Source organism: Sylvia atricapilla, chromosome 19 (assembly GCF_009819655.1).
Source record: "Sylvia atricapilla isolate bSylAtr1 chromosome 19, bSylAtr1.pri, whole genome shotgun sequence".
Lineage (NCBI taxonomy): Eukaryota > Metazoa > Chordata > Aves > Passeriformes > Sylviidae > Sylvia > Sylvia atricapilla.
Genome location: NC_089158.1, coordinates 2,553,608 through 2,623,733, shown reverse-complemented (window position 1 = coordinate 2,623,733; position 70,126 = coordinate 2,553,608). Strand labels below are relative to the sequence as shown.

General features: G+C 49.4%; 2 protein-coding genes across 2 annotated transcripts in view; both read right to left on the bottom strand.

Annotated features, from left to right (window-relative positions):
• TNFSF15 (TNF superfamily member 15) overlaps positions 1-12,627 on the bottom strand; it is a 14,310-nt gene extending 1,683 nt beyond the window's left edge. Inside the window, exons 1-3 of the mRNA XM_066333051.1 lie at positions 12,381-12,627; positions 5,633-5,684; positions 4,849-4,896 (exon numbers count right to left, since the gene is read on the bottom strand). Of these exons, the coding sequence (XP_066189148.1) occupies positions 4,849-4,896; positions 5,633-5,684; positions 12,381-12,560 (280 nt within the window). The 5' untranslated portion in view covers positions 12,561-12,627. The remainder of the gene's footprint in view (positions 1-4,848; positions 4,897-5,632; positions 5,685-12,380) is intronic.
• A 36,842-nt stretch (positions 12,628-49,469) lies between these two features.
• TNFSF8 (TNF superfamily member 8) lies at positions 49,470-69,765 on the bottom strand. The gene is made up of 4 exons (XM_066332470.1): positions 69,336-69,765; positions 62,707-62,752; positions 51,223-51,294; positions 49,470-50,546 (listed from the first exon to the last, which is right to left on the bottom strand). Exons 1-4 carry the CDS (start codon positions 69,528-69,530, stop codon positions 50,149-50,151), a joined length of 711 nt encoding a protein of 236 aa, XP_066188567.1. The 5' UTR covers positions 69,531-69,765; the 3' UTR covers positions 49,470-50,148.
• Positions 69,766-70,126: the final 361 nt, after the last annotated feature.

The window sequence follows — 70,126 nt, the reverse complement described above, 5'->3', positions numbered from 1 at the left end:
ACACGATGTGTCACCAAGCACTGAGACACTTGGACTTCTCTTCCTGCCAAGCCTCTTCCTAAGGGGTTGGGGTTTCTCAGCCCTTGTCTTGATCTTCTCCTCCTGAGTGCTCTCAAGGACATCCTGAATTGCTTTTGGTTTACCAGGGTCACTGGATTTTAGCAAACACCCCACAGAACCCACTGTGCTTCAAGAGGTCCAATTGCAAAGCAGCACATTATATTTTAAACCATTTTTATCCTTCTCTTTCCCTTTTCCCTTTCTTTAATGCTTTCCTGGAAAAAAACACTATGTTTGGAGGCACTCTCAACATTCCTCCAGGCTTTTTTCCCCCACCCTTGTGGTGAGCTGACGACAGGCAGAGCTCCAGTTGCTGACCCCAGCATCAGTCTGATACAAGATGAGGCTGCAGGGGAAAAATTAGGGAATTGCTGCCCTATTGCCTTCACCTCCCCTTGGCCACTCTGATTTCTCACACACAACAGACAGGACAATAAACCCCAGCCCTTGCATGCTGCTCTGAAGGGAAGCAAGAATTGTCTCTGCCCTTTATTGACTGCCATGAAATTGTTGTGCTGAAAGAGCAGCAGTGGGAAGAAGAGGATTAAAAACTCACGAAGATTATCTCAGGTATTAAAATGAACCTGAAAAATGAATGATGAATGCTTAGAAAAGATTGAGAGGTCCAGGAACTGGGACGTTTCTTAATGAGCTGGTGTTAATGTTTAAAGTTGATTTTTATTCAGTATTTGGGGAAGGAGGGTGTGTGCATGGGAAGGGTGGGAAATGGAATGCAGAAGAAGGAAGGTTTGGAATTCCCTTGGCAGTAACAATTAGGTCTATTCTGGGTGAAATGAGACTCAGAAAAAGGAATGTGCTCCTGTCCCAGTGGCATGTTTCCCTCTTTTCCAATAATAAATAATCCATGAGGAGACAGGAAGGCTTTAGGAGTGCAATTCCATTTATACTCTCAGAGTAGCACAACAAAATAATGGCCTTTTTTTTAGTGCTGCTGATGTATCAAATCCTTCTGATTTTTTTCCCAGGAGGCAAAGTGGATGAGGAAAGTATTTCTGGGAAGGGGAAGACAGACAGGGATTGTGGCAGCAAGGACAGCTAAATTATAGAGCTATCACAAGGTTAGAGTCAATGGAGCTTGGACACAGAGAGGGGAATAAAAGAAAGTGAAAGTGGTCCTGGTTTCCCTTCATCCACCTCAGGACTGGTCTGAATCCTGGGAAAAGCTCAGCTGGCTTTGGGCCACTCTGAGGTTTGTAAGAACTTGGAGCAACACATCTCAGAGAGCAGAGGAAATCTTGTTTGAGGTGGGAAGGATGAGGAAAGATCAGAATATTTCCAGAAAATGTCCTGGGCTCTATTCCATCTCTGGAATTTTGGGGGAAATTTGAAGAGAAGCTGCCTGTGAAATATTCTTTTCTTGTAGAATGACACATTTCAAATGTCAATGACACTCAATTCCACAATGAATTTTTATATCAGTTATAAAATATATTTTATTAGTTATAGAATATGGTAAGATCTCAAATGAACCCCATGACTTCCTAACTTCTAGAATTAGTCAGGTTTCACGGCTTTAACCTTCCTCTTAGGATGAATCTCCTTCTATTGCTGCTCTCTATTACTTAAAGTTAATTACTTTTCCTTGTGCTTTCAGTAACAGTCAGGAGAATAAAATGAATGTTCAAGTGCTTTTTAATACAGAACAGCTCCTTTTCTAACAGCAGCAGTACTTTGTACTTGTCATTTATTTATTTATTTCCTAAATTCTGGAGCTCTACTTCCTGCAAATTTACCTATGATGCTAATTCTTGAAGGAATTAAAATCTGCTTTTAATAATGGATTCATTGCCACGGTTCCTTTTATTTTCTCACACACTATCAATTTCCTGCATCCCTTCATTCTCCTGTCCCAAATCTCTTTTGGTTCAGTTCCTTGCTGGAAAATCCCTGTTGCCTGTCAGATGTGGGATATATTTTGTGCTGGATTTGTGGGCTTTCTGCAGCTCTTAGCACCAATGGGAGAGCCTAATCCTGAACTCTGAGTCTCAGCAAGAGATTGGAGCCTATGGGGAAGCTCTTGTGGTGCAAGGTCCTGTGTCTGCAGGGTCTATGGTGCTCAAGTCCATGCCCTGAAGATTAAGGTAATTTGGAGGCAGAAATGATGCTCTGCCCAGATTTAGAGTGGGTTTGGGACCACTGCAGCACAAGGAGCACGAGCCAGGTCCTGGTCAACCACTGTGCCACAGGCTGGTGACAAGAGGGAACAAGCACTGCCCTGAATCCAACCAAATAAATGGGGAGGGCATGATGATGGCAAGGCAAGGAGAAACCCCAAATAAACATTAATGCACATGAGAAAATGGGCTTGGAGGGAGGTCTGAGCTGGGTATTGGCACATCTCAGTAGGTGAAGTCAGCAGGGAGAGGAGGTCTCCATTCCAGTTTGGATGAATAAAAATTCTCAGTGTGAGTTTAAAAGGCCAAGATCAGCTGGAAGATTTATCATAAAGGAACAGACACCAAAACATGGAGCCATTCTGCTACTGCCAATTAATCAGTGAATTCCCAAAGAACTTTATCTAATTCTCATTCCTCTCACTCATCTGTTCTCACCTGCACAATAGATGTGCCTAAAACTAGAAAAACACAGAAAAAAAGTTGTGGAAGAGATTTCCTGCAATTTAGGATTTGTAGTCTGCCACCCTCACATTGAAAAAGGCACTTGAGGTGGGGGAATGTAACAAAGACCAGGAGAATAATTATTCCTTCTACACTTTCTATGCACAAGTCATGGTTTCTGAGAAGAGAAAACCAGGGTAGAACCCAAGAAATTATTATGCACAGAGTTGAAAATGACAGGAAATATTTTCTACCAGCAAAATGCTGTTAGGCTGGGAAACTCATTGCCACAGGGAGAAGCACCAGGAATAAATCCAGGCTAAAAAAATATCAAAGGTAATCCATAGATTTTGGGTTCCTTGATGACTACATGGCACAGCACAGAAAGGAAAAATTCCCTTAACTTTGCCCTTTTCTTGCTCCTTTCTATGGCCAGCAGATACTGGCCCTCAGTGGAACACCAAAGAGGATGGGCACAGTCCATGGGAATGATGGCAAAGAGGTTTTTGCACATATGGTGCCAGAGGAAATTTGGAGAAAAGTGTTGGGTGTTTCCCTGTGGCAGCTGGGCTTTTGTGCAACCCAGGGAAGTTCCCAGCAGCAGAGCAGAGCTTTGGCTGCTCCTCTGAGTCACTGGAGCCTCTGGATCTCTGTGCTGTGGGGGACTCAAAAACCACAAAATCTCACAACAGCAGACATGGTCCTCTTGCTCTTTAAAACCTGCAGTAAAGCCAAGATGTGGCTGTGGATGAGGACAGGTCAGTTTTGGAGCTCCAGAAACCCTTTAAAACCTGCAGTAAAGCCAAGATGTGGCTGTGGCTGAGGCCAGGTCAGTTTTGGAGCTCCAGAAACCCCAGTGCCAATGAGGAAGGCACCAAGGATGGGCCTCAGGAAGGAGCTGGTGGATTAAGGAAAGAAAACTCTGCTGGGAAATGCATCAGCCCTGAGCTGAAGATTGCTTGAGCCCTGGAGGTGGGTTTGGATTGAGCTCTGCAGGAGGCTTTGTGAGAAGAGTCCCAGCACTTCCTGCATTCTCCAGGTTACAAAGTGCACCCTGGGGTGACACTCGGGGTGCTGGGGAAGCCTCTGCAGTGAGCTGGAGTTGGAGAGGAATAAATGGCACCAGGCCAGCTGGAAAACCCTTTGGCACTCACTCCATCCACACTGGAGCCAGACAGAGACTTTTCACTGGGAACACCTGAATTTTCCATGTGGGTGGAGCTGGCGAGGATGGGGGACGTCTCAGGGCAACGTCCTTGGTGTGGTGACAGCTTCAAGAGTGAGCTGGTGAGGTGGGGACCTTGGAGATGCTGGAAGCCCCTTGGAGAGGCATGGAAACATCTTGGAAATGCATGGAAACCCCTTGGAAAGGTATGGAAACATCTTGGAGAGACATGGGAACCTCTTGGAGAGACATGGGAACCACTTGGAAAGGCAGGATAACTCTTTGGAAAGGCATGGAAACTATTTGGAGAGGACTGGAAACTCTCCAGAAAGGAATGGAAACCTATTGAAAGGCATGGAAATCTCTTGGAAAGGCCTGGAAACTCTTTGGAAAGGCAGGATAACTCTCTGGAAAGGCAGGATAACTCTCTGGAAAGGCCTGGCAGCTCTTTGGAAAGGCCTGGCAGCCCACCCTGTGATAGGACGTGGTGATGGCACCTCCCTACCACAACACAAAGGCTTGGAGGGCTCAGCTTGGCGTTACCCTTTCCCTGCTTTCTCCGAAATGTGTCAGAGATTAGCTCACTGGAAACGGGGGGAGGATTTATGGGAATATGGTGAGAGTGGTCTGAGTTAGGCCTTGCAGAAAAATAAAATAAAACTGATTTGACCTGATTTTGCTCCAAAATTTGTGAATTCTTGCCAATTCACTGCTCCACAAGGGCTCACTTGGGCTCCCTCCCTGCCTCTTCTGGAGGATTTAGCAGATCACTGAGACATCAGGCACCTATTTCAGTTCAGTTACAGAAGCTGGTCAGTCAGTGAAAGAAGCAGCTTGGAAAAGTGGTGACATTAGTGTCAGCTGTCTCCTTCATGGGCCCTTTGCTACACACACACTGCACTCAGGCTGGCGTGCTCAACAAGGCAAAGCTGATTATTATGTCCCCCATTTTCCCTGCAGCACCTGCTCCTATCAGATCCACATGGACCAAGGATGAACCACAACATCTGCTGTAAAAAGGCTTTAGTAGTGAACAAGAATTACCTGTCAGGTGAGCTCGTGGCTTCTCTGCACTGGAAAGCGTGTCCGTAACTGAGGGAAAAGGAAAAAAAATGATGTGAGATTGTTTCCTGCTGTTCAATAATAAAATTACAGAATATCCTGAGCTGGAGGGATCCACCAGGATCACCCAGCCCCTGTTCCTGCCCAAAGCCCCACCAATCCCACCCTGGGCATCCCTGGCAGCGCTGCCCAAAGGCTCCTGGAGCTCTGGCAGCCTCGGGGCCGTGCCCATTCCCTGGGGAGCCTGGGCAGTGCCAGCACCCTCTGGGGGAAAAGCCTTTCCTAAGTGAACAAAATGTGAGAGGTGACTGATGCCCATGAGTGCAGGCACTCCCCCTTTCTGCTGAGGTCTGAGTCAGGAATTATTTGCTGTGATCTCTTATTGACACTCCTGAGGTTATAGAATGCAAACGAGGGAGTTTGTTAGACCTGCTGCAGCATCAACTGGGCACATTGTGGCTGTGTCCTGACCTGCTGGAGAGCCAACAGAGGGAAAGTGTGAGGAGCACAGCCTCCCAAATCCCTGCTTGGGAGTCCCACTGACCCTGCAGAGCTGTGGGGAAAGCCTGTGCCTGCACAACTTCACAGTCCAGGGGTCAGAAATGCCCCATTTCACTGTGGCCCCAGTTATCTCCCTGCATCTTCTCCCCCAGGTGTGGCCTGGCTGGATTGTCCCTGCAGGGGCTGGGGTGGTGAGGGCAGAGGGGAGGTGGGTGCTGGCATTGCCACCCCACAGCCCCCGCAGGGGAAAGGGAGACAAACTCACCTGCAGCTACTGCTCGTTGCTTCAGGAAGCGAGAGGGCCCCTCCTCGGTGACCTGCAGGGGACAGGGACAGGGGTCAGCTCAGAGGGTCTTGGATGAATTATCCCACAGTGTGGAACAGCTGCAGTAACATCAGTGAATTCAGAAGGAGCATTTTGGCATAAAGGTGAGCCCTGGTAAGTCCTTGCTTCACTGCAAGAAGTTTCTGCTGTTGGTTTAGAACTGCCTTCATCTCTGGAAGGGTCCAGGGCCCTTGGGGAGGTTTATTGAATTGTGGGGCTGGACAAGCCCTTGGCTTGACCGGGAGAGCAGCAGAGTGTGGATCAGCCAGCCCGCGGATGGTGACTGCCCCAGCTCTGTTCCAGCTCTGTTCCAGCTCTGTTCCAGCTCTGTTCCAGCTCTGCTGGAGCCCCTCTGCTGCTTGGAGCCTCTCCCGGCGCCCAGCCCAGGCCGAGCAAAGCGAGATCCTCCCCAAGGCAGGGCAGCTCTGAGCCTTTCCAGGAGCAAAGGTGTCCCCACAACACCAGCAGAGACTGAGGCAGGTCAGCTCCACCTGCCTCTCGTCCTGCACCTTTCTCATTCCAGACTAAGCCTGTTCCTAAAGTCTGTCTGGAATTTTGGGCGCCTTCGTGGGGTGGCGGGAGCTGAGGGAGCGGCCGCGGGGTGTGCTCTGCTGCTCTGAGGCCTGGGAAGGCTCAGCCCTCCTCCCCTCTGCAATTCCCTCCTGGAGCTGAACCCTCCCGGTCCCCTCAGGACACGGCCCCGGGTCACAGAGGGACAGCGCCTGGCCCTGAGTCACCTGCTGAGCCTCCTGAGCCACCGGGGCACGGCCGGCGCCGGGCAGCTCCGGAGGGACAAGGCTGTGGGGTGATGTGGGGTGATGTGGGATGGTGTGGGATGGTGTAGGATGGTGTGGGATGGTGTGGGGTGATGTGGGATGGTGTGGGATGGTGTAGGATGGTGTGGGATGGTGTGGGGTGATGTGGGATGGTGTGGGATGGTGTAGGATGGTGTGGGATGGTGTGGGATGGTGTAGGATGGTGTGGGATGGTGTGGGATGCAGTGGGATGGTGTGGGATGCAGTGGGATGGTGTGGGATGCAGTGGGATGGTGTGGGATGGTGTGGGATGCAGTGGGATGGTGTGGGATGCAGTGGGATGGTGTGGGATACAGTGGGATGGTGTGGGATGGTGTGGGATGGTGTGGGATGGTGTGGGATGGTGTAGGATGGTGTGGGATGGTGTGGGATGGTGTAGGATGGTGTGGGATGCAGTGGGATGATGCCTCTGCATCTGGCCTCGTGGGGCTGTAAGAAGCAGCCTAAACTGTGCTGACCCTCAGGATTAACCCTCAGGATTGACACTCAGACTGACCCTCAGGATTAACCTCAGGACTGACCATCAGGATTGACCCTCAGGACTGACCCTCAGGATTAACCTCAGGACTGACCATCAGGATTGACACTCAGACTGACCCTCAGGACTGACCCTCAGGATTGACACTCAGACTGACCATCAGGACTGACCCTCAGAATTGACTCTCAGGGATGTCAGGAACCCCCATCCCAGACAGTCTCTCAGGGTCACATGGGGCTGGCACAGAGTGTTTTATGGACAGCCACCAAAACCACACTGAATAAACTGAATAAACAGAACGAACTGAATAAACAGAATAGACTGAATAAACTGCCCCTGGTCAGCTCTTAGTGAAGGATTTGATGCACTTTGCCCAACAAAAGGCTGAAATAATATTAATATGTAGAAGCGGAAGCTGTCTCCTGCTGTCTCACACAGCTTCGAACACTGCAGGAGAAGGAGAAAAGAGATCATTTATATTGGCTGGGGAAGGGGGATGTTTGTGGAAGGAGAGTCAGCCTGCCTGGGGTTGGGGACTGCTGGCTGCTCCAGTAAACCCACAGATAGTTTAATGTTTTACTGGAAGTAAACATCCGTGTGCTCCTGCAGAAAAGTCATTTCTAACATAGTTGTTTCATGCGTTGGGGAAAAAATGGAGAAGGAAAACAGTAGGGGAAAATCTCTTTTTTTTTTTTTTTTTTTTTTTTTTAATTATTATTCCTTTGCCTACCTGTAGAGAAATGTGTGGCCCAGCCCCAGCAGCCTCCTGGCAGAGTGGTGTGAAAGTCCAGTGTGGGGCTGAGGGAAAAGTGATGCTGTGCTCTCCAGGAGATTTCTGAGATCATTCTGAGACCTTTCATTATGTGTAAGGACTTTCAAAGTCCTGCTTTCTGTGGTGACTAACCATGAGTGCTCTGATGATGTGACTCAGTCACAGCCAGGAGAGTCTGTCCCTGCCCTGGTGGGAAGCACAAGGTCAGAATTAAGGATTTCCCTCACACATTCCCTGCTTTCAGCCAGGTGTATTCACCTAGGAGTATATTTAAACATCCCTTGTGTGACATTTCCTACATATTTCCCAAGTGACCAATTCTCATTAGTGATCCCATTCTCTAAGGATTCTGCAGCCAGCTAAAAAATCAATCCCAAACCTACATTTACAAACGTAACTTCTGTGGAAGTGTTTACATACTTGAAGCCGAACTTGTATAAACTTGGATGTTGCAATCCAAACAGAAGTGGCAGGAAAATGGGAAGGAGAGCAAGAAGAATTCTGCTTCTTTACAAAAGATAACAAAAAGGTTTTGTCTAAACCTAAATTTACTTGTTTCCTAAGAAACCCAGCTGGAACCTCCTTTTGCAGGAGGTGCATTCAGAGATGCTGAAGGACAGAGCAGAGAGAGCAGGGGGATAGAGCAAGGTGGGAAATTATTCTGTTGCTTGCCAAAGGTGTGGCTGTTCTTTTTTTTCCCTAATTGTGCTATCCCTTAAGGGTGTCAAAATAAAGACAAATCTCCTACAGGAAATGTTTTAGCAGTAGACAACGCTGCATAATGGCCAGGTGTCAGTAAAGCTTGTCCTGAATAGGCACAGAGGTTGTGCATTGATGGGGAGGGAGAACTGAGCAGCACCAGGCAATAGAGAGAGCATTCACACAATCAGTGCTTTTCTCTCTTTCTCCTCCTTGCTCAGCAGTGATTCTGAAAAGTTCACAGCCTCGGTTTTCCCTTTGGTTACTGTGGAGAGCCCAACCACTGAGTGATGCTGAAAATCCCACCCTGAGCTGGCTCACAGATATTTGGGCAGGCAGCTCTCAGTGCCCTGGGGGTTGCTGTGTGCAGGACACTTCTGGTGCCACAAATGTCCGAAAGCCTCAGAGCATTTATATCCAGATATTGCTAAACCCCAAAAGAAGGGCTGACATCCAATGGCATGGGAAGAGCAGCTGGCACTACAGGTAGAGGGACTGAGAAGCAAAACACCCCCAGCTCCTGCACCCACTCCATTTTCAGCACTGTTTCACAGGGAGGATCTCTGCAGCTCATCTGCAGTACATAACTCCCAATTTTTCTAACTGCAGAGATGCTGTGTGGTGTGGGCTGGGAATTTTTGGTAGGAACTAGTCTGTGCCAGTAAAAACTGGCTTCAATCAGAACATTTTGCTGCCCAGTGGAAGCCTGTACCCACAGGGAATGGTTGCATCCCACAGCCAGGCAGGGATTTTACTGGTGCTGGCTTTGGAAGGGGAATCCCAACACCTGGGCCCATCCAGGTGTGTTTGCTGCTCCTCCCCAGGCCTCTCTCCTCCCCCAAAGATCAGGAAGCCTTTTGACGCTCTCCTTCCTTTATGGGCAGGCCATGAGGGCAGAATTCTCCTGGGATTTGTTGCCAGCTTTCTGGCAGGATCCAGGTGGAGCCTCTGGGATTTTCAAGTTCCTCCTGCCCTGCAACAGGTCCCTTCTCCACTGCCAGCTGACACGGCACAGACTTGGCACACAGGTGCATGCCCAACCCTTGGGACAGGGTTTGGAATTCCTCTTGATGCTGCTTGTGGCCCTGACATGCCAAGGATGCCATGAAAAACAAAGCCAAACACAGCTTCTCCAGGCCACAGGACTCGATGCCATGCTCAGTGGGATGCTGAGGCAGCCAGAGCTGCTCTCCTGTGCCATGCCATTGATGGCTTTGGGAGCTCACACTGAAACTTGGCTTCCCTTTGAGGCAGGATGACCCTTCCTCTGGCAGGGCACCACTAATAGACATTTCCTGCTAGTAAACACGAGCCACATGCTCTGGTTTGAAAAACTCAATTTCCTCTCCTCGCTCTGGACTGCAGCATAAAAGAAAGTGATTTCTCTTTCCCAAAGGAGCAGTGGAGGGAGCCTGGATGGTGTCCAGGGAAAACCGTCATTAGGCTGGAATTATTCACTCAAGATGCATCGTACCATGACACAGAGAGAACACTGCTGGCCCACACATGTTGCTGCAGTGACATAACTTGCCCTGCTCTTTCCTGAAAAGGACATTTCCAGCCAAAGAGGTGACTTTGCATCTCTTCAGAGGCACCAGGTGACACCACATGCAGGAAGGGATGACCAAAGTGCCTCACCCCGTGGGCAGCCTGCCCAGGGACACACCCCTGTTGCACAAACCTTCCCGGGCTTCCCTTCTCCTCCTTGCTCCAGGAAGCACTCAGGAATTTACTCCATCTGCTCCTCACCTGCTGAGTCCCTCCTTCCTCCCAGGGCTGTCCCCAGAGCACTAGAAGGTGACAATTAGGTGTGGGCAGAGCTCTGTGAGGCAACCAGAGGACTCCTCCCGTGGGCTGCAAGGGTCAGGAGGCCAGTATTCATCTGGGGCAAACTGGGGACTGCACACCCATGCCAGAGTGCACCCACACCCCCAAACCAGTGCCCCAGAGAGCTCTGCCACACAGGGCTGGTCCCAAAACTCCTGAGCCGAGCTGTCCATGGGGCACATGAGCACGGAGCCATTTAGCAAACTCCGAATGCAGAAATGCAGAAAGACATTTTCCTGAGAGCTTTTACGTCCAGAAATATCCCCACCACCCTGAACCTGCAGGCTCCTGGGGGCCGTGGCTCCTTGGGGCATTCCCAGCCGGCCACACAGTCAGACACATCCAGCCCCCTGTGCTGTCCTGCTGGATGACACCCATGAACACAGAGAGCAGCAGAGCGAATGAAAAATCGGGAACAGGCAGGGCCCAGCTGAGGTGCAGCTCCTCCCACGGCACCCCGGGCACCCAGCCAGCCCCGATGACTTTCCTTTTCCTCCCTGGGACCCACAGAGGTTGTAACTCCTCTGATCACCTCGTAACATCATTGTGGAAACATTACGTGTTGCTAATTGGGAGCAGGTGCATGGGAATGCACACCAGCGTTGCAATTCCGACCCTTTGCACAGCACTTTTCCTCTTAAGAAGCCAAACCCACTCATAAAAATACTTTTCTCTGCTAACCCTGCCAACAGGATGACGAGCCAGGGATGCGTTGGATTGATTAGACAAGTTAAATTAAACAAGTTAAATTTTATTATTCTTCCGCTCCAAGACTGTTTTGAGGCTGAACCGTTCTGCTCTCGTGGGACACACACAAACCCAGAGCAGCAGCACAGACTGCCCGAAAAAACACCTCATGTCTTTTACTCCTAGTCACAGCTTTTCACGCTCCTCCATGCTTCAGCCTCTGCTGTAATTCCACATTTCTGGAACTGAAGCCCCCCCAGATCCTCAGAGAACGTGCCCAGCCCCTGAAGACAGCTGTGCTCTGCAGGTAGGGCAGCCCGGCTTTCCACAGCTGGAACCAGGGCAGGGACAGGGACAGGGCAGCATCACAGCTCAAGGAGCTGCCAGATTTCCCAGCCCGAGGGGCTGCACCAGGTGAGAGCCGGGTGAGACAGAGGATGCTGCAGCCTGAGCTCGGCATCCCCCGGGCAGCGCAGCCTCGGGGTCACAGCGGGGCCGGCACAGCCCTGGGAGCCACCAGCGGCTCTGAGCCTCCCCAAACACCCCCGGGCTACACGCGAGGCAGGTGACAAACCTGCCTTCCAGGCCACTGAAAACCAAGCCCCATTTCTCATAACCAGCTCGCTGGTTAACGAGGAATTTCAGACCCGAAGCTAAAATTCGAAGCTTAATTCACCAGATCTACAGCCTGGGGCATCCCTGCTGAGCTCGCAGCCTCCCGTGGGCACTTGCAGGAGGAACAGAGCAGCGTGGAAGGGAGCTGGAAGCAGCACAGCACAAGTTTGCAGGGCTGGGAGCAAAGGGAGTGTGGCTGTCTGCCAAAGGAGAAGAGCTGAGGAGAGTCGGGACTGAGAGAAAGTTTTAACGGGGAGCTACAAACAGAATGCGAAGTTTAGGGTCAGGTTGCCTTAACTGTCTCAAATCAGATCTCTGCAGAAGTTCGCGTTAAAAGAATTATTAATTATTATTAATTATAATAATTAATAATCCACCAAAGCTGTAGCTGTCAGCCCAGTGACGGGTGCCTGAGCCACTGACATCAGCAGCTCTTCCTGAAATTAGGCACTGTGAGAGGAAACCACAGATCTAACCCAAAAGAAAGGAGGAAAACGAGCCATAGAGTCAAAAATCTGGCCGAAATCAGTGCAGAGGCACTGATTTCCACCAATCACTGCTTTCCTTTTTAACCATCCTCTGCAGCGCAGCAATAAAAAGTTTTAAAGCCACGTACTCCGCTTGCGACCTCGGCGAAAGTGAAGGAACCGTTAAGTTAAAAAAAAAGAACGAGCGATAATCAGATTCATCCTCGCGGCAAGCAGATGCCCTGGAACGGCAGAAATTCACCCGGAGCACGGCAAGAACTCCAGGCAGGCTCGGTCGGGACGGCGCTCGGGTGCGCCCGTGCCTTACCTGGCCGCCGCAGGAGCCGGGCGCCCGCAGGTTCCCGAGCAGCAGGTACGCGGTGGGCAGCAGCAGCAGCAGCACGGCCAGCAGACAGAGCAGCAGAGCGCAGCGGATCCTCCGCAGATCCCTGCGGAGCTGCATCCCGGCGCCGGCAGCCTCCGGGCACATCTCCGCGACGGGCTCCATGGCAGCAGCGCCGGGCTCGTCCTGCCAGCGAGCCGGGCACCGACAAACCTCTTGTGGCGTCTGGCCCGCATGGAGACCCCCATTTAAATAAGATCTGTCCGAGTGTGGGAAGGCACCGGCGCGCACACCCTCCCTCCCTCGGCAGGAATGCGCCGCCTACAATAGAAACCGAGGCGGCAGGAGCGGCGGGAGCTCCCCGCGCTGCCCGCGCCGGTCCCGCTGCCGAGCGCGCTCCTGCTCCCCCCGAGCGCCGCACAAGGAAGCCGGGAAAGTCCCGCTGGGTGGGACCAGGAGCGGCCCCGCTGCCGGGCTGGAGGAGGTCCGCAGGCTTTTCCGCCTGGCAGAGGGAACGTGAAACCCAGGGGAGTGAAAGTGAGAAGCAGGGAGAGCCCGGCAGTTTCTTCTTTCCCAGAGAAAGGGGAAGAGGGTTTTGGGGAAGATGAGATGACACGAAGAGAGTGACCCCAAAGAAGGGGTCCGGTTCTCTGAAGTGTTGCTTCACACCCCTCGTTTTAGCAGAATTCACAGGAGGCTGCCCGTTGCTCGATGTGCACTTTTTGCACCAAACCGTCAGGACTTAGACCCAAATTCGGATGTTTGTCTGCTCCGGGGCTCATCTTCTCCAAAATCATCTTAATTACATCTTAACAAAACATTGTGCTGTCACAGGAGTCTGTTATTGCTGCCTGGAAGAGTGTGATTTTACAGTGCTTGGGGGAACAAGGACGTCAGCCTTACCTGACAGAGAGGGGCTGCAGCCTGTGGGGACCCCTGGAGCTGATCAGCAGTACAACCAGGAGGAAAAGCTCTGCCGGCAGCTGAAGCCCAGCTGGAAGGGGTTGCTGTATCCCAGAAGGGTTCCTGTATCCCAGGAAGGTTTCTGTATGCCAGGAAAGTTCCTTCCTTACTGTAATGGTTTCACTACCACACTTGCTCCCTGTCACTCTGCAGCAGCCCTGCCTCCCCAAGGAAATCCACTCATTTAGGAATTGCTTGGCATGGAGTTGTTGCCATCTAGACTTGCCCAGACTGTTGAAATGGGATTTTTTTTTTTGTCCCTAGGAAAGTTCTCATTAAAACAGAAACTTTCTTTGATGTATATGTGTACACACAGTGATGTGCAGGAACTTCTCCTTTTTCCCTGGGTAGAGAAAGAGTCTGGAAACTTCAACATTTTCTTTAATGAGACAGGTTTGGTTTCACCCACCTCCCCATGAAAAGCATTTCAGATTTGGGTTTTTAAAAAATAAGATCAAAGAAAGAGAACGGTTTTCTCATGTCCCAGGCTGTCTGTAGCATCCCTTTCCCTCATAAAAATCCAGCCAGCTCTTCTCACTTCAATGACGCTGCAAAAAAATGTTCCAATTGCAATAATTGGGTGCAGCTCTTGCTAGTCTGGAGAGCTACAAGTCATGCTCTGAGAAGAACATGTAGTTTGGTCATCGAGGCTGAATGAGGCTGCCAGCAGCAAGGATGGGATCTTTGCCAGCAGAGCAGACAGTGAAGAGACCAGGGAAAGAAAAATTACGAAAGAGCAAGCAAGAAATAGTGAAAAGCAGGATGGTTTAGGGAGATAAGAGAGAATCCTAGAATGGTTTGGGTTGGAAGGGATCTTAAAAGTCCCCCAGTGCCACCCCTGCCGTGGCAGGGACACCTCCCACTGTCCCAGGTCACTCCAAGCCCCAATGTCCAGCCTGGCCTTGGGCACTGCCAGGGATCCAGGGGCAGCCACAGCTGCTCTGGGCACCCTGTGCCAGCCCTGCCCACCCTGCCAGGGAACAATTCCTGCCCAATCTCCCATCCAGCCCTGCCCTCTGGCAGTGGGAGCCATTCCCTTTGTCCTGTCACTCCAGGCCCCTGTCAATCTTCTCTCTCCATCTTCCCTGTTGGCCCTTTAGTCCCTGCAAGGCCACCCTGAGCTCACCCAAAGCTTCTCCTCTCCAGGTGAACACTCCCAGCTCTCCCAGCCTTTCCTCCCAGCAGAGCTGCTCCATGCCTCTGATCCCCCTGGGGCCTCCTCTGGATCTCTCCAGCAGCTCCAGGTCCTTGCTGTGCTGGCCCAGGGCTGGGGCAGCTCTGCAGCTGGGCTCTGAGCTGGGCACAGGGGCACAGGGGCACAATCCCCTCCCCTGCTGCCCAGGCTGGGGCTCAGCCCAGGGCAGGGGGCTCAGGGCTGGGGCAGCTCCAGCTGTCAGCCAGCACAGCTTTGTAAAGCACCAAAACCCATGGGCTCCAATCCCAGCCAAACCACATCACTCCTGTCAGACCTTAGACAAGTGTCTGACTCTGTTTCCTTCCCTAATTCACTGTTTGTTTTCATTTAGACTGTAAACCCTTGGGGAAAAGGACTGCTTTTACAGGGCCCAGATCTCATTTCAGGGTAGGTGTGGCTCCATTTACCCTCAAATAAAATCTCATATCTCTATGAACTGCTGTGTAGACAAGTGATCTGTTTTTTACCTTTTTAATTTTTTTCTGGGGTCCCAGTTGCATATTCGAGGTCAAACTACTAAAAAAAATATGGTACTAATATTTTGACCATGAGTCAAAATGAGTGTCAAAGTTATTTTTCTCTTCACTGTGAGTGCTACAAAAGGCTTAAAATACATTCAAGGCATGGGCCTTACCAGCAGATGGACACAGATATCTTCAGGGAATACCCACGAGTTTATTTTTACTTTATTTGCCAAGGATTTCCAAGGTAGCCGGCTCTCAGTTACAACAGCTTGTGAGAGCTTTTACTGGCCTCAGCCTTCTTGCAGTGGTGACCTGCAAACCTTGGGCTGGAAGAGGATGAGCAGCCAGAGCCTCTGGAGATGAGCTGGGAACAGGCTCATGCTCTGCCCTTGGCCTTGAGGCTGAGCTGAGAATTTGCTCTTAAGGATCCCAAGAGAGGGAGGAGAAATTTCTTTTTTCTTGTGCAGACAAGTGTGCCTGGCAGGCAGGAGCCTGGTGCTTGCCAGGAGCGGACTCTCTCAGCAGGGCAGGAGAAACCCAGCACTGGGAGGCACTGGGAGGCACTGGGAGGCACTGGGATGGGTTGGGAGGCACTGGCATGCATTGGGAGGCACTGGGAAGCACTGGAAGGCACTGAGACACACTGGGAGGCACCGGAGGCACTGGGAGGCACTGGGAGGCACTGGGATACACTGGGAGGCACTGGGATGGATTGGGATGCACTGGGGGCACTAGGAAGCACTGAGAGGCACTGGGAGGCACTGGGAGTCACTGGGAGGCACTGGGATGTTCCCCAGCCATCCTGGCTGCAGGACACACATTGGGTGTAGCTTTGGTTTTGTACCTGAGGAGTTTTGGTTTTCTGAAATTCTTTTCCCAGGGAATTTTCTGTAAACAAGAAAAGTGTCTTTTGTAACTCTACCTGTTTTCATTTCACTTCCCAGGAGGGATTTCTTCTCGATGTCCCTCTGGTCTGACCAATGTGATTGAAGAGGTTTTGTCTTTGTTTCACCAATTGATTTGGTCAGTGTAAAATAGTATAAAAAGGAAACACAACCCAAAAATAAAACAGTTATTTTCAACCTTCTGAAATTCAGAGTCTGTGTCATTGTGGGGTAAAACAGCATCAGCTGGTGGCCTTGGGGCCCAAGTGGTCTCACCTTTCCTGTGAAAGGGTCTGGACCAGGGCACTCAGGGCACGGGCAGGGACGGTCCCGCTTGGCTGCCAGCCGTGTCACATCATGTCACATCATGCCACCCTTCACACGTCTCCTGCTACTCCCCATTTGTCCCCAGCTCCTCTCTCTCAGCCCAGCCTCTTGTGCAAAATCTCCTGCTCTTGTCAGACATGTCCCAGCCTGTGATCCTTGAGTAGTTTCTACTGATAAGGGCGATCTGCAGGGGTTACCAACCCCTGCCACAGATCAGTGAGTTTTGGAGTGGGCAGATGTTCTGCTGGGGAGTTACCGTGGGGCTCAGAGATGTTTTTGAAGACTTGGAAAATATGAAAGGAATTAGGCATCCAAAGAAAACAGCTTGGCACCAGGGCATGTCACTGTGTGCTGAGTTTCCTCTGCTGCCTGGAGTGCTTTTTGTTCTCCCTGCGTGTTTGTGCCTGATGTGTCTGAGGGCATTTTGTCTGAGGACAAGCTGGATCACATCTAGAGTGAGCACAGAGAAGTGCACAGGGATGGTCTGACAGCCCTTCCTGTCTTTAGTGTTGGAAAATGCTCCTTATATTGACTCTTTATTCATTCCCTGTGTACATCAGGCACTGCCTGTGTGCAGTTTTTAGGCTCATCATGACGAGAAGGATGTTGGAGCATGTCCAAGGAGCTGGGGAAGGGGCTGGAGCCCCAGGGGAGGCTGAAGGGGCTGGAAAGGGGCTCAGCCTGGAGAAAAGGAGGCTCAGGGGGGACCTTGTGGCTCTACACAAGTCCCTGACAGGAGGGGACAGCCGGGGGGGTCAGGCTCCAGCCCCTCAGTAATAAATGACAGAAGAAGAGGAAACAGCCCTGAGTTGTGCCAGGGGAGGGTGAGGCTGGATATAGGGAGGAATTTCTTCATGAAAAGATTGTCAAGCCCTGGCACAGAATTCCCAGGGCAGTGGTGGTGTCACCATCTCTGGAGGGTTTTAAAAGCCACGTGGATGTGGCACCTGGAGACGTGGCCTAGTGGTGGCCTTGGCAGTGCTGGGGGCAATGGTTGGATTTGATGACCTTGGAGGTCTTCTCCAAGCTGAACAATTTTATAGTTGGATGATTCTGTGTCTGTGTTTTAAGTTTTGAAGCTTGCACTGAGTGTGGAGAATTCTTGAGCATTCAAAGCCCATTTTTCATGTTTTCTAAGGGCTTTCAAAGTGATTTTTTTTCACTGTGCTTAGTGTTTGATTGGCACCACCATTTCTGCTGGATCTTAGAGACTGCCCACAGGGAGACAAAGCACAGAGCATCCCTCGGCTGGGAGGAGAGGGGAAATCAGAGTGTGAGTTTGTTCCCCTCGATCTCATAATTTTCTTTCTGCTTGGTCTTTGTTGGGATCATCTGCAGTCTCCCACCAGAGGCTTCATGTGTCAGAGGTGCTGGAGGGAAGGCAGAGGGATGGCAGGGCTTGATGCCTTGGGGAGGCTGAGCTGGAACAGAGACTGGACAGAGCCAGAGAATAAAGTAGGGATTTATTGAAAGGCCTTTAGGACACACCTTGGGCAGGACAAGAGCCTGACCAGGGCTACACCCAAGGTGGACCCAAAATGGGCACAAAATGGACAAAAGGTCACGAGGTCTCACACTTTTATAAGTTTTGGTCCATTTGCATCTTGGGGTTTAATTGTCCCATTCCAGCTCCAGGCTGTGAGGTCCCATCCTGCTTGTCCCTCCCTCCAGCCCACCCTTGTTTGTGCTTTGGGCTGAAAGTTGTCCTTGGAGCAGGAGAAGGATTTGTTTTGTGTCCCTGCTGTGTGCAGAGCTGAGTGACACTGACTGTGAGCTCAGAGCTGCACCCCTGGGCACCACAGAGTCTGAAAATCTGAAAGCTCAGACTTCAGGCATCAGGCTCCCCTTGGCATGGCCAGCTCGGGCTGTCAGCCGTGCTGTGGAAGGGGTTTTGGGTGGACACGGGCAGGGCTGTGTCCGGAGGGGCTTTCCGAGGTCACTGCTCACCCTGGCACAACTCCCGACCCCCAGTGAGCACAAGTGGGGCAAACCCAGGCGCTGTGTGGAAACATCCCCCGGTCAGACTGGGTTTGGCAGCGGGCAGATGGGGACCAGCTCCTGGAGCAGGTGGGATGACACAAGACGGGAAGGAGTGGGAGGCTGCGGGACTGTTCCCCACCTCAGCCTCCGTGTCCCTCCTGTGACCTCCCACCTGCCAGCCGCTCCTCCTGCCACCGCTCTTCCCTGTCTCCCACGCGCGCGAGGGAGACGCTGGGCTGGGCGCTGCCGAGGTGTCAGGAGCTGGAAGGAATGTCGTGGCCCAAAGGGATGCTGCTCCCACGTGTCCTTGGCTGCAGCCCGCGGCTGCGGGGGAGGCCGGGGCTGTGGGACTCCGGGAGAGCCCGGCAGGGTAAATCCCCGGTGTGTCCCCTCTCGTGTGTGCTGGGGAAAGAGAGGATGACATGGACAGCCTGGAATTCCGGTGGATAGAGCGGCTGCACGGGGCGCCACTTCTGCCGGAGCTCTGTAGGAAGGTTTGTACCGTCGGGCACGGCTTGGCTGGACATCTCCCCACTGTCTGCAGCTCAGGCCGGGCAGCTGGCTCTGTGAAGCGCTGTGGTCCAGGGCTGGGCTGCCCTCCTTGCTGTCCGCGGCACACGCTGCAGCGAGGCGGAGCCTTGCCCCGACCCCAGCCCGTGTGCTCCCCGTGTCCGGGCGTCCATCGGAGCCAGCACAGCCGCCGGCTGCTGATGGAACAGCATCTGCGGGACGTGGCTCTACGTGACAGATGCAAACAGAGGCAGAAAATCTGGTTACACAGCGCAGTGAGTGGTGATTCCGTAGAAGGGATTATATGGCGTGGAACAATGACTTCGTCACTGCCTTTCACACGTCACGGCTGAGCACAGCTGAGCTTTCCCTTTCCCTTCGCCTTCTTTGGGAGTGATGCAGCCCAGAGCTGTCCCAGGGGAGCAATGGAACCGCAGGATCTTGCAGCTCGCTGGCTCCAGACTCCGAATTTCTCAAGCAGAGCAGTGGTCTGAGGTCATGGTCACAGCCAGTAGTGAAAAACACTACAAACACTAAAACCCTCTAAAACACTTCAGCTCTTGAGCTCAGTCTGCCAAAGCTTTGTTTTCCTTTTGACACAGGTCTTCAAGTTTTAGGCTGCTGCTGAAGTGAATGCTGTAAAAACCCAGAGGGTGGGGATTGTGTTCTTTCCCTGCAGGGATGCCCCATGTTCCCCCAGACAAAGCCTGCTGCTCACAAAGGCACCAAGTCTGCCAAAACACCCCCAGGCATGGCTGGAGTGCCAAGTGGCACAGCCGTGTGGCAGCTGGGCGAAGGAGCCAGAGCTGAGCACAGCCAGGGTGCCACTTTTGTGTTTCTGCACCCTCAAAACCACAGGGCATCCAGCCAGGGTGCCATTCTCCTGCTCCTGCTCCCCAAACCACAGGGTATTGAGCCAGGGTGCCATTCTTGTGTTTCTGCATCCTCAAAACCACAGGGCATCCAGCCAGAGTGCCATTCCTGTGGTCCTCAAAACCACAGCACATCAAACCCTGTGCCATTTTCCTGCTCCCCAAACCACAGGGTATTGAGCCAGGGTGCCATTCTCCCGTTGCTGCTGCCCAAATCACAGGGCATCACCAAATCCTGCAGGAACCCTTTCACAGGAAGCAAAAGTTCAGAAGGAAACCTCAGATTGTTCCTAAAAAACTAAATGAAGAAAGGATCTGTTTGGATGATGGAATAGGAATTTATGGATTTTCTCAAGTTTATCACGGAAGATCTGTGTCAGATCCGAACTTTTTCCACTGTATTTCTGATTTAGCCGCAGCCTTTGTCCAGAGTGTTGAAAAACCCACTCACAAAGGAAAGGGTCCACATGTCAGGCTTGGCTCAGTGGTTCAGGAAGCAGAGACGTGACTGTGGAAGCAGAGAGGAATGACTGCCAAAGCTGAACTGTCTGACGAAGTGCATGGAGTGTGAAATCCAGACTCGTAGTCCTTGTGCTCTGGGGAACACTTAATTATCTGTGGTGAAACAGAGGGCTCACACTTCATCAGTCACTCTCATCACACGTGGCCCCATTCCTGGTCCAGGCCCTGGCTAGGGGCAGAGGCAGGAAAGAAATCAGGACAAATTTTCCTCAGGACCTCAGTGTCCTGTACATGTGAACAGACAGCAAACTTCAGTTTTCATATCTGGGAGTCACTAATGACTTCCCATGTGCCATCGATTTCCTGGCACTGATCTGACCTGGTTTTCCCTTGAAATGAGCAATGGCATGGGTTTATTCCTCGTTCAGCCAGCCCGTGCTACACTTCTGCTATCACATAATTTGCCCTTTTGTCCAGTTCTTTAATAGCTTTATGGCTTGCTTTGGCAGAGGCTTTATGGATCATTTCCCATCAGCTAAATAAACAAAGCTGGGGCCAGTGGCCTCCACTGGGATTAATTTCAGAGATCTTCTCAACAGCTCACCCAGGAGAAGCGTCTGACCTCTTGTGAGTCTTGTGATGTGTTGATCTGTCTTACAAAAGTTGTTAGTGAGCCTGGTGATTCCAAGAAACCCCTTGTTTGGATAGGGAGAATGCAATTAATAATTCAGTTAATTGCAATTAATTGAATGTAATTAATAACTGTACAAGAAGAAACACAGTGCCTTCCTGCCCTCTCCGGTTCTGGGCAGGATGCCCAGCCCTGAGCAGAGCAGGATTTTACAGCTGATGTTATAGCTGTGAACATCCACAGCTTGGTTCACACTGAGTGAACATCAGAGGAACTGACACAGAAATCTCATCATCAGCCTTTCCTGCCAGGTGTTTATGGCCACCATCACCTGAGCCAATCAAATTCATAGAATCAAAGAATTCCAGATTCATTTTGTTTGGGGGACATTAAATATTATCACCCCTGTAATGACCTTCCAGAATCTCAGATTGCTCCGAGCCCCATCCAACTCTTTCTGAGATGGGACATCCACAACTTCTCTGGGCAACCCATTCCAGTGCCTCATCATCCTCAGAGTAAAGAATTTCTTCCTAAAAATGATGCATTCAATAAATGAAATTATTGCCAGGATTGGTTGAATTAATGCTTTATAAAACCTGTAACACACTCCCTGCCAGTATTTCCCCTCCCCATCAAAGCTGTAGAATTATTTTCTGTAATATTTTGGGGATGCTGCAAATTTTCATGGCTTCAAGCACGTACTGGGTATGGTTATAGAAGAAGAGTTCTTTGTGGGGAGGAAACACTCAGGATTTGCGTGTCTCAGGAAAGTTCTTGGGCATGGGATTGACGGAAGCTGAGGGAATATTTCGGGGAAGCATTTTATAGGTTTTCCCAGTGTATCCACACCTGCACTGGGGTGGGAAGATTTTGGGGCCTGTGGAAAAGCCCCTGCTGGAGGTGTCCAGCTGCAGGTAGCAGACAAAAGGCAGTGCTGGGACATTTCTGGGAATTACTCCACCGTGACTCCCTGATGTTGGCAGCTCGCCATGACTCCAGTGGGAGGAAATGGAATCTGTGCCAGGCCTGGAGGCTGGAGCTGCAGAGTGATGTGGGGACAGCCTGTGCCCAGCAGAGGACGGGACGGCCAAGCTCAGCCTGCTGCCCTCTTAATCAGGGTTTTAATTGACAGCCATGGAATTTCTTGAGCTGGAAGGGACCCATAGGGATCATCCAGTTCTGTCTGTCCAGCCCTGCCCAGAGCCCCACCAATCCCACCCTGGGCATCCCTGGCAGCGCTGGCCAAAGGCTCCTGGAGCTCTGGCAGCCTCGGGGCCGTGCCCATTCCCTGGGGAGCCTGGGCAGTGCCAGCACCCTCTGGGGGAAGAACCTTTCCCTGCTCTGCAGCCTGAGCCTGCCCTGGCCCAGCTCCAGCCCTTCCCTGGCTCCTGTCCCTGGCCCAGAGCAGAGCTGGAGCTGCCCCTCGGGAGGAGCTGCAGCCCCCGGGGAGCTCTGCCCTCACTCTGCTCTCCTCCAGGCTGAACACGCTTCTCCTCCTGGCCTTTCTCTGTGTCATAATTACACATTTCCTGCTCGCAGCCTTTCAGCCCACTCCATGCCCTGTGCAGAAACCCGATCCTTTGGGATTCCCGGTGGGATGGGGCAGAGCATCCCCGGTGGCTGTGGCTCCGGCCCGTGCCCCGGCGTGGGAGACTCCTCGCGTGTATCGCCCTTCCCCTCCCTCCAACACGCCCTCTCTGTTGGCTGCAGTTCTGAAGAAGCTCCTTGCCCACACAAAACTCGTACCGAAATGAGGGATTAAGAAATAAATGCACTTAGCAGAGGCTGGAGAGTCAGCGTGCTGAATGTTCTGTCCTTCAGCAGCTGAGCCTCTAACCGGTGGTCTCAGAGAATTTCAGTGTTCCTGGTGGAAACGCCACAGGAAAGTACTCCAAGACTAGGCTGGAGTTTCTAAATCTCTGAAGGAAATCTATGTATCAGAAACAAAACAGGCTGGGAAGGGCATATGGTTTGTCCATGAAATTTTTTCGGGCTGATCTTATTGTTTCAGCCTCTCTCTCTCAGTGGCTCTGGATGAAACTCTGTCATTTTGGGTATTTACATTATTTCAGGGGGATTTTACTTCTGTTGACACTGAGATTACAAACCCACCACAGGTACTTTTTCCTGGAATGTGAAGTACAGATAAACAACTGCAGTTTGTTATTCTGACCCTGAAAAGAGGCAGGCACTAATCCCAGCCAGGGTAGAGCCCCTACAGTTCACCTTATTGTTTATTGATCTTCCTCTTGTAAAAAGTACCATTTGTTAATGAAAGCAAATCCTTCATGGAAGCCCAAAAATTGCTTTGCAGAGATGAGAAACACCAGATTGTTAGGCAGACAACAAAGCACAATAAATTTCTTTGTGCTTCAAGACTTTTTGTGTCTCCCTCCTTTTCTGGGAGAACAGTGGATAACCTCTGGGAATGTTTTCAAGCTTAGAGGTGATGCTCAACTCTGGGGGGGAACAGAGACCTCTCAGGGCCAGCCTTTTGCCAGGTACATCCATATGTATTTGCAGGGTTATCAATATATATTTTAACTATGAAGGACTGTGTTTCTCTATGGCCAAACCAGCTTTAAGTTGAGCCTCTGTGTCCTGGTGTGTGACTTGAGAGCAGTTGTCAGGCAGCATTAAGGCTCTTTCCATCCATCCATCCATCCATCCATCCATCCATCCATCCACAAAGTACTGACCTTGAGTTTTGTCCCTGTAAGTTTCACTGTATGTGTCAGATAAAATGTGATTATGTTCGCTGGGATCTGGGAGGGTGATTCAGCCCGGAACACAACCTGTGCAATTAAAAAAGGGATACTGTCGGTGTTCTTTGAGCTCTCATTAGTCTCTGTGGTGAGAGGGAGGGCCAGTTCTACTCACAGTGAGCAAAGAAAACCACAGCCTGCTGGGTTGTGAAAGCCACAGCCTCCTGGGATAAGAGGTGAGGGCATGGAAATTACAAAGGGGCAGGGGAAATTATTGTCGCCTTGCTCCAACTGTGTTGTCGTGGCTTTGAATGCAGAAGTGACACAAGCGTGAGCAAAGACTCCAGCCTTCACTTCCCTCAAGATTTGTGGTTTTTAATACTGAACAGATTTTAATACTGAACACCTGTAATTAAAAAAGAGAAGTACAAACCCCTCTGAGTTTTACAGAAGAATCTCATTAGCTCTAGGCAGCATTTATCTTGTCTGTGTGGCTTCTCCCTGTGAAGTGCTGGGTCAAAATTATCTCAGCACCTGGAAACTTATAGCCCAGAGCAGCTGTGGCTGCCCCTGGATTGCTGGCAGTGCCCAAGGCCAGGCTGGATGGGGCTCTGAGCAAACCCAGGACAGTGCAAGGTGTCCCTGCCCATGGCAGGGGAATGGAACCAGATTATCTTTAAGGCCCCTTTCAACCCCCAAAAATCTATGATTCTATGAAATGCAGCTATTATAGGAACAATTCCTGAGATCTGATATTTTCTTGGGCAGAGCAGGCCTACTTGAGCTGATGCCAAAGAAGTGTTGAAAAAACCTGCAGCTTCCCCAAAGGAAAAACCAGTGCATTCCTGAGGCGCACCATTTGGACAGGAGGAAAACTGGGAAGCTCCTCCTGGTTATTTGAGGTGACATTTGAGAGGTGGGAAGTCTACTTGCAGGTCAGTTGTCTCCTAACAGGACAAAATGTGTTTGCATTCATGTCTTCCAATGGAATTGCTTTGGAATCCATAATTTGATTTTGATTTTGATCTCATAACTGGAGCTGTTTGACGAACTGGGATTGGTTGGAAGAGTTAATCAAGTGAACATATAAGAATGTGCCTTCATCTTACACTGCCTAACTACTGACCTGGGACAACAAAGAACTTGCGGAGGCTTCACCCCCCAGATAGTGACCAGGGAGAAAATAACTGCTCCAAGCATCAGTGAAGACCACAAAAATGAGTAGCAATAAGATGGGACCACTCCAGGGAAGGGCCTGACCCCCAGGTCACTGTGTAGAGTCATGACACTGTGTAGGGTCACTGCATGACCCAGCTGCTGCCATGAGCTGCCTCATCCCTGGTCAAGGTGGGCAGGAGCTCCCATGAACTGGGGGCACATGGGCAGATGTGGCAGCAGGATGAGAGAGCAGCACAGGAAGAGCAGATGAGGGGAAGAAATGGTGGCCAAAGGTCACGGTGAGCCTGTGCAGAAGGACCTGCTGGAGGTTTTGCAATGAGAGGAGCTGAGGTGGGGAATGGGACGGTCACATCCAAGGAAGGTGCTTGCAGCAGCGTGAATGCAGCTGGATGGAGCCTGCTCTGACAGCACCGTGGTTTTGGTAAAAGGCAGGTGGACTTAGGATGGAGTATCAGCTCCCAGACCAGCCGGTGCTGAGAGGAGCTGGTGGGTGTGGTGGTGAGGCAATCCTGCCGGCATTATTGCCCTGGCAGTTCCATGGGGGCTGTGACGTCCTCCCTGGGGGAGGAAGGAGACTTGTTGGGACAGCCCAGCCTGGGATGCAGGATCTGGGTAGGAGTCTGTGCAGGTTCTTCTTCCTGGCCGCCTTCTGAGGTCAGGAGTTTGCTCCTTCTTAATTAGGCCTTTCTCACACACCGAGGAAGTTAATTAGTCAATTCCTGAAACTTTTCAACAGGGCTGTGCTCCCTCCTCTCCTCCCGTGGGTTCTCCTGGCACCATCCCAGCCCTGTGCATCACTGGCTCTGTGGGTGAGCCTTCCCTGGGCCCATGGCCACAGTGCAGGACACGGCAGATGGCTGCGGCATCCTGAGCGCTCCGGGCTGTGCCAGTGTGGACGTGCAGATGAGGAAACGCAGAGCTCATCTTCTCCAGCGTGTCCATGAGACTAGGAAAGTGATGTAACAGCCCTCACATCCCAGCCCTGCTGTTTGGGCAAAGCCTGTGAGTCAGGGACCTCTGAGGAAGAGCAGAAATGTTTTGTACCCAGCATGAAAGCTGAGATTTCTGGTGGGTGAAATAATGGGGTGTTGCTAGAGTACAGCAGTGGCTTGTGGAAGGATCTTTTGACACAGAATGTGTCTCTTGTCTCCATCTAAATGAGTTTTGACTACCTGATAAGGCTGATTGCTGCTAATTAAAGCTCATTACTTTTGTGGAGCTGAAATCTGGGCCGTAATAGGCAGGAGAAATAATAGGTTAACCTATAGGGAAATTGGGCAGGAAAACTCTTTTTTTTTAATTTTTTTTTTTTTTTAAACTGGGACCAAAGAATTAATTGAAAAGCAAAATTCTCAAAAAACTTGATATTTTTTTCTGACTTGCAGCCTCTCTGGTCTGGTGCAATGGAAGGGCAGTGGTTGATGTGAGAGGTGTTACATGAGGAAAACGCCGAGAAACAGATGCTCAGCTTAATGGCACAGTCTGTGCTTTGTCACAGAATTATACCTAATCCTATACCTAATTATACCTGCAGATTGTATCTGCAAGTGCTTGTCATTTCCCAAGTTAAACATCAGCTTGTTTTTGTACTGCCATCTAAACTAATTGTTACTTACACACAGCTGTCAGGACATAATGCTTGGCAAAATGTTCTGCCCCCAGAATGTCCTATCAGCTGATCTGGTGGGATTTGAACCCTATAAATTAACACATTGCCATTGACAATGAGGAGAATTTTCGTATTTTTGAATCTTTTAGAGTAGAGAATGCAGTCATGGATAACTGGAGATCTCTTGTGGAAAAAGGCTGTTCTCTCGTACTCTCCCCCATTCAATTATTTAAGGCAAATCAGTTCTGGTTTTACACTGATCAGTAGAAATCTGGTCTTGGAAGTCTAAAAACAGAAGGAAGGTGAGGATGTAGGTTGGGGGAGGTAATAATTCGATTAGACCAAATATCCTGGGGATATCCTGGGGAAATAACACAACAGAAATACTCAATGTTCCTTATCTAATTTCCCTTTGCCACACATGACTGTTCTATAGCTCATACACCAACATTTCCAATTCTGGCCATTTCATGGCAGTGATGTGGCCTTACAGAGCCACTCCAGCCCCAGAGCCACTGTCCTGCTCCTCCAGGCACACAGTGACTTCCCTGTGACAATGAATTCCCTGTTACACCCAGCTCCACGCGTGGGAGGCTGACAGGGAAGTTTGAAGGGAAGTGCTGGAATCCTGCCATGGTAAATGAAACAAAATGCAGAGGGGTTTTAGCCTCTTTTCCTCATCCTTTTCTGTCTTTAAGTCTTTCTACTACCAAGGTGAAGAATTGAGGACCAGGACATTCAGAAAGTCCTGGGGAAATATGAGCAATGGAGATTAGGGGATCAATTTGGAGTACTGGGAAAGGCTCTGTGGTGTAAGACTCACCGAGGAATGAGAGAAGGGACACAAATCACACCCTGTCCCCCTCCCTTCTGCTGTCATAGGTGGATCAAGCAAGAGGAACAATGATGTGCAGAATAATTTTGTCCTGTGTTCTTATCTCTTTGTCAGGTACAAGATGGTATCAGCTGTAGCTGAAGGACTAATGCCTGTTTCTTTGTAATTAATATTGATTAAACTTAAAGATGAGTTATTGTGGAAAGGTTTAACACCTGTCTATGTTGGGTAATAAAATGCTTCCATTTGAAGAAATGCCATGCAGGCTGCTGTGCCATTCCCAGAAATTTTGCCTATTATCTGAAATTGTGAAGAATAGCGAGTGGGGGAAACATCCTAAATAATCTCATTTCCTTGAATAAGCAATGGCATTGAGAAAATGAAGCTGCATAAAACCACAGAGGGATCATCACAGTGACTTCTACAGCTTTCAGCAAAACAGTCTTGATAAATAAAGACAAATGAATCATCTGTGTGTGTTCATTTGGAGCAGAGAGTGGATGAAGGATGCCCCTTTATCCTGTTCCACTGAGCCTTCAGCAGAGCAGCCTTTCCCACCTGATGGGAGGAAAAGAAGGAGCTCAAATCATAAAACTGTTCCTGCCTCCCTGCTTAATTTAGAGACTCCTTTGTTTTGTTTTTCCATTGATTCATTGAGACACAATTTCCCTCATCTTCTCAACTTCCTCTCACCTCTTGTTCTCAGGGTCATTGCTTTTTTACAATGATAAATACTCCTCCAAATTCCCAGTAGGATGTCTCACCACTGAGCCCTCTGGATCTGGAGGCTGCTACCTCAAGTCTTGGGAACTCATGAGAAAAATGTCCCTCACTGAATCATCTCGGAATGGTGCTTGGAATGGGAGGGCATTGGGGTAATGTGGGGTCTTGTGTGAGTGCAAGGAGAGAAATGTCTTCAATGGAAATTATGGACCTTGGAAGAGAAAAACGAAAGAATCAGGTAGGAAGGCTTCTCTTCTATCTAGATCTGGATTTGTTGGGGAAGATGAAGCAGGGAAACCTTATAAATATAATTGCTTAGCAAAGGTTCTGAAAATATGAAACCTATAATCGAAATACAAATGAAAGCTGACTTTGAGTTGTAGGATACTGAGTCTTAGTTACTACAGAACCTGAAAACAACAGCCTAGCCAGCTGAAGGAGAATCCCTTTGGACTGAACAATCCCTTTCTGCTGGCTGAGGGATCCAAAGGTCAATGCAGCAAAACAGAAGTCTATAGAGTAGTTTTTAGAGTTTAAAATATAACACAGTATGGTAATACAGTAGTTCTTATAGGCTGTATGTAGGTTCTATAGGATTTTGTGTCTTGTGTTGGTTGGTCAATGTAAATTAGAATATTCATCACAGAGGGAGATATAATGTATTGTAACAAAGACCTCACTCTCTTACCTCTTCTATTAACTCTCTTACCTCTCCTCTGAACTCTTACCCTTGCTCTTCCCCCTGTTCTCGCTCTCCTGCTCTCTCCCCCTGCCCTTTGCTCTCTCGCTCCCTTCTCACTCAGCTCTCACCCTGCTGTTCTTTCTCCCTCTCTCTTTGGGGCTTCCCTCCAGCCCAGGCTGGTGGCTGAAGGCAAGGCCTTTTTACCCACGACCCTGCAATAAACCCACGTGTTCTAGAATATACAGGTTGGCAGAATTCCTTGTCCCAGCCGTCCACGGATTCGCCTCCATGGATTCTTTTTTCACTTTCCCCCATACCTTTCTCAGACTGGGCTTGATCCAGGACGCTGCAGCACCTCTGCTCTGCCTCTGCTCACGGCACATCCCCACCCTGCAGAACCCTCCCTGTGTGTGCCAAGCCATCCCTGCCACCCCTCAGCCACCCCAGCAGGCAGCAAACACCAGCAGGGTGAACAGTTCTCATTGTGGGGCTGCTGGCCTGGCAGGGAAGTCCCCCAGCTCCTGGAAACCACCAGCACACTCCTTGCACAATCCCTGGCAGGCAGGGCCCGCGGTGACGTGCCAGGAGCCACCTCTGGCTCAGGTGTCAGGGGACAGCTGTGCAGCCAAGCTGGGAGCCCAGCACAGCCCCCCACCCTGGGGTGACCCTGGGGCCCAGCCAGCGCTGACCCTCGGGGTGTCCAGCTCCCCTGTGTGCTGGGCTGTGGTCATTTGGGGGGTCACTGTCTTGGGGAAAGGCTCTCACATGTGGATGAAGAGCTCTGTGTGTGTCAGGGCTTTGCAGGGATGGGTGTCAAGGGATTTTTATTGACATTCCATGCAAGAGACAGTAATGAATAGCACGGAGAGCTGTCCCAGAATCCCAGAATGGTTTGGGTTTTGAGGGACATGAAATCTCATCCCATTCCACCCCCTGCCATGGGCAGGGACACCTCCCACTGTCCCAGGCTGCTCCAGCCCCAATGTCCAGCCTGGCCTTGGGCACTGCCAGGGATCCAGGGGCAGCCACAGCTGCTCTGGGCACCCTGTGCCAGGGCCTGCCCACTCTCACAGGGAAGAGTTTCTTCTGCATATTGAACCTAAATTCCTCCTCTTCCAGTTTGGAAACATGAGTGTCTCAGGTTCCTCTGTAGCAGCATGTCCAACTGAAGGAAATCCAGGAAAATCCAGGCAGGATTACTCAAGGTGTGGAGAATGCAGGCAGCATAAGGCACAGACACATGAAGTGCGTGGCTAAAAGATGATTACAGGGCTCCTTTGAGACCTACTACATAAAATGCCTTTGAGAGGAGGAAAAGAACAGAGAAATGATCAATACCTCAAAAATGGGCCTAAAAAAGGACTTTAAATAGTGTATTTTGCACTGGCCAGTTGCTCTTCTTCTCTGGGCTTTGAATTTACAATAGGAAAATACAGGCTGGGATTCTGGGCATCTTATTTCACATTACGGCTAAGGTTGGAATGGACTTCCAAGGTCATTGAGCCCAACCTTTGTGAAGCACTTGATGATTTAATCAGAAATTGTTGCTGATTATATTGTATTACTACTCTTAAAATTACTGCTGGTATTGTTATTGTTGTTACTGTTATTATTATTAAGTAGATTTCTTCACTGGCAGACATTTCTTAAACGTTAATAATATTTTCACCTGTAATATCAGTGTTGTTTAAACCAGCCTCTGCTCATCAAGATTGCAGATCTAGTACAAAAATACTTTTAAAATCTTCCCAGATCGCATAACTCAAAAGTTCTGCTATTAAAAAATAATAGCTGGGAAGAGAACCAGCAGAAATTAATGTGCAAGGAGAGTGAGATGTAAACCCTCAATCCCAAGGTGCATCCACCCCTTGGCACTTCACACTGAGCCATGCCAGAGCTACACAGAATTTTTCTGATAAAAATATTTTCCCTCTGGGAAGAAAATCAGCTTGAATCAAGTGAAAACTTGGAGGAATTATGCTGTCAAGAGCTAACATCAATAGTTTTCTTTTCAATTATATTCGGTCGTCCTGTTTTTAACTTAGTTTGACTTAAGTTCAAAATAATTCCTCTTTTCTCAGTTTTGGTAAAAATTAAAAAGCCCCATCATGGCTCTACTGAAGTTAAATATTAGACAAATCAAGGAATTATACTCAGGGAATAATTTTCAGCTTTTCATTCTGTACTGAAAGCAAACAAAATGAACTATCTGAAGAGGGCCCACAGAAAGGAAATTTCAAGTATCATCTCTGTTGGCAGTGGCAGGATCAAACCTGTGGCTGTCACACCATGAGACAGTTCCAGTGAGAAAAGAGCAATTCTTTAGTAATACAAATGGTATTTTAACACAATATGGACAAACGTGTCCAGAGCTGTCTGTGTCCTGATTTCACCAGTCAGAAACAATTGTTGCAATATTTTCCTCTGCAGAGTTTTCATTTATGTATTTGTTCATTTAGAAAAAGGATAGGCACAAAAATAGAAGCAGAATTTTGAGCTGTTCCATGACAGAATGGTGCAATCAGCAGAGTGTCTGTGAGATGAACCCAGTGGTACAGTCATGTCTGTGTTACTCTAGACGTGTTATTCCAAGGATCTTAGTCCATATTTGTCAGAGATCCCGTTAGTGCCTCGTATTCCAACTGTTTGAGGTTTCCAGAAGGAGCTGGACTGGGCCCCAGTGAACACACAAATCTCTGATCCTCATCACTTCTCTGCTGGCCTTACTCACTTTTCTTGGAGAGCCTAGGAGTGACTAAATGCAGAAATACCAAGATTTGGCTCTAAGGTCAGCCTTAGGCCTGACACACGTTGGATTTCACCCAGCTGGGTCAATGGATGGTTTTACCTTTGGATAATCCCCCATCCCATGTCGAGCTCCTGTTGACAAGCCACAAGAGCTCGGAGGCTCCTCCAGCAGCAGCTGCAGCCAGAGGAGCTGGGCACAAGGGTGGAACCCTGGGCACTGAGAATTCCAGACTCTCTGTGCTGACAGGCACTGACCCCCAGGAAAACACTGCATTGACCTGGGGCCTTGGAAAAGGCTTCCAAAATTGAGTGACAGCACTGGGGCTGTGGGTGTGGGGTTTGAATAGAAGTGTGTGATAGCACAGGGTGGAAAACTTGGAGTTTAAGGGTTTAGAATACAGAAATATAGATATAAAGCCAGATGGAGGTTTTAGGGCAGAGGCCAGTCCTTCTTTTTCACCTTCTTCTTCATGTGTCTGGGTGGTGTTTTGTAATTGGATAGAAAAATCTGCATTTCGGGCCATGGGTTGTTGGTTATTGGGCTAAAAGTAAAAAAAATAAATCAGGTGTCATTTCATAATTGGACAGTTTACCCTTAAAAGGCCTGTAGAGAGATAGAAATGGAGCCATTTTTAGTTTGTTAGCCAGAAGTGCTGTAGAACTCACAGCTTGTGAGACTCTAACATAAGAATTAATAGAGATAAAGAGATAAGAATTAATAAACATCTGAGTCCAAACATGAAATACCATCTTATGCATCTAATCCTGAGCCTGGTGAAAAGAAGATAAAAAGTGACACACAAGCTCCTGAGCCCAGCTCTGCCCTCAGAGCCTCACAAAGCTGTCCCTGTGTCTGCTGGGACCTGCTGGTGTTTGGTCACTGCTGCTCCAGTGCCCCACCAGGTGAGAGCCCAGCTGCAGCCCTGGGCCAGCACAGCAAGGACCTGGAGCTGCTGGAGAGATCCAGAGGAGGCCCCAGGGGGATCAGAGGGATGGAGCAGCTCTGCTGGGAGGAAAGGCTGGGAGAGCTGGGAGTGTTCACCTGGAGAGGAGAAGCTTTGGGTGAGCTCAGGGTGGCCTTGCAGGGCCTGAAGGGCCAACGGGGAAGATGGAGAGAGAAGATTGACAAGGGCCTGGAGTGCCAGGACACAGGGGGAATGGCTGAAAACTGCCAGAAAATAGGTTTAGATGAGATACTGGGAGGAAATTCTTCCCTCTGAGGGTGGGCAGGGCTGGCACAGGGTGCCCAGAGCAGCTGTGGCTGCCCCTGGATCCCTGGCAGTGCCCAAGGCCAGGCTGGACACTGGGGCTGGAGCAGCCTGGGACAGTGGAACTTGATGATCTTTGAGGTCCTTTCCAATCCAAGCCATTCTATGACTCCATGACTAAGAGAACAAACTGTTTTCTGCTCCTGTGGGGGTTGTCTCCCTTCTTTCCCAGCTGGCAGCTCCTAAGAAAGCCCAGGATTTTCAGGATCACCCTGAGCAGCCTTGTGTTGCAGCAGGTTCCCTCTGGTCACTCCAGCCTGGAGACATTTTGAGGCTTTGTGCTGCTTCATGGCAGCACCCCATCTCCTCCCCACCAGCTCTCCTTCCCCCGCTGCCCTGCGCTGTGTGAGAGGTGGGCAACCATGAATCAGAAGCTTTCATGCATCACAAACCTTCCTGTGGTCACTTTGAACACTTCCCTGGAAGAACACTTTGTGACAGCCATTTCCTGGGGGGGAATGTTCCTGGGGACAAAGCTGATGAGCACAGCCTGCAAGGACTCCATGTGGCCACTGGTGAGGATGTGGTCCATGATTAATACGGATCAGAGGATTAAATTGGAAAACATTAAAGAAAAAATTCTATTTTAATTTTTGTTTTGGTTGAAAGACAAGGCTCACTTTTCTCGCTTTGCTGGTCGAGCAGAGCAGCCCTGGTTAATGCAGGAAGCTCTTCAGCCATGATGGAAAAATTCCCAAAGATGAGAGGAAAGTTCCAGAAATAGGACAAAGCTTGATATTCTTGCACTATTATTCACATTTCCAGTGAAAAATACCTGCTTCCATCTCTGGATGGGATTTACATAAAGATGCAGATGGGGAGAAAAAAACCAACAAAAAGAAAGAAGTAAAATCCTGGAATCCCACGCATGTGACCGCATGAGCTGAAAATCCCATTGCTTGCCTCAACACACCCTCTGCAAAGTGTTTCCTCTCCTCCACTGCATCTGGAGGTGGCTGAGAAGGCCACCCCCACGCAGAGAAACTACTCTGCAGCTCCTTGACGAGTGAGGCACCGAGGAATGACGTGGGCGGGATAGCTCCAGGGAAACCCGGGGCTGCCAGAGGCGAAAAGGGATTGAAAATAAACTTGGTTTTTTTTCTCCTCCCTCCAAGTACTTGTGTGCTCGAAAGGAATGCTTTGTGAGAGACACCAGAATTGTGGCAAGGTGGCACTGGCCCAGGGAGAGGAAGACTAAAATCCAGAGAAGAGGAATTCCAGCTCGTGCTCTGTGTGCAGCTGGCAGTGCTGTTGGGTTTGTGGTAAAGTTGGGGCTGCTTGTTCCCAGTCCAGAGAAATCAGTGGAGGGAGTTCTACAGCTTTTGGTAAAGATTTGGGTCAGACCTCATTGCACCAAACTGATGACAAAACCAGGTGTTTTCTTGTTACCTTGAAAATCAGGAGAAGAGAGGCCAGAAACTGAGGGGCAAAGTAAGGCCTCTGCATTTGGTGAGAGTGAGACTGTGTTGGGAATGTATTGTCCATTTCTGGCTCAGGAGACTGGAATGGGATAGAAATAGAAATAGAAATAGAAATAGAAATAGAAATAGAAATAGAAATAGAAATAGAAATAGAATGAGAATAGAATTAGGAATAGAATAGGATAGAATAGAATAGAATAGATCAGAATAGAATAGAACAGAATAGAATAAGAAATAGACATAGAAATAGTAGAAATAGGATAGGATAGGATAGGATAGGATAGGATAGAATAGAATAGAATAGAATAGAATAGAATAGAATAGAATAGAATAGAATAGAATAGAATAATCTCAGTTGGAAAAGACCCACAAGGATCATCTCGTCCAGCCTCCAGACCCCTGCAGGGCTGACCAAATGTTAAAGAACATTCTGAAGGGCATTGTCCAAAAGCCTCTTCACCACGCCCAGGCCATTCCTCTCCAGGAATTCTGGTCCAGCCTTTGACCACACTCTCTGTAAAAAATGATTCCCAGGTGGAGTCCAAACCTGCCCTGCTGCAGCTTTGGACCATTCCCACGTGTCCCATCCCAGGGAGCAGAGATCAGTGCCTCTCCACTTCCTACAGAGGTGCTCAGGGTGCACAGCCTGGCAGATGTTAAGGAATCTGGGCTGGTTTGGGCTTTTTTTTTTTTTGCTAAAGAGAGCCAAAAAGTCCTTACGGTGCTGGATAATACACCCAGGGTGCCACCACTGCCATTCAGGAGTGGGATGATGGAAGCTGGGATCATCTTTTTCACTCAGAGGGTGATAGGGCTCAGGAACAGGCCCTCAAAGAAGTGTCTGAAAGCCTTTCCTGGCGAGATGTCAAAACTTGGCCAGAGAAAGCCGTGACCAAACTGATCCTGTGCCAGTGCCAGTCTTGCTTTGAGCAGGAGGGCAGGCTGCAGATCCCCAAAATCTGGTGCAGCAAAAGACATATTTATATGCACATATAACTCTTTCAGGCAAGGACTTTGATTAATTAAAGCTGATAATGCTATTAATAACCATTTAAATAGCACTCTTGTAGTGTCAAGTTTCTCATGTCTCAGATATTGTGCAAAGTGAAACAATCCTTGATTATGCAGCCAAATTCTTGCTATTTCCTGAGCTGACTTCCTCCAGCTTTGCTTAACTGGGAGAGTGACTGGCAGGACACTTTTCCAACACATAACTGTGGTTTGGGACGGGTCCAGTTATCACTGCATAAAAGTTTACATCGGAGAGAAGTTGCTTTTTTCTGGGGAAATGGATGCCTTTGGAGGTAACAATTGCTCCCTGCAAGGGGGGAGATGGCCATGTGCCCCTGAGAGGGGACTGGGATTGGGATGAGGCAATGCTGGCCAGCAGAGTAGGCAGCACTGTGGATTTCTATGTACGTCATTGTTTTATTTGCCTGATTGTGAGACGGTGACCACGAGCAGAGGTGGAAAAAGCAGAAGGAGGACTAAGGCAGGGACTGTGAGTCAGCAGGGCCAATGGTTTGTGGAGCCCTGCCTGCACAGCTGCCTGGCAGACCTTCCTTGGCAGGGAACGTGCCCAGGACACTGCCAGGGCCCAGCTGAGCCTTGGGGGTGTGTGTGGGGCAGAGCTGCAGGCAAGGCAGGGGAGACTTCACCCTCCTTTCAACCTCTTCTGGGTCAGGGGAGACGTTCACCTCATGGATCTGGAGCAGACGTGGAGCACACTCAGCCTTCCCTGAGGATGTGCAGGTCCAGCAGGGCAGGAGGCTTCTCCTGGCTCTGTGATGGCCACTGGACCTCCTGCCATGGCAGCCCACGAGCTGCACAGGGCTGGCAGCAGCCCAGGAACGAGAGGGAGGAATCCCAGGAAGTGTGTGGGAATGGGTTGTCACTGATACCGTAGAGGAGCTGTAGGAGAGGGACGTTTTCTGGGGCAGGGGAAGCCCAGTCCTTCCCACAGCACTTCCAGGTCTGTGGTTGCCCACAAGTCACCAGCAAAGGAAGTGTGGAAAAGGCTGAGAGTGTTTGGAAGCTCAGCAAGGCCACTGGGGTCAGAAAAAGCAGAAAAATGATGTCTCCAGAGCTGAAATATCCTTTTGTTCTTCCCACTCTCCTTTTTTGGGGCTGCAGTGGGAGAACATCCCAAGCACTGCCTGGGATGAATCTGCAGCCAAGTGATTCATTTAACTCTGTTCAGCTTTTTTTTTTTCTAAAAGTTTTTCTCCCAAAAACAAGTCTTCCCTTCCTGCCAAGAGCAGGCTAATTGTTTACTGGATTGGCCCAAGTCCTGAAGTCATTCAGCTCCCTAGCATCATCCCACTGATTTTGCAACGTCTGGTCACATGTCATCCTCTTGATTAAAGAGCCCCACATCTGTGTGCTTCACAATAACACCAAGAGCATCAGAAAGCATGTGCAGAGCTCCTTAATGTGCACAGAGCAGAGTTAGGCACGAAAGAAAGAAATCAGGATGGGAAACATAATAGGGCCTTGAGGTCTTGCACTGACGTGAATGAAAATAACAACGTAAAGCAGCGACTGATAGGCTGCTGGTTATTGTGCCTTTGATTAAAGAGAAATCTGTGTCTGTTTAATATTTAAAGCTCTTTAAGCAGGGGAGGGGCTGTTTCAGGGCACTGTGGCAGCGGTGGCAGGAGCTGGATGCTGTACCTCACGGGCATGTCTGAACACATGTGAGATGGGGATGAGCGGGACCGGCCCCGCCGGGACGTCACTGTGCCCTCAGCGGGTTATGTAACTTGTTTTGTTGGAGCCCCAGCAAGAGGCTAGGCATGAAAGGGGAACGTGGAAAACAGCAGGCAGATTGGTTTAGCTCCTGGGCTTGCGGTTTTCACCCTGGTGCTTCTCAATCTCCTCCCTCCCCTCCTTAATTGAGCTCCTTGCGCAGTTTCAGGAGAAAGCGGCAAAGATGGGATCGCTACCTGTGCTGTCCCAGGATGAAGCCTACACATTTAATGAATGTGAGAAGGATAAAGTGAATACGTTTAATCAGCCAATTATCAGAATGAACAGCACTTGCTGGCTCCTGTCTACAAGACTCATTCTTAGGTCACTTTTGCTTTTAGCAGGAAGAGTACCCGGTAACACCAAATGCAACGTCAAAACATCAAAACCCCCAGGGTTTTGCATTGCCTCTGATCAACCACATCTTCCACTTGCACAGGACTTGTGCATAGGCCTCTTTCCATCACTGAGATGATCTGAGATTCTGGGCAGATTCACCGTGGTCTCTCCTGCACGCTGAGCAAGTTGCCATCAAAGCCTTGCTGTAGAACTCTGATGGCTGCTGACTGCCTCAATGCTTGGCAAAATATGCATAAAAACCTCTCTTTGCTCTGCCTTGAGTGATTTCCTCCCATTCCTCACAAAATGAGTTGCTGGATGAATCAGAACCTGGGGCTTTTTGTTGATTTATTTGGAAACCTGCAGGATCTCTTTGGTTAGATAAAGACTTGCCTTTTAACCTTGCACCTCTATTTGTCACTCTGCTCCTGCTGGCTGAGAAAGGGGCAGAGGGCTAAAAGCTCTTTCCTCGAGTCACAACAGCAGGAGAAGAGCCAGAGGTCCCAAAGAAATTCTCTGGGAAAGAGAATTTGCAGGGAAAGAAGGAAGGGAAAAGTAGCTTTCCAGGGGTTTTCCCTGACTCACCACTGCCATGGGCTGCCCAGGCCTGGCGTGTTGAAAATCAGTCTGTGTGACTTCATGAGTGCCTGGCCCCAAACAAAATGTGCTGGGTTTGTGCCTCAGCTGAGCACGGGCTGGGAATGCTGCTGTCCCAGGCTGGCTGGGGGCCTGGGCTGGCATGGCTCCACAGGGAATGTGGCAGCTCCAGCCCAGGGAGGCTGAGGGACTCCGAATAGTTCTCTTGGGCAGCTGTCCTTGATATTTGGCAGCAGTGACAGGAGGGGAACTTGTCCATTTTCATCCTAAAAATGAAAGTGATGAGAACAAGGCACATGAATAAATGCCTAAATATAATTTCCAAGGTGAAATCCAGCATCCAGCATTTCCAAGGGAAGTTGAGGAGAGTCTGTGCTGCTTATGAGCTGTGATTATTTTTTCTTAATATTTTCTAGAAAATTATTAGGAAAGGTTTTGCTTTTCCATTAAATGAGACAATTATTTTCCACCGTAAGCTTACTTTTTTTTTGACCATTCTTTCTCTCTCAGTATAATGAGCCCTAAACTCTAATACTCCACATGTCAAGATTAAATTTTTTCAAGTAAACTAAAATATTCTGAAAATCAGAAATCAGGGTTAAACAGCAACATTTTGAATAGAGGAATGCACTGAAATTTCACTGTCAGAGAACTGAAGAAAGTAGCAGAATTAAACTTCTTCTTTGGAAGACATCTCTGTGATTGAAGTACGTAATCCAATATGTGATGTACAGTTGAAATGTCTCCAAACTTTTGTGTCTGTTCTTCCCTGCTGAATTGATCATGTTTCCATGGCATTTAGATGCTGCTCAGGAGCACTGGGGGAACTGCCCTGGATCCCTTTCTCCCAGGGCTGTATCCCATAGGGCTGGTTCATCCTTGTGCAATAGTGAAAACTCATCTGTGAAAACCTTCTGGGCTTTCCACAAATTCACCTCTCATTGTTTGCAGTTTCTCTGACTACGTTAATCCCATTAATTAAACATTAATTTTGAGCATCCATTTAAGATGGGGAGCTGGAGTAATGTCAGGTGTGTTTTATTGTGGGTCAGGAAGCAAACCTCAGATGGGATATGGGCAGTTATTTTCTTGGGTCACAGCTCCTTTTGTGCAAGTGCTTTTGGAAGGTGGTGAGAGCAGGAACACACCTCCAGCAGGGCTTGAAATGAAAACACCTCAGAGTCATAGTCCTTGAGTTTGCAAAGAACCCTGGGGCCAGCTTTACTGTCCCTTGTTGTCCTGTGCTGTCAGAGCAGGGGCTGGGACAGGAACAGGCAGCAGGACACTCTGTGAGGGTGATCAGAGGTGGGAGGTTGATCGAAGTGACCCGCCCCATGGGCCAGGAGAACACCTGTCCGCAGGTGAGCCAGGCTCTGTCTGCCTGGATCAGCACCCCTGGGCCCAGGGTCACTCCTGGATGGTCCCAGCCTCACTCTGGTGTGGGGTTTGTCCCACCCAACCCACCAGCATCCCACACTGGGGCTGCCCCAAGGAATGATTTGCTCAGGATCAAATCAGGAGCAGGAATGCTGTCAGCTCAGGCATGTGCTGTCCCAATCTCAGCGTATTTCTGAGCAAGCTGTACATTCACTCCTTCAGACCCCTTGGAAAACCCCAGGCAAAATCCTGAGCTCTGGCAAGATGACAGATCATTCTCTTCAACTTGCAAAACAGTTTTCTTCGTTCTCTAACTCCCACAGGAGTTTCTTGTGAGAAGAGGAAGCGGGTAGTGATGTGCCAGTGCTCCTCCATTACAGATTTTATGTCTGGCTGTGTTTTCAGGACACCTCCCAGTGACGTGACCGTCCCCAAGGGAGGGAATGTCACAGAGTGCAGCTGGAACACAGAAAATGAATGTAGGAGAGAAAAGGACTAGAGGAAATGGAAAGAGGAAGCGCTGGCTAACACCTTGCCCTTCCTGCTTTTCTCCGTGGTGAGAAAAGACATCAAAGAAAAGGCCTGGTGCATGTTTTCCAGGGATTCCTTTTTTTAAAGGGAGGAGTAAGAGCCTGATGGCAACAAGAGAGTGAAGCAGAGCTGGAAAATCTGTGTGAGGGAGGGTGAACACTTTTGGCTGCTCTGTGCTGTTCCAGGTGCTGCTCCAAGGCTGTGAGTGGAACAACATGGAAGGATGGCACAACCTCCTCTGGGGAGTGATGGGCATTTCCAGAAGGCTCCAACAACTGTGGACTGTAAATTCTGAATTTGGGGAGCTTTAGGTTGATATCAGGGAAAGGCTCTTCCCCCAGAGGGTGCTGGCACTGCCCAGGCTCCCCAGGGAATGGGCACGGCCCCGAGGCTGCCAGAGCTCCAGGAGCCTTTGGCCAGCGCTGCCAGGGATGCCCAGGGTGGGATTTGGGGTCTGGGCAGGGACAGGGGCTGGGCTGGATGTTCCTGGTGGCTCAGGATATTCCATGATTCTGTGCAAATTCCTCCTGTGTTTGGAATGAATCACCTGTCCCTGCAGCTCTTCAGGGACTCTCTCCAGTGCTTTTGTCTCAAACCCCCAAAATAAATAACTGACCCTAGTTTATTAGACCTCTGGTACAGAATTAAGGCATTCCAGTTCCCATGGGGGAGATCAGGGATTTTGGACCACCAGCCCTTCCAGCGGAGGAGTTTTACTGCACCATCCCCAGCAGCAGCTCCCAGATTCAGTTTTCCACTCTGAGGTTCTTCCTTGGCATTTTTGGGACTTCTAAAAATCTGTTTATTAGCAAGGAAGCACCAACGCTGCAGTGAAGGAGAGGGACACCTCACCAGGATGTTCCTAGCCACAGTCACATCCCTGGGTTAATTATCAGGAATTTGAGCAGGGCTTGATGTAAAGCTTTGCAGCCCCTCCTGGCTCTGGGAAGAGCCTGATCCTCTGGATATTTTATGTTAATACCTTGGTCTATCTGTGGTTTTGATCAGAAATTCTAGCCATGCTCTTAGCAACCCCTGTTGCTCTCGTGAGCTCTGGTGAAACTGGTACTTTCCAGAAAAAGTGAGAAAAAAAACCCCAACAAAACATGTCTTTGTGGGAAAATTCGTGGCTTGCACTTTCTGGGATGTTTGTTTTCCTCGTGGGGTGAGCCCTGCAAGCTTTGGGAAAAGCAAACAAAAATTTTGGGTTCAGTTTCTTTTCTGTGCTATTCCCTTTTGTTTTCAACTTAAACTGTTCATTTTCATTCTCTGGCAGGCAATTGCTGGTGGACAGTGGAGAAACCAATCTCTTTTTCCCTGAGGACACTGACCTTTCTGGGAAAAAAAACCCCAAACCAGGAATAATAAGAATTTACGTATTCAGTAATACAGGTCCCCATTAAACAGGGATAAATTTGGCCTGAGTAGGCTCAGACTATTTTAGGATCCTGGAATGTAAACACACTGCAGCCTATAAACTTGTAAAAATCATCAAGGAAAAGCTTTCTTCCTGTTAAAAGCTGGGATTCCTGCTAATGGATGGGAGTGGATTTTTCTTTCCTGGATTACAGGTTGTGGGGACTGCTGTTCTACTCACTCGTTTTGCCCAGTTGATGGGATTTGGGAAGAACGGTAAAAACAGGCAGTTTCTAGGAACTCTGTGAGATGTATGAAACCAGATGAGCTGAGTTATCTCCTGGTTACACAGAGCACTCTGTGGCTGGGCTGCTTTTCACTCTGGGTTTTGTTGTTTTCTCTTTCATCCCCGAGCCTCCTCTCTGGCTGGTTTGCCTACAGATCCCTGCATTTATGCATTTCCCCTTGTTTTGGTTCATGGCTCGGGTAGCAGCAGCAGGGAAAACCTGCAGAATTGAACAAAATCAGCGATGTCACCTCGAATGAAAGCTGTGGGTCGTTTCTGTTTGGGGACACAGAGAGGAAAGCCCTGATGGCTCACCCCGACTGAAAGGGGACTGTGGTAAAGCATCTTCCACCCCCGAGTGGGCATCTCTACATGAGGAAAGAGTTTCAGTTTACCTTGAGACATTTTAGGAAGTTTAACTGGGGAGTTCTGTGCCCTTCTCATTGTAACGGGCTCAGGGCCAAGAGAGAAGAGCCTGTTGGATCTTGTCACCATTCTCCAAACCCTGTTCCTCTCCCTATTGGCAGCAAGCCAAATTCTCCCTCCTGAAACATTTAGTATTTAGGAAGGAGCACAAAATAACTAAGGGGAATTTTAGAGTGTTTCTGGCAGGGTGTCAGAGAAACTTCTGTGTGCGCAGCCTTTATTTTGTCTTCTGTAATGCTTGTTATTTTTCATTTATTAAACCTTTTACTTTACAAAACACTTCTGAAGAGCAGCCTGGCCAAGATTGTTTTAAGCCAGTGTGCAAGAGCTGGACCCTCAGAGATGGATACATTCACAGGTAGCTCAAAACACTCTGGCCACGTGTTAACCTGTGTCAGGTGATGAATTCAAACCACAGGAGGGATTCTCCCCTTCACATCGCTGAATAATTAGCCTGTGCTAATTGCACTACAGGAGGTTGGAGTGGTGAGATTTTCGTGTCCAGAATAGCTGAGACATCTGTCAGCTCAGGGGATCTCCTGGAGGGATGGGGCATGGGGCAAGCCTTGCCCTTTTACCTGCTGCAGACTCCTGCTTTTGACTCAAGACCAGCAGGTTTTGTTTTCCCCTGCAGTGTTTAAAGCAACTTCACTTCACTTTGGAAAGGCTCAGCCCTCAGCTGGCAGTGCTGCTGCTGAAGTGCACCCTTGACAATCACATCCGAATGAATCTGCTTCCATAAATCACACCCTGCCTTCAGGAAGACAAATCTCTGACTGGAAATTTAAAAAAAAAAAAAAAACAAAACAAAACCAAAACAACCAAACCCACAATAATTTGGGAATGTACATAGCATGTACCTCATGGGGCAGATAATTAGTAAAGTTATTTTCTAATTCCGCTGTCTTTTACAAGAAGAAAAGATCTAATCTTCATGGAATTGAACACAAGAGGACTGGTAGAATGAGTCAGGTCTGCTGTATTTTATCCTGCATAGTTGCTGTAGTTTTCAGTTTCATGTAATTTTTAAACAAAAATCAGCTTAAGAATTTCTTTTTCTCTTGTCCTGTTATCCTTTGAGTAAATTTATGTAACACCTAAAAACAATGCATGCTGAAGTCCCTTGTTGCTTAGTGACTTTTTATGCCCTTTAAGTTGAAGTTAGTGAGTTTTACGCCCTTTAAATTGAAATTAGGGAGTTTTACACCCTTCAAATTGAAGTTATTTGGACCTTAAAACACCCCTACTGTGTTTTGCCGTGAAAGATCAGCACAGGGTGCCCAGAGAAGCTGTGGCTGTCCCATCCCTGGCAGTGTCCCAGGCCAGGTTGGAGCAGCCTGGGATAGAAGTGGGTGTCTTTGCCTATGGAATACAATGGAATTAGATGATCTTCAAGGTCTTTTCCAACCCAAACCATTCAGTGATTCCATGATCAAGGCTGGAGGGGAGGACCAAGTGACTCATTAAAAATGCTGGCACTGAACAGAGCTATCTTACTCAACTGCTGATACGACACCGTGACCCTGGGTTGTTTCAGCACCTGAACTCCTGCACTGTGACTGTTCGTGCTTCAAACCACTCCAGAATTGGAGTGGCTGTGTATTTTCAGCCAATCTTGGTGGCTGTTAAGCACCTGCTGGGAGCTGGGTCTGCACTGAAGTGTTCCTCTGAGTCAGGGCACAGGTATGAGCCCTTTCCAGCACTGAATTCCAAAACCTGGAATTGCCATTTAGCTAAGCTGTTCAATTCATTCAATCCTCACTCAGACATTTTACCCTCGTGGGAGAAAACCAAAACCCTGCCAAGTGCTGGGAGATCCTGCAAATGTCTCTGCAGCTCTGAAATGAATCAGAGAGCCACGGGGAACAACAGAATCCATCAGGCTGGAAAAGACCTCTGAGATCATCAGCTCCAACCTGAGCATGTGGTGACAGAACAGGGAATAGCTTTGAGCTGGCAGAGGGGAAATTTAAGTTGCATATTAGGGAGAAATTCTTCCCCAGGAGGGTGGGCAGGCCCTGGCACAGGGTGCCCAGAGAAGCTGTGGCTGTCCCTGGATCCCTGGAATTCTCAAAGGATTGAAGTTAGTGAGTTTTACACTTCAAATAACTGAAGTTATTTGGACCTTAAAACACCCCTACAGGTTGGACAACAGGGCTTGGAGCAACCTGGGATGTTGGAAGGTACTCTTATTTTTTTGTCTTTATTTTTGCATAAAACTGAATGGAAAAGGAAATCAAGCATAAGTTAAAGAGAGAGAAAGGAAGGAAAACAAAGTGTGGAGAATTGCAAAAAATACCCCAGCTGCTTGAACAGCTAAATGAGCTCTAAGGAGCTCTGGCTTCAAGGATGTCAGGGAATGTGGCTCCAAATCCAGGCTGGCCAGGGCTTGGAACAACCTGGGATAGTGGAAGGTGTCCCTGCCATGGAATGGGGGAATGAGATGAGGTTAAGGTCCCTCCCAAGCCAGACCAGTCTGGGATTCTGTGTTCCCTCACACCTCTATGGGAGAAGGGCAGATCCCCCTGCAGCCCTCAGCCCAAGGAGTTGTCCAAGAGGTTCTGTGGTCCAGCACCAGGAATTCCTTTCCCATAAGAAATACTTGTGTTTTTTGGCCTGCAGGACCAGCCTGTGCATGTCCCTACCCTAAAAGCTGCCCTGTGATGTGTCTGAAGTTAAAGGCACTCTCCCCACCGCGTTTTGAACCACGTGTGTTTATTCAGGAAAACACTTGTGCCCCCAATATTTAAACTGCAATAATTAACACAACACAATTTCATTTTATGTGGGAGAATTGTTTTGCTGATTCATGGGTGTCATTGCTGAAGCCCCCAGTGAACACTCACAACACAGTTGGGTTTATACATGAAAAAAACCCCTTTAAATATTAAGGCTCTGCAAATACTGCTCATAATTCTGCCTGCCACAGGCAAAAGTCCTGCTCTCCCACCATTGTTGAGGTTAAGGAACTTGGTTGAAGCCCCTGGAGTTACATTCATATAAAGTGTTTTAAAATTGCATAAAATCAGCATTTTTCACCATAAATCTTCCTTTCCCTCTATAATATAAGATGTAGAAATTGGCAGTTTCAAATCGGGATTGATGTGAATATGGGAATCAAAGGATCCCAGACTGGTTTGGGTTGGGAGGGACCTTAAACCTCATCTCATTCCCCCATTCCATGGCAGGGACACCTTCCACTATCCCAGGTTGTTCCAAGCCCTGGCCAACCTGGCTTTGGAGCCACATTCCCTGACATCCTTGGAGCTCCTTAGAGCTCATTTAGCTGTTCAAGCAGCTGAGGTATTTCCCCCAATTCTCTACACTTTGTTTTCCTTCCTTTTTCCCCTTTACTTTATGTTTTATTTCCTTTTCCCTCCACTTTCATACAGAAAGAGAGACACAGAAATAGAAACAAAGAGAGGAAGAAGCAGAATGACAAATCCCCAAGGAAATTAAAAATACACAAACAGAAGGAATGAAAAAAACCCCTGTCAAATATTTACTACATAGTTTTATATGAGAAAAGTAGCTTCAAAAGTGACTTTCTGAAAGTTCTGAATTGGTGCTTAATTCCAAAATGTGGCTCTCCCTCTCTCCGGTCTGGACAAATCCAAGCAATAAGTAGAAAAAAATTACGTAAACTGGCAAACCTTATTCTTGTGTGGCCTGGCCATAAATCTTTAAACTTGCTCAGTTGTCATTGTGTTTTACCTCACCAATGTGTCCTGCTTGGAGGCCTCAGTCCATAAATTACCCCTGGAAAGTGGCCATAAATTATCAATGCACACATTAAATAATCTTTTCTTTATCGGGAACTGAATGAGGCTGTTGAGTGTGAGGTGGCTGGACCGAGTAAAGACTCACTCAGCAGCTGAGCCTGGCTTTTCTAGGCAGCTATTTTGGGTGCTCTGACTCACCTGGAGCTTCCTGTTTCACATTGGCTCTCTGAAGGAATTAAGGAGCCTAAATTTAGAAACTGTTGACATGAAGGGAAATGGAATGTCAGGATTGCAGGATATGGCAGCTTGGGGAAAACTGATGTGCAGCATCCCTGACTTGCACCAGAGCATGAGGCTGCTGCAATCCCAGGGAATGCTGAGCAGGGGAAAACCTCTGCCTCCATGCAAATGTCCAGCTCTGGGATCTCCCAGCCTTGCCTCTCCTTGGAAGCACCTGAATTTCTCCTTGAGCCTGAATTTAAGACAGTGCCATACTCTCCTTGGAGCTCTACCCTTCTCCATCCCAAACCTTCAAGCTCCTGGGATCAGCAGTGAAAAGAAAAACTGGGAATTTAAACAATAGATGCCTGATGTCGGGGGAATTCCAGTTGTGACTGCAGAATGTGATCTTCCAAAACGTTTTTCCAAGACTCTGTATCCTCACCTTCCTTGAAACTGAGCCAATTGCCACCATTAAAACCTGAGGGTGGAGAAGGTTTTGAGGTCACTAGGTGCAGCTCTTGCTGCCTCAAGTGTTGCTCATCAGAATTTGCATTTGTTTTGGTCATTCCCCTCCAGAAGCTGCCTTTGCTTTGAGGTTTTATCTTGCTGTTCACACCAAACACAAGTTGTACCACTTCCACTTTTTAAAGACTCATTGTAAGGTCCCAAATATAAAAGCTTCTTATTTATTTTGCTTTTTAGGATGGTTATTTGCATTGAGTATCCCTTTCTCATGTTATCTTCAGGATAAGGTGCTTGAAAACAGTGGAGCTGCCTTGAATATTTCTATCTAGTAACATTTTGAGTAATAATGATAATAATTATTTAAGAGCACGAGCAATTAGCCCAGGATTTTGCAGAGTGCTGCTTGTTTTCCCAAGGGATCTGTGTGCCTCAGAGCAGTGCAGAGTCAGGCAGTTGCTGCACAGAAGGTGAGGGTCCTATTGATCCAGGTGGGATCTTTAAATAAGGACTGCTGTGTAGTTTTTGGGTTGCCAAGAGCCCCTGGCTGTCCCCTGGCACAGGGAGGGATTTCTCTCTAAGTGACTGCAATGTTCTCTCCTCGCACTGAACAAAAATCAAAACAAACCCAGAAGTGAATGTGAAAGTCCCTCCATGAATAATGAATCTGTGTCAGATAAGCCATGGCCTAATTTTCATAGCTGAGCTTTGAGGAGTTTGGGTTGGGGCCAATTTCATGGGAGGTGTCATTGAGCCTTGTGAAATCTGACTGCACTCGTGGCTTCAAAGCCTTCACGGCTCAGGCACAGCTCAGATCCAGCTCTATGATCTCTGATACTAAACCTGATCAGATTTTGGGTGCTGCCCCCGGGTGAGCTGGGATGGAAAAGTGTTACATCAGCTTGACTGCTATTGAAGTCCCTGTTAAGAATTTCTACAGCAATTAACAACAGACAGAATTAAGCCAATAATAGGCATTTGTTTTTCCCTATCAACCGAGATTATGGATAAATCCTATAGATGCCCCATGGCCAAGCAGATATCAGATTAAGAGTTCAGCTTTATCAGGGATTGGGGAGGGCCCAAACCCCTGGACAGGGCAGAGCTGTGGGATTGTTGCTGCTCCCTGTGTCTGGTGGAGTTGGCAATCACACACAGGCACAGAAAACCCCACATCTGCCCCATCTGAGGATTGGGGGGGGGATTTACCCAATTTCTCCATGACTTTGATGCTGTTATATTTCAGCTGTTATATATTCCATACATTTTTAACCCTGCAGTTCTTTAGTGTAGAACTCCAAACCCCACACACAGTGTGAGCTGCTGCTGCCCCACTTTGGGCAGACACAACAATTCCTCTCCAGGCCTGGGGATCATGGACCCCTCACTGCCTCAGGCTGAGAGATGGAAACTAAAGTGAGTTGGGGGGAGAAAACTGGGGGTAAATGACTTCATTACCTGAAGGTGGAATTGGAATATTAATCCCCAATGTGCAAATGGCTCAAACTGATAAAAGTGTGAAAACTTGTGACCTGCCATGCATTTTGGGTGCAGCCCCTGGGGGGCTTGGTCTGCCTGAAATCCACCTGAATTCTCTTCAATAAATATACCTGCTTTTTATTCCCTTCATTTTGTCTGGTCTCTGTTTTTAGGTAGCCCCAAAAGACATCACCTTCAGTGCATTTAGGATCCCTCCCCTCTCCTGGGCTGGGCCCTGTGGTGGGCAGCCAGAGCAAGGAGAGGTTCCTCAGAAGATGCCCCTCCTGCTGCAAATGGGGCTGTTCCCCACAGGGAATTGCTCCTGGTGCTGCTGGAGAGACACATCCTTGTGGGAAGGACCAGCCTGGATAGTTTTTTTAAATACAGTTTGTTGCCAAAATGACCTGCTTAATAAAACTTGGGATAAAACATATTAAAGAAGGAAAAGGAATGAAAGACTTGAAGTCTTCCTGGCTCAGAGCCTTGCTTCAGTGAAAGCTATTTAACATTTTTGTAACTGATGGGGATATTGTCCACTATTGATGGGCTTTCTTTCTGGCTATAATTTATTCTGATTTCTCAGAGGCAGTGGGGTAGAGGCCAGACTTCTTTATCCAGAGGTATTAAAGTGCCTGGGGCTCAGCAGCTTAGCACTGCTTTGTCAGGATTTTCTCCATCTGGCAAAATAATAGAATAAAATCACCCTCTGCAGGGAGAGCTGCTTTATTTCTAAAAGTTTGCCCTTTCTCTTTCAATTCCAAGCCTCGAGGGAGAGGAGGAGTGTTGGGATGTGTGAGGAGATGCATATTTTCATTCATTGACTGCTTCTATATTCAGGAGCTGTGATCCCTCACTGCCAGGCTTGCTTTAACTTCTTTGGAAACTGCTTGTGTGTATCAAAGGGGAGGCAAATAAAAGTTAAGAACCTTGCTCAGAGACATCAGGGATTTATAGGGCCCAGAGGGGTAAGGAGATGCCAGAGGAGGTTCTAAAGTCATAGGCAGGGTCAGCTGATTCTTATGAAATGAATTTCCCTTTGCTAAGGGAAAAAGAAATAAAACAATTTATGTTTGGTTTTTTCTTTTTGATTTAGTTTTCTTTTCTTCTTCTTCTTCTTCTTTTTTTTTTTTTTTTTTTTTTTTTTTTTTTTTTTTTTTTTCCTTGAGTCATTAACAGCAAAAGGAATTTTTTGTTTGCAGCAATGTTCATCAAAACAGAAAGTGGGTATCTCTAGCAGTGAATCATATCAGTTGTTCCTGACCTTTGGAAAGTGTCTGCTGTAATTTGAAGTCACCTGGTGGATGAGAGAAAAAAACCTCATTGCAATGCACCATCAGTTTCTGGTGATGTAAAACAAGAAAATTACTGCTCTGAGGAATATCTGGAGTGTGCTCACACAGACTGGGCTACATCAGGCACCAGCATCCACTGAGCCTGGAGGATAAACCGCCGGGTTTCTGGAGCCAGAAACTCGACCTGTGACTGAATGTTTGCTGTGGAGAGTTTGCCAAGCTCCAATCATAGAAAAATGTCAGTTGTGCAAGGGGGAAAACTCCAAGAGTGCTGCCAGCAGACCTTCCTGGTGTCCCAGAGATGTAGGGAAAAAGGGAAGGGCTGAGCTTACACCAGCTTTGGCAACATCTGGGTCCCTCCCCACACTGTAAGGATGAAATTGCAAGTAAATGTCTGGGTTACTGCAATTCATGGAATAAGAGGGCCTGAGATTCTCCTTTTGTCCTGCATTCTCCAAACATTCCAGGGAGCCAAAGAAGCCCAAATACCCTCCTCTGGCCTGCTCAAACATCTCAGCTCTCAGCTGAAACTGTCTTTGGGAAAGTCTGGGCTTTGGGGAAGTGCTGGTGTTGGAGGAGGGTTTCCAGCCTGGTATGCTCTGTGTCACACAGGGACTGCCACACTGGCAGGGCAGCACTCCAGGAAAATGCATCCCAATGAACTTTGCTATTTGCCAGATTGGCAGCTCTGTTGCTGCTCTAATATTCAATGTGGAAAAAGGTCTGAGAACCCCAGGGGAGAACTCAGAGGCTGAGCACTCTGCTTAGACAAAGTCTCTGTCCCAAAGAGCTTTATATTTAAATAGAAAAGATGGATAAATAGTGACAAGGAAGACACTTGAAGGAAATGGCATAAAGTCCATAGCAGAATGCAGCCCAGAAGTATCCTGTAAATCCCGTATCTCCTATGTCCTGCCCCAGAGTTTAGCTACCAGCCTGAGAGTCAATAATTACATCATTTTTTGCTGTTGTATCATGAATCTACTCCAGAGTTGTGATTGTGTGACCATGGTAAAGGAAAGCTTTGACTACAAGCCTTTGACTGTTGGGTTTTTGGAAAGACCAGGTTAAAACACTACTCCATAAAATCGAGTTAAAGAGATTTCCCCATGTCCTGAGCACAGGAGCTGAGCCAGCAGTTTATGACCCTAAAAATCTCCTTATTGTGCATTCTTGCCATGATCTGGCTGGGTTTTAGTCTGTGTTTGCACAGAGGAACCTTTGGTGGGTCTGTGGGTTATGTGCTGGAGAGTCCAAGCATCCCACCTGGAGCCAGGGCAGCTGTCAGGTGTGGCTCTTGCAGTGTCTTTTTTTCTGGGACACTCCCAGGGATGTGAGCGTTCACCTTAGGGATGAGGCGAGGTGGGAAGTTTAAACCAAGGTGGTGCCTAGGCAAAGCAGGCTGCTGGTGTTCAGAGAAAGGGTCTGGGCAGCAGTGAGGGGTCAGGGAGCTGCTCACAGCCCATCGCTGTACCTCATAACCCCGAGAACGTTCTCGTTGGGAAGGGAAACGTCGTTCAGGAACTCAGGGTGGTTCAGTGTCACTGATATCCGGTCCTGCACGTTCAGGTGTGTCAAGTGGAGCTGGAGCAAGGTCTTAAAAGTCTTGTCCTGGCACGTTTCCGACGTGCAGAGTGTGGACAACATCTGGCTGTCCACCGTGTCGTTCACCAGGAGCTCGATCTTGAGGTCGATGGGGCTCTTGGAGCACTTGGGAAAGAGAAAGTTCAAGTGGCAGAAGATCAGGTAGATGCCCTGCTTCTTGATCACCAGCTCCTGGCTCTTGCACTGGATGGACTCACAGAGCCCCTTCTCCACCAGGCTCAGCCTGGAGCTGTTCATTGTGCTGGACACTGGAAGGAAAGCAAAGGGCTGTTAGCTCTGAGCTCCACAGACCTCCCCGCAGCCCTGGGACACTTCCGGCAGTGCTTCCTGCTAAAAGGAGACACTTGCTTAGTGGTTTCCTGCAGGAAACTCCAAGAAAACCCCCGGAAAGGCATCTGGGAGCTCACATGTGGAGGTGGGGCACTGAAAATTCCAAGGATTTACTCAGCCCTCGGGAAACCCAGGACAGAAAAATGCATGAATGTTCATCTCCATTATTTCCCCACTTGGCATTTGAAGGGAATTCACACGCATAAATATTTATGTGCTTTCCATATTCACAGAAATCAGGCAATTCATAGAGATGAACATTCATGTGCTCTCCATATTCACAGAGATTGTATAATTCGTGGAGATTTACATTCCTCTGTGTGTGTGCAGAAGGTAAATATTTATTTCCTTTTATTTTCATCAAGTTTTAAAAAAGATGTTTCTAGGATCAGATAGAGGTTTGCCAACCACATTCCAGGAGAGCTAAGGAATTTTTTTTTCCCTATAAATGCCCATATGGACAAAAAAGCTATTTTCCACTACAAAAAAGCTATTTTCCACTAAACCCAATGTGAACAACATAAGCAGCTTTTCAGACAGCTCTGAAATTTCCCTTCCCCAACCCCTTTCCCACACCCTGGACTCCTCACTGACCTCTCATGTAGGCAGCAGCTTCCTTGTGTGGGACACTCTGTAGGATCCTCAAATAATCTTCAAAGGTGTTCCCTGAAGAAAACAACAGATTAACTCATTGTTCCTAAACATTTTCTCTATTTTTTTGGTACTGTAAAATGCAGCCAGCACTTGGCACCCCACTTCCAGCATGGTTCTTACTCCTTGGCTGAGAATATCTGATCTGCCCAGGGAATTCAGGGCAGTGTCACTCAACTGGTAAATCTATAACAACTGAAAGCTCTGGCAGATTGCGGCTCTCAGCTGTGAAAAATTTAATTTCTTACCCTGCTTCTTAAAAATAGGAGTGATGGTTTTAAATTAAAAGAAAGTGCATTTGGAATAGATACAAGGAGGAATTACAGTGAGGGTGAGGAGGCCCTGGCACAGGGTGCCCAGAGCAGCTGTGACTGCCCCTGGATCCCTGGCAGTGCCCAAGGCCAGGCTGGACACTGGGGCTTGGAGTGACCTGGGACAGTGGGAGGTGTCCCTGCCATGGCAGGGGGTTGGAATTAGATGAACTTTAAGGTCCCTTCCAACCAAAACCAGTCTGGGATTCTCTGATTCTCTGAAACAGAAATTATGTGCAGGTAAGCTTAATTTAATTTAATTTAACCCAGGTTATATTTTATGGTGCAATTACAGAAAACTTTTAAACATTTAAGTGGAACATAGTTCTGAAAATGGCTCTTTGAGTAGTTTTAGCATGTTGCTCTGTTCCCTCACGGTTAAAATGTGGATTTCACCAGGACTTTGGGTTGTTCATATGGTCCTGAAGTGGTTTGGGTTGAAGGGACCTTAAAGCCCACCCAGTGCCACCCCCTGCTATGGGCTTCCACTGTCCCAGGCTGCTCCAAGCCCTGTCCAGCCTGGCCTTGGGCACTGCCAGGGATCCAGGGACTTCTCTGGGCACCAGGGACCCCAAAGCTGCTGCTGGAGAGGCCGAGCCGGGCCCGCCCCAGCCTCGCGGGTCCGAGCCCAGGGCAGCAGCCGCGCCCCGGGAATGGCCCAAATCCAAAGCGCCGGGACGGGGAAGGCACCGGGACTGCCCCTGCACAGCCCCGCGGGGACGGCTCCATCCCCGGGACCTGGGAAATACTCCATCCCCGGGACTGGGAAATACTCCATCCCTGGGACTGGGAAATACTCCATCCCTGGGACTGGGAAATACTCCATCCCTGGGACCTGGGAAATACTCCATCCCTGGGACTGGGAAATACTCCATCCCTGGGACTGGGAAATACTCCATTCCCCGGGACCTGGGAAATACTCCATCCCCGGGACTGGGAAATACTCCATCCCCGGGACTGGGAAATACTCCATCCCTGGGACTGGGAAATACTCCATCCCTGGGACTGGGAAATACTCCATCCCTGGGACTGGGGAACTGCTCCATCCCTCGGGAGTGGGAAATACTCCATCCCTCGGGACTGGGGAACTTCTCCATCCCACGCGACTTGGGAAATACTCCATCCCTGGGACTGGGGAACTGCTCCATCCCACGGGATTCGGGAACGGGTCCATCCCAGGGCATGCGGAGACTGTTCCATCCCACGCGATGCTGGGACGGCTCCATCCCACGGGATGCGGGGATTGCGGAATTCTCCATTGTACGAGATGCGGAGACTGCTCCATCCCACGGCCGAGGGATCTGTTCCCTCCCACGGCATGCGGGAACTGCTCCATCCCACGCGGCGCCGGGACGGCTCCATCCCACGGGATGCGGGGGTCGTTTCCTCCCACTGCCGCGGGGACTGCTCCATCCGCGGCCACAGGAATTGCTCCACCCGCGGCCGCGGGGACGGCTCCATCCCACGGCCGTACCCGGCACTGCAGGCGGCCGCAGCGCACCGAGGAGCCCAGTCCCATCTCCGGCATCCCGGCCCCGCATCCCGGTGTCCCAGCCCCGGCATCCCGGCCCCGTATCCCGGTGTCCCAGCCCCGGCATCCCGGCCCCGCATCCCGGTGTCCCAGCCCCGGCATCCCGGCCCCGCATCCCGGTGTCCCAGCCCCGGCATCCCGGCCCCGCATCCCGGTGTCCCAGCCCCGGCATCCCGGCCCCGCATCCCGGTGTCCCAGCCCCGGCATCCCGGCCCCGCATCCCGGTGTCCCAGCCCCGGCATCCCGGCCCCGCACCCCGGTGTCCCAGCCCCGGCATCCCGACACTGCACCCCTGTGATCCACGTCCTGCATCCCAGACCCAGCTCCCCACTTCTCCTCCTTGCGTTTCACCTCCTTTCCGTCCATACGCCCACCTGCCATCTCCTCTCTGTAAGTTTTTCCTCCTTCCACTCTACTGGATGTTCAGTTAATGGCATGGATTATCCATTCCTGGCAGTGCCCAAGGCCAGGCTGGACACTGGGGCTTGGAGCAGCCTGGGATAGTGGAAGGTGTCCCTGACCATGGCAGGGGGTGGAATGGGATGAGTTTTAAGGTCCTTTCAAACCCAAATCATCCTGGGATTCAGTCAATGATTCTGTGATTATTCTGTCTTTATTCTGTACGACACAGAATTGTCCCCAATGTCTGCAGGTGGATGGACACTCAGACAAGGTAAAGATTCAGGAAAATAGTGAATATCCCAGTGCTGCAGCCTGACAGGTGAATGGTTATTTCTCCTGGCATTTCCTCTCTACATCTTCTGGCCCTGCTATGGCTGTGGAAGTGCCCAGGAGCTCCAATGGCAAACTGGGAATTCTCTGTTTCATTCCACAGCTTAACACCAAGAATAAAGCAGGAAGGATTTTTAGTAAAGCCTTATCAAATTGGGCTCCTTCTCCCAGGGTACACACACCTCCAGAGTTTTCCTGCGACTCAGTTTATAAAACTGATATCATAACTCCCAACCCTACAACTGGTCTGAAGGACCAGTTAATGCACAAAATTAAGTCCTGCTAAAACCCAACACTGGATGCTGTGTCATGATCCTCACATGTCCCACTCTGCTCTCTGCTGCTGTGGCCTCACCTCAATCCCTGGGGCAAATTTTGAGAGTTGCAATAAAAGAAAGATCTAAAGGTGTGAGAGTGTCCAGAGGAGGGACAAGGGGCTGGGGAAGGGTCTGGAGGGCCCATGAGGAGCAGCTGAGGCACTGGGATGGTTCAGCTGGAGCAGAGTGAGGGCAGAGCTCCCCGGGGGCTGCAGCTCCTCCCGAGGGGCAGCTCCAGCTCTGCTCTGGGCCAGGGACAGGAGCCAGGGAAGGGCTGGAGCTGGGCCAGGGCAGGCTCAGGCTGCAGAGCAGGGAAAGGTTCTTCCCCCAGAGGGTGCTGGCACTGCCCAGGCTCCCCAGGGAATGGGCACGGCCCCAAGGCTGCCAGAGCTCCAGGAGCCTTTGGCCAGCGCTGCCAGGGATGCCCAGGGTGGGATTGGTGGGGCTCTGGGCAGGGACAGGGGCTGGGCTGGGTGATCCCTATAGTCCCTTCCAGCTCAGGATATTCTGTGATCTTGATTCTAACAAGAATTCTATTTATATGCAGAGTGAGATAAGGATCTTAGGTTTCACAGGATTCCTGAAACTGGGGGTAATGATAAGAGATTCAAATCTCCAGACTCTTGCTGTATCTAGATGACCTCATTTCTAAGGGAGTCTTTGATAATGAGGATAGATAAATCAGGGAGAAGCTGTCCCCAAGTCCCCCTGGCTGGAGAGGCTGGTGAGGTGTGCATTGCACCCTTTGCACTTTGCACTGGAGACGGGAATTGTGGATATCTTGAAAAAATTGCAATATTTCTCTGATTTTAGTAGTTTAAGGACTTTTGTGGTGAGCAGGAGCTCACTGCTCTCCAAGAATGAGTAAGTTGTGTACCCAAGTCCCTTCACCATTCTGGAAATCCCCAAAGAAAAACCAGAGGCAGCTTTCCTGGTGTTAGTCATGTCAATCTAGTATTTTAGGGCACAGGCACTGCAGAGATGTGGAGATATGACATAGGATGGGCAAAAAGACCTTCTGGCCCTTATTTCAGCTAAAGCTGTTATGGTGATAACAAGCTGAACACATCCAACAGCCCAGACCCACTCACAGTCCATGTGTCCTGCAGGAAGGGAGAGATTATTTACAGAAACTCAGTGGCATTTAGGGGGTTTACCCTCCAAAGGCTGAAAATCCCCTGCTGCACAAGCAGCCTGTGCAGGCTGCAGCCCTGCAAGCTCTGCCAAGCCAGGTGCTGAACCCGCCCAGAAACTGCCCAGACCTGCCCTGACCTCGGGGCCTGAGCTGCTCAGGGTGTCCCTGGCACCTCTAAAGATCTCCCCTCTCTGACCTGGCTGCACTTTGCATTTCTGGAGCTGCACTTCACGTTTATTGGTGTCAGCAAATTTGGTGTGCCTGCTTTTAAATTCGGTGACATCAGCTGCATTAGTCAGAAGGGAAATTATGAAAAAAAAAATTGTTGTAAAGAGACAGATCTGGTCCTCGCTTTGCTGAGGCAGCTTGTAACTGTTTTCTGCTTTTATTTCTCAAGCTGATTCTTTTATCTGAAACATTTCAGCTCAAGCCAAGAGAGGCTGAATTTACCAGGACTGATCAATGGACGTGCTCACGTTGCCTAATTGGCTTTGCACGAGTCATGGTGTAAATCAGAGATAATCCCTCTGCAATCAGTGGGATTACATGAGTTTAAAAATACTGCGAGGAGGAGGAAAGACAAAGCTACATTTAGGGTTAAGGACCAAGGGGACCACCCTGGATTCAGTGTGGGCTGTGAGGGACAGACACTGCACATCTGCTCCTTCAAGGGAAGCTGCTGGTATGGGAGGGTTGTCAGGGGGAAGCCCCAAAGAAGGTATAAAGGTCACTTATTTTTATCTTTTTGACCCCTTCTACAGTAGGATGGGCATCCAGAGTGTGCAGCCCCAAGGAAAAGAGCCTGGCTGTTCCCAGGAGCTTCATGCAGCTTTTCCCCACTGTGCCTGGTGCCCTAAGTTTGAGTTTTCACGTATTTCAGACTCTGTGGTGCCCAGGGATGCAGCTCTGAGCTCACAGTCAGTGTCACTCAGCTCTGCACACAGCAGGGACACAAAACAAATCCTTCTCCTGCTGCACACCAAGGACAACTTTCAGCCCAAAGGCACAAACAAGGGTGGGCTGGAGGGAGGAACAAGCAGGATGGGACCTCACAGCCTGGAGCTGGAATGGGACAATTAAACCACAATATGCAAATAAACCAAAACTTATAAAATTGTGAGACCTCCTGACTGTTTGTCCATTTTGTGAGCATTTTGTGACCATTTGGGTGTCAGGCTCTGTCCTGCACAAGCTGTACCCTAAAGGCCTTTCAGTAAATATCTACTTTATTCTGTGGCTCTGCTCAGTCTCTGTTCCAGCTCAGCCTTCCCAAGGCATCAAGCCCAAGGAGTTGTAAAACAGGACTGTGAAGTGGATCTCAGAGAAGCTGCAACTTCACTGAGCCCCCAGGATTTCCCCCTGAGATGCAAAATGAACCCCTGAGGATGTCTCAGAGCATCAAAACACAGCAGCCCCGTGTCCAGGCAGGAGGGAGCCCAGGGCTCAGGGACACAGGGACACAAGGGCTGCTGCCAGACCGGTCCAAGAGGATGTGGCTGTGCTGAGGAAAGTTCCCTCTGCTGGCTGCCTCAGTTTCCCCACCTCAGAGATGGCTCTGACAGGAGCACCAGCAAAGGGCACTGAAACCACGAGCTGAAAGTGGCTCTGTCAGCATGGAAGGTGCTGCTACCAGACATGGAAAGCCCCTCGAGTGGGGCTCCTGAGGCTTGTCCTGCTCCCAGCCATCCCTTGGTGACATTCCACTGCCATGGGGGTGGGGGCTGAGTGTGGGCAGGCACAGGAGCAGGGCAAAACCCTCAATTATTTCATGAAGTAAAGCAGTAAAAGCAGGCAGCAAACAGCTTCTGATTCCTCTGTGACCCCCGTGGATTTCAGTGCTCATGGTTAGGCCAGGTGATGTCACACGACTCTGTCAGCAAGCTGGAGTTAGCAGAATTTGCCTCATTTTAGTTCTCAGCAGCATAAAGTCTGAGAAATAAAACATGAAAAGTCTGAAAATTAGTTACAGGGACTTTAGGGAGTCCCTGCAGCTAATCTGAACTCTCCTGCCAGTTCAGTGCCCTGCAAACAGCAGCCAAAGGACTGGCCCAGCCTGTGATGCTGTGACAAGTGGCAGCTGTGTGACACCCCCTCCTGGCTCCGTGACAGAGCTCTGGGCTGTGCCTGTCACACACACACTGAGAGCCCCAGGGCTGCCACTCTGGTCTGGAGGTGACTGAACTCAGCTGCCAAATTTCCTTCCGAAAGAAGAAACCAAAGAAATATCCCTTTTCCCCCCCACCAAATTTAGGAGGAACCTCTTATGAACTCCTCACTGCACACTTGAATACTGCCAGACCTGTGGAGTTCCAGTGTAACATTCAGTAAAAACTCTTCACGTCTCTGCCTGCTTGTCAGTGTAGCAGAGGTCACATAATGTCATGAGCTGTTCATATATATTTGTGTGTGTGTGTATTCATATGTATTTATATATATTCACTTTTAGCTTGTGTTTAAGTATTGGAGAGAGGGAAGAGCCAACACTGAGCATTCTGAGCAGCACCAATCATCCCATCTGCGATGAGCTCAGCCCTCAGCCCACTCTGGATGTGTGTGGGGCATTTCCCCGGATGCAGGAGGACTCTGCACTCTTTGTAGCATTTACAAGCCCAGGCTTGCCCAGATTTTCAAACTGAGAAGCACAACTCCTCTGCCCTGACCTCCCAGGACAGACAGACCTCAGGCAGGGTCACATTTCTGCGCACAGACACCTCCCTGGGCTGAGGCTGAGAAGGGAAAAACCTTTATGGCCAAAGTGTGAAATATCTGTTTCTGAGGAACCCACCGTGATGGGATTGTTATCTAATGCCCCACAATGTCATCACAGAACCACAAGGACACTGAGATTGGAAAAGACCTCCAAGATCATCAAATCCAACCTGTGCCTGGTCCCCACCTTGTCCCCAGGGCACTCAGTGCCACCTCTATCCCTTCCTTGGGCACCTCCAGGGGTGGGGACTCCAAACCTCCCTGGGCAGCCCCTGCCAAGGCCTGAGCACCCTTTCCATGGGGAAATTCCTGCTGCTGTCCACTCTGAGCCTCCCCTGGCCCAGCCTGAGGCCGTTCCCTCTCCTCCTGTCCCTGTTCCCTGGAGCAGAGCCCGACCCCCCCGGCTGTCCCCTCCTGTCAGGGACTTGTGCAGAGCCACAAGGTCCCCCCTGAGCCTCCTTTTCTCCAGGCTGAGCCCCTGTCCCAGCTCCCTCAGCTGCTCCTCATAGTGTTGGGATCAGATTTAGTTGCAGAAGGCCAAACTGTCCTCTGAGACATTGCTGCAAATCTGAAAAGACTCCTTGGCTCATTGGCTTCAGCCTGATTTTCTCTACAGTAGCAGGTTTGTGCTATTAATATAATATTGTCACCTGCATTATAATTATTTCTCAGGGCCAGAGTTTTATTTGGGAACCTTTTTCCCATTGCACCTCAGAGCAGGGTGCTGGATTTCTTTTCCTGGTCTGTGCAGTGCCAAAGAAAAATACCTACAAATATATAGTGTGTGTGCTTGTTCATTTGTATCTGCAGGATTTTCGGTTTTTTTGCTTTTGTAAATGAGAAGATATTTTGATACCAAATCTTTGCAGCTCAAATAACAAGAAAAGCCATCAGCCCAGGGTTACACAATTCCCAGGGAAATGAGGCTTGGAGAGGCCAGCAAAGAGATGATAAGGGCTGTACCTTTCCAGGTCATCAATTTGTCTGTGAGTTCATTTTCCCTCTAAAAAAGGAACATAACAATACCCCTCAGATCCAGACTAATACATGATTTGTCATTTGTGAAATGGGGATGAGTTTCTGCAGAGAAATGCTTCCACAGAAAGAACATTTCACAAACACTTAGTTTGTGATGGATTTAATTCCTTCCCCTCGTTGCTCAGGTACTGCACCGACAGTGGCACGGAGGGTTGGAGGAGACTGATCCCATTTTTCACACAAACATTTAATGAGCTGACACCGCACTGCTCTCAGCCTGTGCCTGTGGATCCCTGCCACCCATCCATTGGAGTCTGACAGCTGAGTCAGGGCTGGAAACATCCCATAAATCTGCTTTAGTGCCCACTGGTGTTTAGTTAACAATAGAACACAATCTCATTGGAGATTGAAATTAAATCATTGCATTTTCCTGCTGTAATAAGACACAATTAATTCAGTGCTGTGCCTGGGTCTGGGCTGGTGCCCGTTGGCATCTCAGTGAAATCTCTGCCTGAGCCACCTCAGCTGGACCTGGCACAGAATTGTTGTGTCACAGGATCATGGACTGGTTTGGATTGGGAGGGACCTTAAAGCTCATCCATGGCCAGGGACACCTCCCACCATCCCAGGGTGCTCCAATCCCTGTCCAGCCCGGCCTGGGACACTTCCAGGGATGGGGTTTTGTCCCCCAGAGCATCCCTGAGATGGTGGCACTGACACAGGCTGGAGCTGGAGCTGGAGCAGCTGAGGCACTGGGATGGTTCAGCTGGAGCAGAGTGAGGGCAGAGCTCCCCGGGGGCTGCAGCTCCTCCCGAGGGGCAGCTCCAGCTCTGCTCTGGGCCAGGGACAGGAGCCAGGGAAGGGCTGGAGCTGGGCCAGGGCAGGCTCAGGCTGCAGAGCAGGGAAAGGTTCTTCCCCCAGAGGGTGCTGGCACTGCCCAGGCTCCCCAGGGAATGGGCACGGCCCCGAGGCTGCCAGAGCTCCAGGAGCCTTTGGCCAGCGCTGCCAGGGATGCCCAGGGTGGGATTGGTGGGGTCTGGGCAGGGACAGGGGCTGGGCTGGGTGATCCCTTCAGTCCCTTCCAGCTCAGGATATTCTGTGATCTTGACTCTAAGTAAGAGAAGCCCAAGGTCTGGAGAGTCCCAGACTCACAATTACCTTTTCTGCAGCTGTATTTTTTCAGCATTTGGGCACCCTTTACTCCATTCTGGGTAACTTTCAATCCGTGGGTTTTCTCTCCCGTGCCAATTCTAACCATGCAGGAGCCCTGCTTCATGGCTACAAACACACCAAATTCCCTCTGGGCTGCCTGGGAGGCAGAATGGATCCAAAATTTAATCCACAGCAGCTCCAGCCTCAGCACAGTCCCCACCTGAGTGTTCCCCCTGCTCCTGGCAGCAGTAGCCACAAGTCCCTGCCTGGTTGCCAGCAGGCAGCAGCTGACAGAGCTCCCTGTGAGGGGCCCTCAGTAGATTACCCACTGGGTATATTAATTAATAAGCTCTGCTTTATGCATTTTAAGAGGAAAATAAAAGGCCCTGACAATCTGCTCACACTTGAATGTTTTGTTACTCTCCAATAGAGACTGATGGGCACTGAGGGCTGGGCTGGGAGAACATTAAATCCACTAAAACCAGCTTTCAGCAGCTCTTCCTGGGCAGGCTCTCACTGCCAGCTCCCCTTTCATCCTCCAGTAATGGCATCATCTCAGACTGAGCAGCAGAATTTGGAAATTCAGAGCAAAAGGATGCCTGGGATTGATATGGAGCTAAAGACTGAAATGTTCTGGCTGGTGAAACAGCATCCTGGCCATACCTGGAGAAGAGCACATTGCTGTTACCTGGCACCAGCCAGCTGCTGGTGAGGAGAAAAAAATAACTGCACAAGTTGCCTGAGCTGAAATAAAGTCATATATATATATAAATATATATAAATATATATGTATCTGGTTGCTATATATAGTTTATATATGGTATATGTATATGTATAGATATGATTTTCTTTCATATAAATATAAATATAAATATAAATATAAATAGAAATAGAAATAGAAATAGAAATAACTCTAAATGGACTTTTGGACCAGTGACAGCTCTCTCCCTGCCCTGAAAATGCCCCTACCCCTTTTGCTTTGTTTTGAAAAGTACTGACCTACAGGTACAACCTCTGTGGCTCCTCCTCTGTGGATCATAAGGCTCCACACCCTGAGATCCTGCTCTATTTCTGAGCTTCTTCAGGCACAAAATAAAGCACGAAAAGACTTGAGAAAGACTTCAGAAGATTTAAGGGGATGTGTAGGTTGCTAGAGAGAGCAGAGTGTGTGTTTAGCATGCCTTAGGGAGAGCCTAAGGAGAAAACTCCTCCAGGTTACAGGAATTTTAAAACATATAAAAAGTGATGGCCAGGCAAGATGTGAAGCTCTCAGGAAGGACATGGTGACACGCAGGGACTGCTGTGGGAGCTGTGGGCTGAGAAACAATCCCAGTGTGGGAGAGTCATGGATTCAAAGTTACCCAGAACGGAATAAAGGGTGCCCAAATGCTGAAAAAACGCAGCTGCAGAAAAGGTGATTGTGGGGCTGGGGCTCTCCAGACCTTGGGCTTCTCTTACTTAGAGTCAAGGAATCAGAGGATATCCCGAGCTGGAGGGACCCCCAGGATCCAGCCCAGCCCCTGTCCCTGCCCAGACCCCACCAATCCCACCCTGGGCATCCCTGGCAGCGCTGGCCAAAGGCTCCTGGAGCTCTGGCAGCCTCGGGGCCGTGCCCATTCCCTGGGGAGCCTGGGCAGTGCCAGCACCCTCTGGGGGAAGAACCTTTCCCTGCTCTGCAGCCTGAGCCTGCCCTGGCCCAGCTCCAGCCCTTCCCTGGCTCCTGTCCCTGGCCCAGAGCAGAGCTGGAGCTGCCCCTCGGGAGGAGCTGCAGCCCCCGGGGAGCTCTGCCCTCACTCTGCTCCAGCTGAACCATCCCAGTGCCCTCCAATCTCCCATTCTCCACCTCTGGATGAACACAGAACTTCATTTCCCTGCAGTGCTGGAGGCTCTTGGCATCTCCTGCCCTCTGGGACTGGGCACAAACCTGCATTTGGCAGGAGTCAGACGTTGGTGCTGAGAGCAGGTGAGGCAGGGCCAAGGGCATGAACAGTCCTGAGCTGTGCTGAGGCAGAGCAGAATCTGGGTGAATTTCCTCTCCTAGACAGATTTTCTTATTTCAGCCTCCCTGTGCTCATACTCTGCCTGTTTAATGCCTTGCTTTATGCCTTTGGTTGCTTTTCTCCCCTTGTCCCTTCTCGACCCAGCCATTCCCTTCTCCCTTTCCCCCTCAAACTAGGAGCTGTTTTGGAATATGTGGAACACATTTTCTCCCCTCCCTCGTGAAGATGAGGACTTTACACACATTTGCAAGACCCAGCACTTAAAATAAGACCTTAAAATCAGAGTGATGTTCATATCTCCTGGCGAAAAGCTCTTTTGAATAGACACCCCAGGGCACAGTCAGAAATATTTGTTATTTCCTCAGCCAAGCACTGGTTCCTGGATGTACTGAGTAATTTGAAGGCTTTTTTTTAGTTTCATTTTTTTACTACTACTTTGTCTCTTCACCAAGAGGAGCCTTTATTGGAAATGTTAAGAGGTGCACAGTTGGCTTATTTGTGACCCTGGGCAATATTTGCATTGCAGATACGACAAATTGCCTGCATTGTTTAGGGCTCTTACCTGTCCTGATGGGGTTTTTGACGCCCTCCATGGCAGGATCAGCTGCCTGAAAGAGAAGAAAGAGAAGAGATGGATTCTTCTGGGTGTAGGAAATACACATTCCATGTGCAGCTGTGGATCTGAAACATTTCTGGTTTTTTTCTAACATAGAAAATCGACATTTCTGACGCAGCCAGATTCTCTCAGTGCAGTAAGAAAATTATATGGGTTCTGTTTGGGCTCTTCCAGAAGGACAAGTCCTAAAAGTCCCTCTCTGTGGTTTGCAAGGCTTGGAGAGAGGAGGAGAGAGTAGGACTGGGCAACCTGGAGAGTCAAGTGCTGGAAGAGATCATTAAAGCTGTCGAGCCCCAAACGGGTCTGAGCACAGCAGTGATGTCCTGCCTCACCTCTCCTCCTGCTTCTTGCTGAGATGTAAAACCAGGGGTGAAAATGGCACAGGAAATCATGCTCAGTCAGCATGACATAAGAAATTCTCAGAAAACCAGCTGCAGGGGTGAATGGCAGCACGACTCCTTTGATGACACCTTTCTGTCACCCAGACACACACCCCAGAGTTCCTGGCAGCTCATAATTGTCCAGCAACGCCCTCAGGGAGCAGAATGTTCTCCCAACAGCTGACGAGAGCACTGGGAGTTGGTCACTGAACGTCACATCCCTTCAGTGGCACACTGGGTGACCCCACAGGGATTGCAGTGTCAGGAGTGGGGTTTGCTCAGCCGGGGCTGAACCAGCTCCTCACACGTGGATACAAATCACCTGGACTAATTGTGCAGGTTAATCAGGGCAGGCCCAGCTTAGCACACTGCTCTCTGGGGTTGGGAGGGATCCATTAGGATCATCAAATCCTTCTCCCTGCTCCTCACTTACCTAAAATGAAACCATAGGGCTAAAGACCTTTTCCAGCTCCTCCTTGAGCCCTGGCAGACTCAGTGCTCTGAGCACTTCCCTGGGGAGCCTGGCCAGTGACCCACCAGGACGTCCAGCAAGAAGAAATTTGGGAAGCTCTACCAGCTTTAAGTGAACATGTGATATCTCCTGGGAGAAACTGGGCACCCCTGTGGTGGGAACAGCTCCATCCAGAGTGGTGTTACAGCACAAACCCCTCATTTCTGCGTGTGAAGTGGATAAACAGGTGGTGTGGGGAGAAGGATAGTGGTTGCACAGGGAGAGAAGCTGTGTTGGGTCTGTCTGTGGTACTTAATGTTCTAATTTTAAATCTTTAGGAAGGTTTTTGATTAGATTTTGGCTTCACGTGGCCGTGTTTTGAACAGCAGTGAAGTGTGGAGCTGCACCTGCTCCCAGCAAAGAGCTGTCATCCTTTGGTCTGGTGCCAAATGCTGTGTGTCCTGCAGAGGTGGCAGAGCTGCCCCCAGGAGCACTGGGCAGTGACAGGTTAATGGCTGGACTCACTGATCTTCGGGCTCTTTCCCATTTAAATGATTCTGTGATTCTCCAGGAATGTGGAGATCTGTAATAGGTTTGTTTTCTCTGCCCACACCTGTGTAAGGCACGGCAGAGTCACTGTAGTGCCAATATTCCTCCTTCCTGAGCTGTGCAGGATGAACAGGAACCTGGAGAGGTAATTTGAAAAAAAAACAGATATTTCCAAGCTTTTTGTCCCTGACACAAGATCCTCCCTTGGGAACTCTCATGGATCTCATCAGGGCTCACCAAATGTTAAAGTGAGCAGGGTTTGGGAAGCACCCCCAGGAATCTCTGCCAGGACCTGTCAGCCCCTTCCTTTGCCCCTGCCCTGGGCTGTTGTCTCACACACACTCAGGGCACAGGGAAGTGTTGCTGTTCAGTGCAATATCTCAACATTCCTGCTCTCTGTGGAGAATGCAGGATATTTCAGGTGACAGAAAAAGGATGCTCTGCCCCCAGTGAGATTGCACTCAATGAAATCAGCCAGGGAGGTGTTTGCCTTGCTGGTGGCTCAGAGCCTGCTCCACACTCGAGGCATAAAAACCAAATTAAAATGGACTACAGGCATTGTGTTCTCACCTGGGAAGGCTCCCAGAGAGTAAAACCAGCACAGACCAAAGCAATTTATTTTAGTGACAACTGAGTAGATACTGAAATAAACCTTTAGGACATCCTTTGAAATATTACTGCTATTATTTCTTTCTTTTCCAGCAGCAAGAATATCACATGTAGTGCTGTCATTTGGAATGCAAAGACACACACAGGAGGAGCCCAAACAGATTAAATTCTCCAGTGCCAGCTCAGAAAATATTCAAGACAACACATTTCACCCTGTCTAGAGTGATCTTGGGGCTGGTGATGAAGGACCTCAGTCTTTACTCAGCAAGCAGAATAATTTGAGTTTGCTTTATTAGAGAAAATGATAATCAGGTGCCAGTGAAAGTGATTTATTTCTTCTTTCTCTTAATCATTTCACAAGAAATTTTCTCAAGCTGAGGCAGACTAAAGGGTCATTCTAAATTCCTGGGTCACAACAGTGAACATTCATTGAACCAGACACCTCTGACCCCTGTGAGGGTGGCACAGGGTGCCCAGAGCAGCTGTGGCTGCCCCTGGATCCCTGGCAGTGCCCAAGGCCAGGCTGGACATTAGGGTTGGAGCAGCCTGGGGCAGTGGGAAGTGTCCCTGCCCATGGCACTGGATGAGTTTTAAGGTCCCTTCCAACCCAAACCAGTCTGGGATTCTTTGGAGTCTTTATCTACCTCTAGAGAGTCCAAGGAAATTCCCCCAAACCACAAGCCCCATCACGGGTCTGGGCCAGGGCTCCCCAAGGGCATCTCCACATGGCAGCTCCAGGGGGAAGAGCTCTTTGCTCCCCTGCCCTCAAAGGAAACCCTTCAGGTTAAAAAGAAGCCCCAAGGCTCTCCTGTGTTTCTGCTCAGCTTCAAACCACCCTGATTTCAGCAGGAATTTCCCCATGGAAAGGGTGCTCAGGGCTTGGACCTGCCCACGGAGGTTTGGAGTCCCCATCGCTGGAGGTGCCCAAGGAATTCCTGGAGGTGGCACTGAGTGCTCTGGGGACAAGGTGGGGACCAGGCACAGGCTGGATTTGATGATCTTGGAGGTCTTTTCCAGCTTCGATGATTGTGGGATTTATTCTGTTACCCAGCTCTGGCTGGGGAAGGAGGTGGGGGCATTTCGTCCAGAGGTGCTGAGATGCAAAGGTTGAAGCCAGGCTGACAAGTGCAGAAAGCAGAGCACTGTCCCCTGGGCCCCGGGTGAAAATCAGTTTTTCCTGTGCTGACCAAAGCTATTGAAGTGGCAGTTCCAGGCAGCAGGTGACTGTCACTGCACAGAACACCCAGAGCAAGAGCTGGCCCAGGGCAGTTTTCTCCTAAAATGCCTCCGTGGATTTCCTGTGGTGCTCAATGAGTGGGAAATCTGCTTTTAGAAGAATTTTCAGTACTTTACTTTAATTTAATTTTTAAAATTTTCTTTTATTTTCCTGTCTGTCAAGGTTGCCACAAGAGGGGGCTGCCTGAGTGGGGCACCCGGGGCCAAAATGAGTTTTTAGGAGACATAAAACCCCAATGAACAGAGCAGGGTCCTGCTGGGTGCTGTATGAGTCATTCACAAACCTACTGCTAAAGGTTCTTAACAGCCTTGAACAGCAGATCAGCAAATAGCAAAACCTGCTCTGACCTTTACTATTCACCACACTGGTGATGAAAAGGTTTTCTCACACAATTTAGAGGTTTAATATCTGAAGTCTACGAAATCCAGAGCAGTGATGGACTAACCCAGTCAGCGGACTCTGGACAGTCACACAGAATTTGTAATGGGAGGCCCAAGTGTTTGATGAACCTTCCTGCACAGCACCAGACTTGTGAGGGTCTGTGTGCCTTAAAATGACATTTTCCAGCCCTCCCTGTCCTATTCTCTGTCACTGGTTTCACATCTCCCTCTCTATAGGCACAAGAATCTCCAGGGGTGTGTATATACACATACATCCAGCAGTGAATGCAGCAGGCAGAGGGGGGGAGGGTTGAACACACTTATAAACAATGTAAGAAGAAAAATGATGGCTCCAGACCACCTTACAGAGACTGTTCTCATCCCAGAGGAAAATTGAGTCACTTGTGAAAGATCAACAATGGCCTGAAGCCAAGTGGTTCTGCAGATGAGAGCTGAAGAAATGAACTGACTTCGGCACTGGAAATAATTCCAAAAAAACAGAGTTTAGCTCTAAAACTGACCCTTCCCAGATGTGGCAGTAACGTGCTGTGCCACCCTTCTTAAAAACAGGGCGTAAAGGAAATTTCTTGGGGTGCTGGAAAGTGGGGACGTGTGGTAATGTCTGTCAGAGGTGCTGTAGGATTCAGAGAAGCAGCTTTGAATCATAGTTGCCTTTTCCCCTTCTTCGTTTCCTTTCTTTGGAGCACCCAGATTGTGGGGGCTGCAAGTGCCTGCTTTCTGCAGAGTTTGATTTTCCTTTTCCAGTCTGTCTTCCTACAACTTCAATTAGGCAATTATGAATTCATCAAAAGGCAGCCTGTGGTGGGGGCAGGGACAGTGTGATGTTGTCACCACAAGGCTCTGAATGCTGTGGCACCCAGGGGTGCAAGCCCTGCATTGTCCCTGTGACCCTCAAACCCCCCTTGGAATAGAGGGAAATAAAAGCTCAGCATAAGGAGGATGGGAAGTTGCCCCTAAACTCAGGGACCCCTCACACAATCCAGCTGAAAACATCTGGAGGGAAAAGCTGATTGTCCCAAGGAGATAATCACACAAAATGTTGGGTTTTTTTGTCATATTATATAGAAAATAACGAAGAATAAGTCTGATCCCTACAGCAGCTGGGTGTGCACAGGGCTCCAGGGATCCCCCAGCCCCTGAGGTCCTGGCAGGCAGTGCTGGGGATGCTCAGCCCAACCACGGCTGATTCCCAAAAGGTTCTGTGCCCAGCCTGTGACAGTGCAGCCAAGGGCTGAGGGGGTTTTGGAGCAAGCCTGCAGTTCCCTGTGGAGCCTGTCCCCCAGAACCAACACTCCTTCTCTGCTCTGGGGCTTCAGGAGCAGCCACAGATGGGCGATGGCTGCTCTGCCTCTGAACTCCCTGAGAGCAAAACACAAAGCTGTGTCTTACTGCCAAATTCTCCTCAAAGCGTAAAATTGCTGCTTGATTTTATTTGTTCCTCACACCCCTCAGCTTTGTATTTCCTCCTTCAGCCAAGCTTGTTTTCAAAGCAGCTGCAATGGTGTCATTACTCTTTTAAGTCAAAACCTTAGCTCTTTCAGCAATCCTGTTCCTTTGGCAACTCCTGTAACTGCTTTATCCTGATGGAGAGGTGATTTAATGCTGGCTTCCATAATCAGTACAAATGAAAGCCTCATTATACAGCAAAGCTGTGGCAAGTCTGTAATTACCTCGACTGTTATTTTAAAGATTTCCCCTGATATCCCACTATTTCTCACTTAAAAAGGCTCATGTCTCATGTTAACTGTCCTCAAAGTGCTTCTCTTCTGGGAGAACACTGATTACAGTTACTGATTCCTCTCTTGAAGGAGTATCAGTCAAGCCTTCCTGGTTTAATTTCTGGGTAATGTGCATACACGGGCACACAAATTGCACAGGGCAAATTTAGCAAGAGAAAATATTGAGTCCAAGGATCATATTTTGTTTTCCATGGCCAGTTCCTCCAGCAGCCCTGAGCTGGAGCTCTCCCTCTATGAACAATAGTGAAGGTACCTCAGCACTTTGGTTTTTGCAATAAGATTTCAGAGCCTATAAAACTTTTAACCCGGCATTTTACCTTGGTAAAGTTGATGGGAATGCATCTACAAGGTCCAAAATTCAGTTTTTATCCTCACAACCATCTATCTCTGCTCTGGCTGTCTCTGGTTCCCCATCAGCCCCAGATCCATTTGAGAGCAATTTTTTACTTTAAGAAGTGACTGCTGGTAGAGGGAAGAGTTGTTTTTGTGTGTGACCTTGTGTCCCTGATATCCTTTCTAAACTCTGGTGGTGCATTAAAAATCCCACCCAAGGCAGGACTGAGGGGACAGGGGGCACGAGGGGGTTCCTTGGCCCCCACCAGTGCTCTGGGTGCTCCAGGACAGCTCTGCCTCCCCTCATCAGCAGGCAGCAGCACAGGATGGCACACAGAGCTGTGGCTTGTCCCCTGCTGCAATCCATTTCAGGGGACCAGAGCAGACAAAACCCTCTCAAACACTTGTTTGCTCTCCAAAGAACCAACAGGAGACACACACCAAACCAGCAGGGACAGAGGCTGCTTGGCACCTTGGATCAGGAGCTTTCTCTTTCCATTTGCAGAGTAGGAATTGTCAGGAATAAAGGTTGTCTGTGGAGAAAGGTCCTCTTTTCCTGAAGTTCTTTTATCTGTGCTTCATCTTTCCCCTAATTCATATGTGTGTGATTTATAACAGAGATAGGAACTGTTCTTCTGGCCACGGGATGGAAAAGGGAAGGGAAGAGTTGGGGAGAGAAGAGAAGAGAAGAGAAGAGAAGAGAAGAGAAGAGAAGAGAAGAGAAGAGAAGAGAAGAGAAGAGAAGAGAAGAGAAGAGAAGAGAAGAGAAGAGAAGAGAAGAGAAGAGAAGAGAAGAGAAGAGAAGAGAAGAGAAGAGAAGAGAAGAGAAGAGAAGAGAAGAGAAGAGAAGAGAGAAGCAATGGCTCAATCCCTTACCGTCCTCTGGACGACCAGGACCATGATGGTGGCCAAGGCGAAGATGAGCAAGGCGCTCAGGACGGCGATGATGAAATACAAACAGACTCTGTTAGTGGCTCCAAGCCTCCGGGAAACAGTGTCTTCATTCACATTCATGGCTGATTCATGCGAGTCCTTCTCCTGAGAAAGTGTTTGCTCTGGTGGCTGGCACATTCTTATATAGCTCTCCAGGCACCGATCTGTGTCTCCCCTCGGTCGGCTTCAAGTTGCAGCCCATCTCTGCTCCTGGCAGGATTTTCCCCCTTCATCCTGGCTCATGTGATCCGGAAAAAAAAACTTCATCACTTGCTGTACAAAGAGAGAGGGCCCCGGGGGCGTGAGGCAGGACGGGGCTGTGAGCAGGGGAAGGAGCTTCATGTTGTTGCTCAGGGATTTCTCGGCCGAGGTGCCGCGCTGCTGCCGGCCTTCTGATGTCAGCAGGAGAACAGACACCGCCCCGGCCCGGCCGCCCCGCCGCGGCTCGGTGAAATGGGGAGATATGCAAATTCTCTTTCATTTTACACTCGGGCCGGCTGCAGTCGGCCTCAGGGAGTCTCCCCGAGCGGGCTCTGCCTTCCTGTTGTGCGCTGAAACCTCCGCTGCTGCCAGCGGGGAGCGATCTGAGGGGCTCTGCATTGCCGCGGGGCCCTGAGGGACGGCACGGCCCGGGCCCTGAGGGACGGATGGAGCTGGCCTGGCCTGGCCTTCCCTGTCCTTCCCTGCCCTGTCCTTCCCTGGCCTGTCCTTCCCTGCCCTGTCCTTCCCTGGCC

Bases quoted from the DNA above. Each gene is read 5' to 3' on its own strand.
- TNFSF8 (XM_066332470.1), bottom strand. From the start codon at position 69,530: ATGTGCCAGCCACCAGAGCAAACACTTTCTCAGGAGAAGGACTCGCAT. The intron at 62,753-69,335 runs GTAAGGGATTGA...CTTCTCTTTCAG, and splicing joins TCCTGGTCGTCCAGAGGACG to GCAGCTGATCCTGCCATGGA. The intron at 51,295-62,706 runs GTAAGAGCCCTA...TGTTTTCTTCAG, and splicing joins CAAAAACCCCATCAGGACAG to GGAACACCTTTGAAGATTAT.